General features: G+C 46.9%; 5 protein-coding genes across 11 annotated transcripts; 1 reads left to right on the forward strand and 4 right to left on the reverse strand.

The window, feature by feature from the left end:
* Positions 1–34,363: 34,363 nt before the first annotated feature.
* LOC123074816 (protein LURP-one-related 5) lies at positions 34,364–35,411 on the reverse strand. Its single transcript, XM_044497558.1, has one exon. It carries the CDS (start codon positions 35,232–35,234, stop codon positions 34,575–34,577), a length of 660 nt encoding a protein of 219 aa, XP_044353493.1. The 5' UTR covers positions 35,235–35,411; the 3' UTR covers positions 34,364–34,574.
* A 10,452-nt stretch (positions 35,412–45,863) lies between these two features.
* LOC123079313 (uncharacterized) lies at positions 45,864–50,930 on the reverse strand. 2 transcript variants are annotated; one of them, XM_044502055.1, is made up of 3 exons: positions 50,302–50,930; positions 46,396–46,568; positions 45,864–46,095 (listed from the first exon to the last, which is right to left on the reverse strand). In XM_044502055.1, exons 1-2 carry the CDS (start codon positions 50,871–50,873, stop codon positions 46,397–46,399), a joined length of 744 nt encoding a protein of 247 aa, XP_044357990.1. In that variant the 5' UTR covers positions 50,874–50,930; the 3' UTR covers positions 45,864–46,095; position 46,396. The 2 variants fall into 2 exon arrangements, with proteins under 2 accessions (XP_044357990.1, XP_044357991.1); XM_044502056.1 differs by lacking the exon at positions 45,864–46,095 and having other exon boundaries at positions 46,393–46,568.
* Positions 50,931–52,067: 1,137 nt separating this feature from the next.
* LOC123079314 (uncharacterized) lies at positions 52,068–57,338 on the reverse strand. Of its 6 annotated transcripts, none has more exons than XR_006437921.1 (7): positions 57,045–57,338; positions 56,756–56,925; positions 56,240–56,307; positions 54,303–54,443; positions 54,090–54,176; positions 52,592–53,160; positions 52,068–52,497 (listed from the first exon to the last, which is right to left on the reverse strand). XR_006437921.1 is itself a non-coding variant. In XM_044502057.1 (7 exons), exons 2-7 carry the CDS (start codon positions 56,801–56,803, stop codon positions 52,359–52,361), a joined length of 627 nt encoding a protein of 208 aa, XP_044357992.1. In that variant the 5' UTR covers positions 56,804–56,925; positions 57,045–57,338; the 3' UTR covers positions 52,068–52,358. The 6 variants fall into 6 exon arrangements, 5 of the variants coding, with proteins under 5 accessions (XP_044357992.1, XP_044357993.1, XP_044357995.1 ...); XM_044502057.1 differs by having other exon boundaries at positions 53,017–53,160; XM_044502058.1 differs by having other exon boundaries at positions 52,068–52,529; positions 53,017–53,160.
* A 7,883-nt stretch (positions 57,339–65,221) lies between these two features.
* Positions 65,222–67,154, forward strand: LOC123079315 (fra a 1-associated protein). Its single transcript, XM_044502063.1, has 2 exons — positions 65,222–65,521; positions 66,563–67,154. Exons 1-2 carry the CDS (start codon positions 65,307–65,309, stop codon positions 66,909–66,911), a joined length of 564 nt encoding a protein of 187 aa, XP_044357998.1. The 5' UTR covers positions 65,222–65,306; the 3' UTR covers positions 66,912–67,154.
* A 113-nt stretch (positions 67,155–67,267) lies between these two features.
* LOC123079316 (protein BUNDLE SHEATH DEFECTIVE 2, chloroplastic) lies at positions 67,268–68,754 on the reverse strand. Its single transcript, XM_044502064.1, has 4 exons — positions 68,390–68,754; positions 68,253–68,289; positions 67,818–67,901; positions 67,268–67,645 (listed from the first exon to the last, which is right to left on the reverse strand). Exons 1-4 carry the CDS (start codon positions 68,657–68,659, stop codon positions 67,593–67,595), a joined length of 444 nt encoding a protein of 147 aa, XP_044357999.1. The 5' UTR covers positions 68,660–68,754; the 3' UTR covers positions 67,268–67,592.
* Positions 68,755–70,579: the final 1,825 nt, after the last annotated feature.

The following is a 70,579-nucleotide window of genomic DNA, read 5'->3' on the forward strand; positions in this document are numbered from 1 at the left end:
GCCTTCTTCACGTGCCGCTCAAGCGGCTTAGCCTCAGCAAGCCTTTCTCAGGAGTTGGTGGCGGTACCGCCCGCTCCCTGGGGTAGATCCACCTCCCCGTCACCTTCGGCACGCGCGACAACTACCGCACTGAGCTGGTCGACTTCGACATCGCCCGCATCGGCCTCCCGTACAACGCCATTCTCGGGTACCCAGCTCTGGCCCAGTTCATGGCAGCGACTCATCCGGCCTACAACCTCATGAAGATGCCTGGAAGCAAAGGCGTCCTCACTGTCAAGGGGGACGCCAAGGAGGCCTTGGCGGCGCTCAAGCTTGCCCTCAAGACTGCTGCAGCGGCGCAACCTGCCGACGCGGGCACCTCCGAGCCCAAGGGAGCCGCACCAACCAAGAAGAAGCAGTTGTTCACACAAGACAAGGCGGAAACCAAGCAGGTGCCAGTCAACGAGGACGGGTCCTCAGGAGCCACCTTTACCATAGGTGCCGGCCTCGACCCAAGCCAAGAGGAAGCATTGGTGAAGTTCTTGCGCGCAAACAAGGATATATTCGCATGGGAACCCAATCAGCTGGTGGGAGTCCCGAGAGAGGTGATTCAGCATCATTTAAGGGTATGCCCCAATGTGCGCCCTGTGAAGCAACGGGCGAGACGGCAGTCCACGGAGAAGCAGGCCTTCATCGTCCAAGAGACCCACAAGTTGGAGGAGGCGGGCGCCATTCGCGAGGTTCGATACCCCAAATGGCTGGCGAACCCCGTCGTAGTGCAGAAGAAAGGCGGAAAGGAGCGAATGTGCGTCGACTTCACCAACCTCAACAAGGCCTGCCCCCAAGATCCGTTCCCGCTCCCGCGCATTGATCAGATCGTCGACTCCACCGTCGAGTGCGACCTGCTGTGCTTCCTGGATGCGTTCTCAGGGTATCACCAGATCAAGATGGCGGTAGAAGATGTAGAGAAGACAACCTTCCTGACCCCGTGCGGGGTGTACTGCTACAACTGCATGCCCTTCGGACTGCGCAACGCGGGCGCAACCTTTCAGCGGCTGATGCACATCGCCTTAGGGGCGGAAGCTCGGGAGAAACACGGAGGCCTACGTCGACGACATTGTGGTAAAGTCTCGGGAGGCAAGGACCTTGATTCAAGACCTGGAGGAGACCTTCGCGAGACTGCGCCAGGTGAACTTGCCGCTTAACCCGGAGAAGTGCGTGTTCGGTGTCCCTTCCGGCAAGCTACTGGGCTTCCTCCTGTCCCACAGAGGGATCGAGGCGAACCCAGAGAAGATCAAGGCCATTGAGGACATGAGGCCACCGCAGACCCTTAAGGAAATGCAGAAGCTGGCTGGACGGGTAACTGCGTTGGGAGGTTTCATCTCCAAGCTAGGAGAGCACGCCCTACCCTTCTTCAAGCTGACGAAGAAGAAGGGCCCATTGGAATGGACCTAGGAGGCCGACTGAGTTTTTCAAGACCTCAAGAAATACCTGACCAGCCCTCCGGTGATGGTGGCGCCACGACCTCTCGAGCCCTAGTACTCTACCTTGCCGCTACCCCGTACTCCGCCAGCGCAACGCTGGTGGCGGTTCGGGAGGAGCACCAAGCCAAGGGCGCGCTGCGCCAAGCTACAGCTGAAATGATGCAAGATCAGGAAGGCGCCGCAAGAGCCTTAGCAGTGTCAACAGAAGACCAAGCTCGGTAGGACGACGTCACTGAGATTCCCGCAAGCGATCAGGCGACAGGAGTCCCACCGCCTCAGGAGATGCCCCAACTTCCGCAAGACACGAGCCTCGCCAACACGCCGGCCTTCGTCGAACACCCAGTGTACTTCGTCAGCACAGTGTTGCGGGACGCGAGGGCGCGGTACCCAATGCCTCAGAAGCTCCTGCTCGCGCTCCTGGTGGCCTCACGCAAGTTGCGGCACTACTTCCAGGGTCACCCCATCAAGGTCATCTCAGCCTACCCATTGGAGAGGGTGCTCAGGAGCCCCAACTCTGCTAGAAGGGTCGCTGAGTGGAACATCGAGCTGCAGGCATTCCAGTTGGAGTTCAGCACTACCAGGGTAATTAAGGGAGCCGCGCTCGCTGATTTTGTGGCAGAATGGACGGACACCCCGACACTTGAAGTAGGCAAAGACCGGTCCACCTCACCAGGAAGCGAGGTGCCAGACAGTTGGGTCATGTATTTCGATGGCGCCTTCAAGCATCAGGGCGCGGGGGCTGGAGCGGTACTCATCTCGCCCACTCAGGACAAGCTCTACTACGCTGTGCAGCTCTGCTTTCAGCAGGGCGAGAAGGTATCCAACAACATCGCAGAATATGAAGGCCTCATAGCCGGCTTGAAGGCCGCCGCAGCTCTGGGGGTGAAGCGCCTCACCTTTAGGGGTGACTCGCAGCTCCTCGTCAATTTGTCCAACAAGGTGTACGAGCCAAAGGACGAGCACATGGAGGCATACCTCGCGGAAGTGCGTAAGATGGAAAAGCGGTTTCTGGGCCTGGAGTTGCAGCATGTGCCCCGTGGCACCAACAAGGAAGCCGACGACATCGCCAGGAGGGCGTCCAAATGGCAGCCCAAAGAGCCCGGCGTCTTCGAGGAGCGGCTCTTCGAGCCGTCGGCAATGCCACCACTTTCAAGCACAACTCAACCTCTGGAGGAGCTCCCACAGCCGCCTGCCCTAGGAGCCCCAGCCTGTGGCCTGACCTTAGGAGCTCGCCTGGTCTTGGCGCTTGAGCCCAGGACGGATGCTGGACCAAGGAATTCAAGGAATATCTGATGCAAGGGGCGCTGCCGGAGAAGGAGGAGGACGCAGAGCGCGTGGCCCGGCAAGCCACGGCGTACTGCATCCAGGACGGTGAGTTGTACAGGAAGCGGCCAAATGACGTTTCTCTACGCTGCATTTCTAGGGACCAGGAGAAGGAGTTGCTAGTTGACATACACGGCGGAGACTGCGGGCACCACTCGTCATCACGGACCCTCGTCGGCAAAGTATTCCGCAGTGGGTTCTACTGGCCCATCGCGCTCAACGACGCAGCTGAGCTGATGAAGTCCTGCGAAGCCTGCCAGTTCCACACCAAGCAGATCCATCAGTCGGCTCAAGGCCTCCATACCATCCCACTCACGTGGCCATTCGCGGTCTGGGGGCTGGACATCTTGGGCCCGTTCCCTCGAGCGCCTGGGGGCTACCGCTACCTCTACGTCGCCATCGACAAGTTCACCAAGTGGGCGGAAGTGGAAGCCGTCCGCACCACCTAGCTGGCTCTGCTGTCAAGTTCATCAAGGGCCTCGTGAGCCGCTTCGGGGTTTCCAACCGCATCATCACAGATAACGGCTCGCAATTCACTAGTAACCTCTTCAAAACCTACTGTGCTAACCTTGGAACGCAGATTTGCTATGCTTCGGTGGCGCACCCCAGGAGCAATGGTCAGGCCGAACGCGCCAACGCAGAGGTCCTGAGGGGCCTCAAGACCAGGACCTTCAAGAAGAAGCTCGAGGCCTGTGGAAGGGGCTGGCACGACGAGCTCCAGTCCGTGATGTGGTCCATCCGCACCACCGCCACCAAGCCAATGGGCGAGACCCCATTCTTCCTTGTCTACGGAGCCGAAGCGGTCCTTCCTCACGAGGTCAAGCATCGCTCCGCACGGGTCCTGGCGTTTGATGAAACACAGCAGGACGCCACGCGAGCGATGGACCTCGTGCTGGGGGAGGAGTGTCGTCGCGAAGCTGCAGTGAGGGCGGCAAGGTACCAGTAGGCGCTGCGGCGATATCACTGCCGCAACATCCGCTCCAGGACGCTCGAGGCGGGCGACCTCATCCTGAGGCGGGTCCTCTCCAGGGAAGGGCTGCACAAGCTCTCACCTATGTGGGAGGGCCCGTTCAGGGTCGTCCATGTCTCCAGGCCTGGCGCCGCGCGCCTGGAGACACAGGACGGGGTACCCATCTAGAACACCTGGAACATCCAGCACCTCCAGAAGTTCTACCCATGAAGCAAGGCCCAGTGCCTGTGAAGAAAGGCCCAGTGCCTGTGAAGAAGGCCCGGTGCCTGTGAAGAATCACCGCCCGTGACACTCTCACGTAATAATGAGTCGGGCTGTACACGCCCTGGAGTCTCAGGAGTACCGCCCTCGGGCCTCGGGGGCTCCCTCCCACGCCTAGTGGCGGCACTTAGCTCCGCGCTGGTGAGAAGACTTGAAGACTAGATTAGGTGCCGGACGCGGCTTTTCATTTGCTTTCCGTAGTTGGCTCGCCTTCTCTTAATCGAAGTTTGCTTCCGGTGTTCCTTGCCGATTCGGTTCCTTCGCCTTTTGCCGCCTTTTCCGACTCTGGTTCACTTGTGTTCTCTCTCTCGCATACCTCACGAGGGGGCTAGGCAGGTGCCCTCGCGAGCGTTTTTCCTTCTCTCTGCCTTCTCGCGAGCCACCCTCGTTCGAGCCCGCAAGCTGGTGCATCTCTCCTAATCCGTGCCCCTCGAGTACCGCGATATGAAGCGCCGGGTCAAGGCTGGGGTGAACGACAAATCTCCTAGCAAGCTTCCTAACGAATTTTTTGCAGTTCCTGAGCAATCACAGACCACTAGGTCAAGACAGGCACGAGGAAACAAATGCCTCGTAAAGACGAGGCCGCCCCGAGCGCACCAAGCTAAGTTATCTCTGCACAAAATAACAACACAGCACGGAAACAACAAGCGTAGCATACATGATTAAGAAGTCATGGTTCGATAAACGCCCCTCCGGGCCCATACTAGTTTCATTTTGATGCAGGAAGGAAAAGAGGAACAAAACAAAAGCGGCACTCGCCCCTGCAGCTGTCCCTGAGGGCATGCCCTTGGCGGCGTCCCGAGCTCAGTCGGACCCCTCCTCGCGCTTCACGGATGTGCGGCGATGAGATGACCCGCTACCACCTTCAAAGCGGGTGCGGCGGCGTGGTGGCTGGTCGTAGCCGCCACTGCTGGAACTGTCGCCAAGAGAGGAGCCATCTTAGCCGGACGAGGCGCGGCTAGCGGGCTCACCCTCCTCCTCGTCCCGACCATCGCCAAGGCCGAGCACCTCCTCGCTGTCGTTCACCTCGGGGCAGCATCCGGCGCGGCGACCATCTTCCCCGAACACCCTCACGTAGAGGGTCGCGTCACCGTCAAACCTGAAGTGGAGGGTGCACCGCCTGCCCAGGCCGCGCGTGCGGGCGAACGTCTGCCAACCGCGGGCCAGAGCTATGTTGCCCGTGACGGAGACCTCGGCCGCGACCCAAGAAGCCCGGCTGCAGCAACCGTCTACCTGTAGCCAGAGCCCACCTGGACCGAAGGCCGGCAGCTCGTCGGCAAAGAAGCGGGGAAGCTGGAGCCAGCTGCAGGCCGGATCCTCCGACCAGACAACGAACTCCGGCAGCACCTCTGATGCGTGGAACCGCGGCCAGGGAGGCCGCGCAACCACGGCGCGTCTCCTTTCGTCGACGGGGCTGCCGCGACCAGAGCAACTCCTGCCACGCGCAGCGGCGCCATCCCGGGAGCCGGGGGCCACGGCGGGGGTCGCGGCGTGCTTGCGGGGACAGCCACGTCCACGCTTGGGCGCCGGGGAGCCGGGCCCCTCCCGAGGGGCCTTGCCCTTCTCCGCGGCGGAGAACCTCTTCGACGGCGCCATTGCTGCTGGCAGAGGAGCAAGGAGAAAGAAGCAAGCGAACAAGGAAGAGATGGGTGACGGGGGGTCTGCCCCCCTCCCCATTTATAGCGAAAGAAGGCCAACCGGCGCCTCCCACGATCACTGGTAATGATGGTTTTCCTTGCATGTCGCAGGGACTTGTCAAGTCGAGCAGTTGCCGAGGCAGCGTGGGGAAGCAGAGACGCCCACGTCCAATCAACCGCCACGCGTCGACCAAGGCCGCAGGCTTTTGGGGCCTGCGGCGCTCCGCGCTTGACCTTTGGCTTCGCCTCGAAGCCAAGCCCGAGCACACCTTGGGCCCGGGGGCTACTGTCGGCGTTCTGGGAATGGGGGTCCCCAGACTTGCCTGCCTGCGGCCCATGGTGTGGCTATGCTAGCAGGCCTGTACAACCCATCTTCATCAACGAGACATTCAAGACCCTCGCGAGGGGCCAAGCCTCGCGGGGCGGACGACACAAGACCTCCTCAGGAGCGGCCTCACCAGGCTGCCTCGCGAGGAGCGGAGAAATCAAGGCAGGGCAAACCTCGCGAGGCTCTCGTGACGTGAGCCATGACGACCAAGATCAGGCGGGTGCCAGCGCGCGCAGTGTCCTGTTTTCCTCTTTGGTGCTAAGGAGGCAAGCGCAGGCGCAGAGTACCGAGGCATCAAGCAAAGGTTTCCATATCAGTGCAACGAGACCAAGACCAGTAGGACGGCAGGACGGAGGTCACCATGGAGCCCAAGATGGCGTCACCACCAGAGCCTTTCGCAGGCGAAGACCGCTTTTGTCAGGATAAGCTGTACTAGTTGTCCCCTTTCAAATTGGCCGTTGTTGGCTTCCTTCCCGCTCAATATTTGGGGAGAGGACCAGGGCCTATATAAGTAGAACTAGCCACCACAGTAGAGGGCATCTGATAACTCATTGAGAGGCATCTCACCCACACAAGTTCGTCAAGCACAAGAACACCTCAACCTCAGGAGGCTGTTCTTCCCCTTGTACTGTTCAACATCAAGCCAAGAGGCAATCCACCACCACCACACTGGAGTAGGGTATTACACCACAACGGTGGCCCAAACCAGTATAAATCTTGTGTCCTTTGTGCTGTGAGTTCGTCGAGTTCGTCCGCGAGATCTTAGCGAGCTAGGGCGTGGAACGGTAGGGAGGAAATCTCCGCGCGCACCCCAGTGTTCGAACCTTGAGGGTTTTGCCGGAACCCGTGATCCGACAAGCTCCTCTTTAGTTTCGACACTCTTATTTATCAAAAAAGGCTACAAACAATCCCCTATACTTGTGGGTTATCAGTCGACAAAACGATATTCGTCGCCTCTTCACCCTTTCAATTTTTTTCCGGGTGTCAACATAGAACAACGGGAGTGTTGTGTCAATTTTTGGGATTTTTGGGGGTTCGTTTGGACATTTTTATACATTAACTGAGTTTTGTATGTATCCATGTTCATAATTCAAATTTGAACTACATGCACATGCTCCAGTGCATATAAATTGGTTCAAAATTGGAATGTGTGTCCTTGGTTACATGCTTAAGTCCCATGCAAGAAATGAGAATGAATGTCAAACACCTTACCACCGTCGCTCGGCCGCTAACATTGAGATACATGGTTTTTAAATTCTAGTAAATCGAAAATGAGTCTGAAATGTATGAAACTTGACATGCTAGCATGGAACAGCATCAACATGTAGTGGTAAAAATATTGTCCCATTTGGGGCAGGTTGGGGTATATAACCTTCTCACAAACCAGAGCTTCTCACAACAAGCCTCATGGTTACGGTAGGGAACGTTTCACCTTTCTGGATGAAACGATATCCATTGCCTCTTCTTGATTTGAATTTTTTTCTAGTGTCAGCATAGAACAACATGAGTGTTGTGTCAATTTTTGGAATTTTTGGGGCTCGTTTGGACATTTTTATTCATTAACTGAGTTTTCTATGGATTTATATGCATAATTCAAAATTGAACTACAGGCACATGCTCTAATGCATATAAATTGGTTGAAAATTCAAATATGTGTCCTTGGTTGCATGCTTAGGTCCCATGCAAGAAATGGGAATGAATGTCAAACACCCTGCCACCGTCACTCGGCCGCAAACATTGAGATACCTGGTTTTTAAATTCTAGTAAATCCAAAACACATCTGAAATTCATGAAACTCGGCATGCTATCATGGAGCGGCATCCAACATGCCATGGTAAAAAAATTATCCCATTTGGGGCAGGTTTGGGTATAAGCTTCTCACAGACCAGAGCTTCTCACAACAAGCCTGATGGTTTCAGTAGGGAACGTGGCACCTTTGGGGCCGAAACGATATCCATTGCCTCTTATTGCTTTCAAAAAAATTCTAGTGTCAACATAGAACAACATGAGTGTTGTGTTAAATTTTGGAATTTTTCGGGGTTCGTTTGGACATTTTTATACATTAACTGGGTTTTCTAGGCATTTTATGTGCATAATTCAAATTTGAACTACATGCACATGCTCCGGTGCATATAAATTGGTTGAAAAATCAAATCTGTGTCCTTGGGTGCATGCTTAGGTCCCATGCAAGAAATGTGAATGAATTTCAAACACCCTGCCACCATCACTCGGCCGCAAACATTGAGATACCTGGTTTTTGAAATTCTAGTAAATCCAAAACTCATCTGAAATTCATGAAACTTGGCATGCTATCATGGAGCGGCATCAACATGCCATGATAAAAAATTTATCCCATTTGGGGCAGGTTTGGGTATAAGCTTCTCACAACAAGCCTGATGGTTTCGGTAGGGAACGTGCCACCTTTGGGGATGAAACGATATCTGTTGCCTCTTATTGCTTTCAAAAAAATTCTAGTGTCAACATAGAACAACAGGAGTGTTGTGTTAAATTTTGGAATTTTTCGGGGTTCGTTTGGACATTTTTATACATTAACTGGGTTTCCTAGGCATTTTATGTGCATAATTCAAATTTGAACTACATGCACATGCTCCAATGCATATAAATTGGTTGGAAAATAAAATCTGTGTCCTTGGGTGCATGCTTAGGTCCCATGCAAGAGATGGGAATGAATTTCAAACACCAGGGCACTGTTGATTGTCGGCAAAACGTTGAGATACTTTGTTTTTAAATTCTAGTAAATTCAAAACTCGTCTAAAATGCATGAAACTTGGCATGCTATCATGGAATGGCACCCAACATGTTGTGGTATTTTTCGTGTCCATTTTGAGAGAAGGCGCACTCGAATAACAGCCAACAAAGGCATTTTGAAAAAATAGCTGCCACTTTAATATCTCAAACGTTTGTATAATTCAAATCATGTGTGTTCTGTTAACCATTCACGTGACGCCATGTGTCTTGGTTTTAATGGCTATAGGAGGTGCCGTGCGGACAGCTGCTTGACTGAATGGGAGGCGTGCGAGCGCCGTCCGGTGCGCAGGCTCATCGGGAAGCGTGCGAGCTGTTCAACGCAGGATTTGTGCATCTCTTCAACGCAAACAGTTCAGATTGAATACGGTATGCAAATTAAAGCCAGACTACGGCGCTAAGCCAATAGACACTGCGATTTGTCAAAATATGCAGCTAAAAATCACTAGCACTATCTAATTTTTACAACTAAAATTCAGTAATTAAGCATAGATTTCATTCATGATTAAGCAGTTGTTCTCACCGGGAAGCGAGATAGCCTTGGACCGCCGCCCGCCTCGCTCCCACTGGTCTGTATTAATGGCACGGCCGAGCGGCCGCAACCCCCCCCCCCCCATCATCTCCACACACACAATCCTCTCTCTCTCTCTCTGCCCGCATCCTCAATGCCGCTCTCAGTCCTCAAAGCCGTCAGTGTATGAGGATGCCGCCGAAGCGCCCCATTGGAGGGAGTGGCGACGCTGGGGCTGCTGAAGCACCAGAGCACGGCGTGAATATGGAGACAGACGTTTCCGTCGCCGCTGACGAGGTGGAGAACAAGGCTGCCAACAAGCGGAGGCGGGTCGAGAAAGAATCGCAAGCAACTCCAGCAGGCCCAGACTTCATCAGCAACCTCCCCGATGATATGTTGAGAGTCATCATATCCCTCCTCCCAAAAAAATATGGGGCGAGGACAGCCACCCTTTCCCGGCGGTCATGCCCCTATGGCTCCTCACTCCTGTCGGCCTCCTCGACGCCCACGAGCTCTGCCATGGCTATCGCAAAAGCTTGGATGTGTTCTCCCAGATCCTTGGCAGTCACCATGGCCCAATCAGAGGCCTTATAAAGGGCAAGTTCCGTTCCAATGGCAAGGACCGAGCCAAGCTTGACGAGTGGTTCCGAGTCCCTGCCATAGATCAGCTCGAGAAGCTCAGTTTTAATGATGGGCATATGCGCTCGCTGCCAATGTCCGCGCTCCACTTCGCGCCCACGCTGCGCCTCGCTAAGTTCATGAACTGCCATTTCCTCCCCCCCTAGTGACGCGCCTGCTCTATTTCTACCACGACTAAAGCACCTCGAGCTCGTCGCCGTCTGCATCCCAAAGGATGACATGGATAGCCTGCTCAGCGGTTGTACTGCACTCGAGTTCCTTCGTCTTCAGGAGATGAATTGGTCGAGTACCTTCCACATCACCTCCAGGACTCTCCAGACTATTTATGTGTGTTGCTGGTGCTGCAACGAGAGATCACAAAAGGTGGAACACAATATGGTCATTGAGGACACACCTTCACTTGAGATATTACTTGTAGTTCATCAACAAGAATCAATGTCATTTCTGCGCTGAAATTGACAGTGGTGGGCTACTCGTCTGTCAAATACTACTACTTTCAGGTACAACAGTCGCCTTATACCTCTCCTTCTGGATATCAACATTATTTCTAGTTTTGAAGATGTATGTTCGTCTGTCGTCCAGCAAAGCTTCACCCAGATTCTGGGCATAGTGAAGGTCTTGGCACTAGAATCTGTCGGCCCCAACCTGGACCAAGTTGTCAGTTGCCTGAGATGCTTTCCGTGCCTGAAGAAGTTGTATATCGAGGTGATGTTCCTTTCCTGTTAAATGTCAACCATAAGGGAGTTCAGTTTTTTGCACCTTTTCCCAAGTTTACAATGACAACGTACTACGATTTCTGAAGGAATTTTGGAGGATTTCAGGACATACACCCCCCACCCCATATTGGTTGCTTGATTCATATGGTTACAATCCATAAGCATTTCTCCTTTGGATTCATCTGCACTAGTTTTCTTAGGGAATTTTTCATCCAATCCAACCTCTTGTGAAGAAGGTTACATGTTTCTAGATTGTAATCAAATGCCCATGTTAATCATGTTAAATCGAAGATGGCACGTTGGTGCATTTTACAAATCATGCAAACCAAATAGGTGTGTAGTAGTGTTCAAAACTGCATGTAGGCACTAACACGTTCTCTTCTTTTGTAGATAATAATAGGGCCGGAGGTGGATAATGTTTATAACGACAATCACATCAAATGCCTGGATCTACATCTCTCAAATATTACTTTGAACTCCTACCAAGGGACCTTACCGGAGATTACACTCGCCAAGTTCTTTCTTGCCAGAGCAAGGGTGCTGAGGGTACTGAGGTTGAACACGCAATTAATTAGGAAAGATGAATGGTCTGTTGATCAGAACCGGCAGGTACTGCAGAATGGAAGAGGCTCCAAAAAAGCTAAACTTCATATTGGAAGAGCATATGACAGAGCAATTGGAAGTCATTGTGTCAAACCCAAACATGACTTGTCAGCGGCTGGTCCCTTTGCAGAAATGACGAGGTTTGCAATGTTTGAATTTGGGCATTGTAATCTTTGAATTTGAACCTTGCAATATTTATGGTATTTGTTATATTATGTAATTGGATGTTTAATTTGGTATTGCAATCATGTCATGTTACAAGTATATATATGTTGTTCTTCTTTACACAGAGCATAGATGTTCTGCAGACAGAGCATATCACAACACACACGGACCACACTAGGTAACCCGTCAGCGATGAATTCATCAATCGCAAACGGTTATATACCAGCAAGCGTTTGCCCACATTTTGTCTTATTTGCCACGTATCACTGTGCCGGCCTCTGCTCGCATCCCTCGGCAAGCTGTGCTCGCCGTTAGGCGCCGCGGCGCGCTCTGCTAGCGTCCATCGGCGCGCTCGGCTTGTGGACAACTTTTCCTTGCGTGTTTGACTGTTATATGCATATATATGGTTGCTCGCCGTTGAGGCGACCGCGGAGCGCTCTGCTCGCGTCCCTTCGCACGCGCTCTGCCAGTGGTTGGGCGTGCGCACGATCACGTCGGGGGCCCCATATGCATGCGGTTGCGCCGCGCGCGTTGCCACGTGATGCAGTTACGTGTGGCACGATGGAGTTACACGCTGCAAATTAGAACTACCATCAAGGCCTGCCGATATTCCAAGTCGTATCGCTTCCCCTTTAATTCCCGCGGCCATTATAACCTTAGTCTCTTCAACCTTTCGATCGCGCCCCACAACACAACAAGCACACCCACGACGACACATAGAGAGGGGATGTCTAGCGGTGCTCCAATGGAGTTCGGCGAGCATAAACTGGAGACCCACGCGAGGGAGACGGATCTCTCGGTGGTGTACACCATCGACCCGGTCGTGGTGGACGACTACATCAACATTGTTGAGCAGTTGCTTGCTCGAGACAAGTACAAGGTGGTCGGCATCGACCTCCAATACACCATCGGTCATCCTAACATAGATCAGAAGGTTGCCGTCGCCCAATTGTGTGTGTGCCATCATGTCCTCATCTACCACTACTGCATGGCCACAGAGCCTTGCGACCATTTCAACAGGTTTGTCAACAACACTGACTACAAGTTCGCCACGGTGGAAACCACCGATGATGTAAAAGTGCTTAGGGTTACGGGCTTGGCCTACCAGAACCTTGTTGAAATCCGTGAGCACTACAGGGTCTGGGCCAGCATGAAGGACTCCCTGGTTGAACTCGCCTCGGCCATCATCGACCAATACTACGAAAAGATGAAGCAGGATGCCAACAGAACACATCTCGTATCCTGGCACGGGGCCTGGATGTGGCAACTGGATGAAACTCACCTCAAGTTCGCGGCCAAGAGCATGTACACATGCTACGAGATGCACAGGTGGATCGTTGACATGAGGAAGTGCCTTGTTACGGAGATCGACGAGGCCGGATCGAGCCACAACCAGAGCAAGCGTCACAAGAAGTAGATGATGATCAGATGATCTTTTATCCTTGTTAATCATGCATGTAATATATAGTTTACTTTGGTGTGTGGAAATGTCATGTGTGTAGTAGCCACCTATGTAATTATGCATGTAATAGTTTACTTTGGTGTGTGCAAATGCCATGGTTGTAGTAGCCACCTATGTAAGTGGATGTTTAATTTGGTTATGCAACCATGTCCTTATAAGTGTGTGTGTGTGTGTGTGTGTATGTATGTATGTATGTATGTATGTATATGTATATATATATATATAGTAACACTATTCTGATCTTGGGATCAGAATAGTTATTTGGATCACGGCGAGCGCTATATAGGGGCGACGCACATGTTTCTGAGATCGCAGAAATGCCAAAAAAGCAAAACTGGTCGGTCCATCTAACCCCTCCGAGCGGCCCACCCTCCCTCCCGCACCACCTCTACCTGATCCTCCCGACCACCTCCCGCCACCGGCCACCTGGCCCCAGCGTAACCCGCCGCCGCCACCACCTCCCCCCAGCCTGCCGCGCCTCCTGGCGCCACCGGACCCCCGCACGACCACGCGTTGCCGGATTCCCGTGATCCCGCGCACAGCCGAGACCCGGCATCCCCACGCGCCGAGGCGGCCGCTAGATTCACTTCGCGCCGCCGCCGGAGCCACGCGTCGCGCCGCTGCCGGAGCTCCACTTCGCGCGCAACCAACCTACGGCGGGGCTCATGGCTTCCGCCTCCTCCTTGCTGCCCCGCCTACTTGCGCCTTCTGCCTCCTCCCTGTGGGGCTCCGCCACCATCAGCCTCCTCCTAGTGGGGTGAAAGGATCGAGAAAAGGTGTCTAGAGGGGGTGAATAGACTCTAATCAAGAAAAGCTGCAGTTTTTAATTGCTCTTAAGTTGATGTGGAGTTTTAGCACAAGTTTAAACATTCACAATACATATCAAGCAAGCATGCAAGCATACGAAGAGTATATGAGCAGCGGAAAGTAAAGCATGCAAGTTGCAAGAATGTAAAGAGAAGGGATTGGAGTGTGCAAACGCAATTTGGAGACACGGAGATTTTTTATCCGTGGTTCCGATAGGTGGTGCTATCGTACATCCATGTTGATGGAGACTTCAACCCACGAAGTGTAACGGTTGTGCGAGTCCACGGAGGGCTCCACCCACGAAGGGTCCACAAAGAAGCAACCTTGTCTATCCCACCATGGCCGTCGCCCACGAAGGACTTGCCTCACTAGGGTAGATCTTCACGAAGTAGGCGATCTCCTTGCCCTTACAAACTCCTTGGTTCAACTCCACAATCTTGACGGAGGCTCCCAAGTGACACCTAGCCAATCTAGGAGACACCACTCTCCAAGAAGTAACAAATGGTGTGTTGATGATGAACTCCTTGCTCTTGTGCTTCAAATGATAGTCTCCCCAACACTCAACTCTTTCTCATAGGATTAGATTTGGTAGAAAGAAGATTTGAGTGGAAAGCAACTTGGGGAAGGCTAGAGATCAAGATTTATGTGGTTGGAATGGAATATCTTGACCTCAACACAAGTGTAGGTGGTTCTCTCTCAGAAAATATGTGTTGGAAGTGTAGGTATGTTCTGATGGCTCTCTCCACGAATGAAGAGTGGGTGGAGGGGTATATATAGCCTCCACACAAAATCTAACCATTACACACAAATCACAAAACTCGGTGGGACCGATTCAGAGAACTCGTTCAGACCGATTTGGTTCATAATGTGACCGTTAGGCATTTTTGTGGGACCGACTAGATCAACTCGGTGGGGCCGATGTGCTAGGGTTAGGGTAAATCCAAAACTCGGTTTGACCGATTACTCAAACTCGGTGGGACCGATTTGGGTAATAAGCGAAACAGAGAGTTAGCCAAGCAAACTCGATGGGGCCGATTGCATATCTCGGTGGGACCGAAAATATTGCAATAGGCAACAGAGATTTTGCAAGCCCATCTCGGTGAGACCGAGATCCCATCGGTGAGACCGAACTGATTAGGGTTTCTGGCAGTGGCTATGTCAAGTGAACTCGGTGGCGCTGGATAGATCAAATCGGTGGGGCCGAGTTTGACTTTTGGTTTGGGACATATTTGGAAGTGAGGAAGTGGTTGAGGGCTTTGGAGCATATCACTGTGCACTTTGAGCAAGCAAGCCATTAAGCAACACCTCATCCCTTCTTAATAGTATTAGCTTTCCTATGGACTCAATGTGATCTTGGATCACTAAAATAGAAAATGTAGAGTCCTGAGCTTTGAGCTTGAGCCAATCCTTTGTCCTTAGCATATTGAAGGGGTTCCACATCCTCTAGTCCATGTCACTCCATTGTTGAACTTATCTGAAATATACTAGGTAGAAACATTAGTCCAACAAGAGATATGTTGACATTAATTACCAAAATCAACCAGGGAGCACTTGTGCTTTCAATCTCCCCCTTTTTGGTAATTGATGAGAACATACATCAAAGCTTTAGATAAAGATATAGAGAACAACAAGTAAAGCTTTGGAAAGACATGTAACATGCATAGGCTCCCCCTACATGTATGCAATCATATAAATATGAAACATAGGAGAATGTGAATGCATAAGCATGACAGAGTAATCCATGTGTTACATGTATCTTGGCTATATGCATCAGAGCAAATGATGTGAATATAGGAAATGTACCTTCATGCTCATGAGTCCTTCTTGCAAACAGTATGTACAACAGCAAGAGATCCTCATACACATGACTGTGATGCATATACTTACCTTGTGGTCTTGAGTTGGCTTAGAAGGGAATGAACCTGAGTAAACAAGGTTAGATAACACAGATACATCTACTAGCCAGAGCAAACAAAAGAACCACAAAAGTACCAAGACTGGGATGACATGTAGAGAGTGAGTACTGAGTACTCTGTTTGATATAGACATGTCCCCAAAAGTAAAGATGTGCAATGAATTCAAGGATTTCCTTCCCTTAGATGTCTTGCTCCCCCTGAATCTAACATGGGATATTGGGAGAAGATAGGGAACAGAAAATCAGAGCAAAAGAAAAGACAACAGAGCTAAAGCAAGCAATCAAATATGATCAAATATGAACATGTCTTTCCCCTCTTAAAGACATGTAACTTCTCTCATCTTGAACACCAAGCATCTGGGGTTTCTTACACACTCCCCCTGAGTATCCTCTCCCCCTTTGATGTGATCTCTCTTTAAGCTTTGATGTGATCTCTCTCTCCCCCTTTGACATCAATTTCCAAGAAGGGCTCTTCTAGATTTCTATTACAAAAGGGTTTGGTCCTTGAGTCACAAAGCAAGTCGAATGTGATGCTGGTAGAGGACAAGAGTCATTGAGTGGAGCTGGAGCAAAAAGACTGCAGGAATAAGTGGCAAGTTGTCTTTCCTGTAGTGAAATCGGTAGCACCGAGTTGTGTGCTTCGGTGGCACCGAGAGAATTCGGTTGGACCGAAAAAAACAAACCGGTGTGACCGAGTCCATCATAGAGAAAACACTTGTCACCTCAGCTCACTAGGCACTTAAGATCTCACAAGGATTTGCAAGGAATTTGCTGAAAGATTTGCAATGAATTGGATGCAGAACAAGAAGAAATGAAAAGATCTAGATGAAGTTTTTTTTTGGAAGGGGAAACACATATGCATGTGACAAATGCAAGAGGAAACACAGGAGAACTTCATCTAGAATTGGGCGGTGACAAAGTCACCTATGTTAGTGTATATTGACATAAGATTCAAGTGAGGTCACTTGATCTTTGGTCATACTCATCGTTTAAGCTCAAAATGGGGTTACCATTTTTCGTTTAAGCATCTTGATGTATTCACATCTTGTTGAGTTGCTTTGCCCCATGATTTGGAGTAAAGCTTCTCTAAGATGGAATAACGTACCTTGGGTGGTGGTGTTGATCTTGATCATGTAGTTGAACTTGTGTGGGTTGCTCAAGGTTGATTAGCTCATCAAGAGTTGGGAGCACCACTTGGAATTTGAGTTCATCTACCTACATGGGTTAGTCTTGCAAGGAAGAGCACTTGTGTATCCAAAATGACAATCATAAATCTTAATGTAGAATTTGTCAAAGGATATGTTTGAAGAGTTTTGTGCTTCCTTGTCTTCAACCACCATTGTGTAGAGACTTGATGATGTAGAGATTGCTCAGGATGTGAGTGAGTTGCAATCTCATGGATTTAGTTTCATCCAAGTACCTACAAGGTTTAGATAGCATGCAAGGGTGCAAAAATATCCAAGACATATAGATGGCATCATGAAAGAAATATCAAGGATTAGTCAAAGGCTCATGCCTAGCATGTATCCAAATGGAGTTCCTACTCCAAGTTTGAAGCATCAATGATGTTCAATTCACCTCTCAAACGGCAAAAGACTTTCTCATCAAGCGGTTTGGTAAATATATCCGCTAATTGCTTACCGGTACGAACATGCTTAAGATCAATGTCCCCTTTGGCAACATGATCTCGAATGAAATGATGACGAACTTCAATATGCTTAGTTCGAGAATGTTGCACGGGATTGTGAGCAATCTTGATAGCACTTTCATTGTCGCAAAGCAATGGAACATGTTTCACATATATCCCATAATCTTTAAGAGTTTGGGTCATCCAAAGTAATTGAGCACAACATGATCCAGCGGCAATGTATTCCGCTTCGGCGATGGATAAGGATACCGAGTTTTGTTTCTTGGAGGACCAAGAGACAAGAGATCTACCAAGAAATTGACAAGTACCCGAAGTGGACTTTCTATCAACCTTGTCTCCGGCATAGTCCGAATCGGAGTAACCAACAAGATCGAAAGAAGACCTCTTAGGATACCAAATGCCAAAAATTGGTGTGTACAAGTATCTCACTATCCTTTTCACAGCCTTAAGATGACACTCTTTAGGGGCCGCTTGATATCGTGCACACATGCACACACTTAGCATAATGTCAGGACGGGAGGCACATAGATATAACAATGAACCAATCATAGAGCGGTAAACTTTTTGATCAACTGGTTCACCGTCCTTAGTCAAGTCAAGATGTCCACTAGTAGGCATGGGTGTAGGCATACCTTTTGCATTCTTGCATATTGAACTTTTTGAATAAGTCTTTGGTGTACTTTGTTTGAGAAACAAAGGTACCTTCCTTAGTTTGCTTGATTTGCAAACCAAGAAAGAATTTGAGTTCACTCATCATAGACATCTCAAACTTCTCCGACATTAGCTTTCCAAACTTCTCACTAAAATGAGGGTTAGTTGAACCAAATATAATATCATCAACATAAATTTGGCACACAAATAGTTCTCCATTAACCCTTTTAGTAAAAAGAGTAGAATCAATTTTACCAATTTCAAAGCCTTTTTCAATAAGGAACTTGGTCAAGCATTTATACCACGCTCTAGGAGCTTGTTTAAGACCATAAAGGGCTTTGTGAAGTTTGTAAACATGATTAGGTTTCTTACGATTGACAAAGCCGGGAGGTTGCTTAACATAAACTTCCTCCTCAATTTCACCATTAGAAAAGCACTTTTAATGTCCATTTGGTATAAGGTGATATCATGGTGATTAGCATAAGCAAGTAAGATGCGAATGGACTCAAGTCTAGCAACGGGAGCATATGTCTCACCATAGTCCATACCTTCGACTTGAGTGCAGCCTTGGGCGACTAGGCGTGCTTTGTTGCGGACGACTTGACCATCTTCATCTTTCTTGTTGCGAAACACCCATTTGGTACCAATGATGTTGTGGTTGTTGTCGGGCTTCTCGACCAATGTCCACACTTGATTTCTCTCAAAGTTGTGTAGCTCTTCATGCATTGCATTTATCCAATCCGGATCTTCCAATGCTTCTTCAACCTTCATAGGTTCAATGCTAGAGATGAATGAGTAATGTTCACAAAAATTTTCCAATCAAGTTTTAGAGCGAGTGATTCTCCCGGTTTGGATATCATCGTAGATTTGCTCGACGGGATGATCTTTGGCGATTCTTGCTCAAACTCGTGGGAGCTTTGGCTTGGCTCGGGGTGGAACATCCTCTTCATCTTGTTCTTCTTCTTGGCCTTCTTCATTGCTGACGTTGTCATTCTCTTGTCGTGGTGGAGAAGGAGGTTGTTGATGTTCATCTTGGTGTACTTCCTTGTTTTCTTCGTCTTGGTGTGTCCCACTTGTGGATGCTTCCATATCAATTTTTGGTTCACCTTGTCGTGAGGTAGAAGCTTCCACTTGGACGGACGAGGTACTCTCCTTCACCTCCGTTGGACGAATCTTGCCAATAGACAAGTCTTGAATTGCTTCCGAAGGGTCTTTGTCTCCTACATCAATTGGCAATTGCTCTACTTGCGAGTCGTTAGATTCATCAAACTTCACATCTACCGTCTCTTCAACCTTTCGGGTGAAATTGTTGTAGACACGGTAAGTGTGAGAGTTTGAGCCATAACCAAGTAGGAAACCTTCATGAGATTTAGGAGCAAATTTAGAACGACGATGCTTATCAAGAATGTAGCACTTTGAGCCAAATACTCGAAAGTATCCAACTTGGGGTTTGTTACCGGTGAGGAGCTCGTATGTTGTCTTGCCGAGTAGCTTGTGAAGATACAAGCGATTTGTTGCATGACAAGCTGTCTCAACCGCTTCCGCCCAAAAGTGTTTTGGAGTCTTGTACTCATCAAGCATCGTTCTTGCCATCTCAATAAGAGTCCGGTTCTTTCTCTCAACAACTCCATTTTGTTGAGGTGTGTGCGTAGCCGAGAACTCGTGTGAAATCCCCTCTTCGTCAAGAAAGGTATCCACATTTGCGTTCTTGAACTCCGTTCCGTTGTCGCTCCGAACCTTTTTGATCTTCACGTCAAATTCATTTTGGGCCTTCCTAGCGAAGTTTTTGAAGATCTTTTGGACCTGCGATTTGTCATCAAGAAAGAACACCCACGTAAATCTTGAAAAATCATCAACTATGACTAGACCAAATGAGTTACCACCGAGACTTTTGTAGGCATTGGGACCAAAGAGGTCCATGTGACGTAGCTCGAGTGGTCTTCTCGTGGTCATGATGTTCTTCGCGCGATGACTTCCTCCAACCTGTTTTCCTGCCTGACAAGCACTATAAAGTCTATCATTGTCAAATATGAAATCTTTTATTCCAAGGATATGATCACCTTTAATAAGCTTATCAAGATTTCGCATGCCCACATGACCTAGTCTTCTATGCCACAACCAGCCTTTAGAAGATTTAGCAATTAAGCAAGTTTTAGGTTGAGCCTTTTTAGTGAAATCAACAATGCAAAGATCACCTCTATGTATACCGGTAAAGACCATTTTACGATTGTCTCTACGAAACACTTGGCAATCTACCTCAGTAAATAGGACATTGAAACCGAAATCAGCAAGTCTAGATACTGAAAGTAAATTGTACCCAAGAGATTCAACGAGCATGACATTTTGTATGGAGCTATCATGTGAGATGGCCACCTTACCGAGGGCAACCACCTTACCCTTTGAGTTATCACCAAAGGTGACATACTTTCGAGGGCTGTCGTTTTCAGCAAGCTCACGGAACATATCTTTATCTCCGGTCATATGATCAGTACATCCACTATCAAGGACCCATTCCTTTCCTCCAGCCATGTAGCCGCGAAGATTTTCCATAAGACCAAAGTGTCTCATTGCATCATCAAGATCATAGTCACTATCATCATCATCCTCATCATAGTATCCATGTTCAACATCATCTTGTGATTGATCAACTCCTAGAGAGGGTAATTCATTAGATAAGTGATCATTCCTATGGTTATATTTATGAATTCTAATAGCTTCGGAAATGATATTGCTAATGATTCCAACATCTCCTTTGGCACGCATGAGATTTGTAAGCTCAAATAGACAATCACCAAAGCTAGGATCACTAGAATTCATCTTACTCAAGGCGGTAGATTTATGAAGGATTTCGTCTAAATTTTTCAAGGAATAATCTGGAAATCGTTCCTCAAGAAATCTCCATATAGTATAGGCACAATCAAGAGTAGGTAAATTAGCAATCAAATTTTTGGGCAATCCTCTAATGATAAGATTGATGGTTCTAAGATTGCGAATCATGTCAAGATCCTCTTCGGGTGTAGGATGAAAAGGATCAATATGAGGTGCACAAGGGCTAGTAATGTACTTGTTCAAATGATATTCATTGAAAATCTCAAGCATTTCATTTTTTTCCACTCATAGAAAAACTCTCCATCGAGAATAGGCACTCTACGTCTAAGACTCCCCAAAGTAGACACATCCATCTTCCTCCAAAGGTGTTTAAACCAAGGCAATGGAGACCAAAGCTCTGATACCAATTGAAAGGATCGAGAAGAGGTGTCTAGAGGAGGGTGAATAGACTCTAATCAAGAAAAGTTACAGTTTTTAATTTCTCTTAAGTTGATGTGGAGTTTTAGCACAAGTTTAAACATTCACAATACATATCAAGCAAGCATGCAAGCATACAAAGAGTATATGAGCAGCGGAAAGTAAAGCATGCAAGTTGCAAGAATGTAAAGAGAAGGGATTGGAGTGTGCAAACGCAATTTGGAGACACGGAGTTTTTTATCCGTGGTTCCGATAGGTGGTGCTATCGTACATCCACGTTGATGGGGACTTCAACCCACGAAGGGTAACGGTTGTGCGAGTCCACGGAGGGCTCCACCCACGAAGGGTCCACGAAGAAGCAACCTTGTCTATCCCACCATGGTCGTCGCCCATGAAGGACTTGCCTCACTAGGGTAGATCTTCACGAAGTAGGCGATCTCCTTGCCCTTACAAACTCCTTGTTTCAACTCCATAATCTTGACGGAGGCTCCCAAGTGGCACCTAGCCAATCTAGGAGACACCACTCTCCAAGAAGTAACAAATGGTGTGTTGATGATGAACTCCTTGCTCTTGTGCTTCAAATGATAGTCTCCCCAACGCTCAACTCTCTCTCATAGGATTAGATTTGGTAGAAAGAAGATTTGAGTGGAAAGCAACTTGGGGAAGGCTAGAGATCAAGATTTATGTGGTTGGAATGGAATATCTTGACCTCAACACAAGTGTAGGTGGTTCTCTCTCAGAAAATATGTGTTGGAAGTGTAGGTATGTTCTGATGGCTCTCTCCACGAATGAAGAGTGGGTGGAGGGGTATATATAGCCTCCACACAAAATCTAACCGTTACACATAAATCACCAAACTCGGTGGGACCAATTCAGAGAACTCGGTCAGACCGATTTGGTTCATAATGTGACCGTTAGGCATTTCGGTGGGACCGACTGGATCAACTCGGCGGGACCGATGTGCTAGGGTTAGGGTAAATCCAAAACTCGGTTTGACCGATTACTCAAACTCGGTGGGACCGATTTGGGTAATAAGCGAAACAGAGAGTTGGCCAAGCAAACTCGGTGGGGTCGATTGCATATCTCGGTGGGACCGAAAATATTGCAATAGGCAACAGAGAGTTTGCAAGCCCATCTCGGTGAGACCGAGATCCCATCGGTGAGACTGAACTGATTAGGGTTTCTGGCAGTGGCTATGTCAAGTGAACTCGGTGGCGCCGGATAGATCAAATTGGTGGGGCCGAGTTTGACTTTTGGTTTGGGACATATTTGGAAGTGAGGAAGTGGTTGAGGGCTTTGGAGCATATCACTAAGCACTTTGAGCAAGCAAGCCATTAAGCAACACCTTATCCCTTCTTAATAGTATTGGCTTTCCTATGGACTCAATGTGATCTTGGATCACTAAAATAGAAAATGTAGAGTCCTGAGCTTTGAGCTTGAACCAATCCTTTGTCCTTAGCATATTGAAGGGGTTCCACATCCTCTAGTCCATGTCACTCCATTGTTGAACTTATCTGAAACATACTAGGTAGAAACATTAGTCCAACAAGAGATATGTTGACATTAATTACCAATATCACCCAGGGAGCACTTGTGCTTTCATGGGGCTCCGCCACTGCAACACCAACGACGCTCGTCGCTACTTCCTCCGGCCGTCGTCGTGTTCGGGCTCATGCTCCTTGGCGGCGAGGGCCTTGGCCGCGGCGGCCTTGTGGGCAAGGGGCGCTGCGCCGGAGGAGGAGGAGCGGTGGAAGAGGAGTGCGACACCGCAGCCGACGAGTACGGGGACGGAGGTGGTAGGTTGGCGAAGTTCACCGAAGCACGTTACCAGCAGGGAGAGGTCCACGGCGAGGTGGCAGGGAAGTTCGCCGGAGGGTCAGCGACGACAGGAATCTCCGTGCAATGGGCGCTGCACTTGGTCTGCTCGACAGCTGCCATTGTGGCTGTACTTGGACGGCTGTAGATAGTGCAACCGAACGTCCGTGTGTGTTTTTGGAAAATCTGTACTTGGACGGCTGTAGATGCTGCCGAAGTTTGGTTTCAGGTGTCTTCACAAATTCTGGCATAACCTGCATAGAACTTTCCTCACTTAATGCTTCCAATTTATGTGTGCTACTATGCACTGCATGTGTTTGTGTTAATGCGTAAGTGTGTGAGCACTCTTGTACGTTCTCATAGCTTTGGAGAAAACAAAGTACGGGTAGTTTTAGCCATGGAGCCGCCACATGCTGCATGCCTCTGCTGGTTTGCCATGTTCCTCGTGGAGGAAAACAACAGCAAAGGCGCTGGCATGGCCAGCGGGGATGCCGCCACCTCTCCCCGGGGCTCACCGGCAACGGCCCCAGGATCTTGCTGGAATACTGGTCAAGCGCAACACCCTACTTCCCAACACATACAAACCCAGACAGAAGTTCAAATGTAAATTTGTGATGCCATCTTGTTCATGCTCACTGTTGTAGTAGCAGAGAGACCAACTATGTTCCTGCTCCATCGTTTATTTCTCCGATTTATTTCTCTGACCATTTTCCCAACGTCTGAATGCTTTCCTCACAGGATCTAGAGAACAAAAGAACAACTCTGCTCCTGCTCCATCTACCTGGCCGTTGTAGTTTCTCTTTCATCCAATTATTATGTGTTACTTGTGCGCATGTGTTCGACCAAAAGAATAATAGAATATATGAAGAGAGCACATGCGGTGGTAAATGGGTAGGGGGAAGTCAAAATCCGTTATTTTTCCCGTGGATTTTTTAAAACCACCATTTCTATGCAAAAAAATTGTACATAAAAAAACTCTATGGAAAATCCCTGCTTCTAATGTTCTTGTCACTTGTTTTGCAGATGCACATCATGAAGTCCAAATCTAAAAAATGGAGCAGTGCGATGGTTATAAAAAAATCAGATTTTCCTCATTATTAAGGAATAAAAACAAGAAGCTCAATTATAAAAATTAGTTCAATTACATGTTTTAAAATGGCTAAAAATGACGTCCGACCTTCAATTAAGTTCATATTTCAGAAATTCTTAAGTTCACGTGTAGCACATACTGAAAAAATTCATCTATGAACAAAAAACGGACCGCCTAGGCCATTTCATCGACGGCAAAAAAGCCTAAAAATGCCCCGAGACAAAAAAAAACAAAACTTCAAATGATATAAAATAGTAAGTTCGTAGAAAGTGGACAAAAACATAATTTTGTTTTGTAAGTTTAACCATTTCTAAAAAAATACCTTGAAGTTCCAATTTAAATAATAGGGCGGTTCAATGTTTATTACAAACCTGTGATTTTCCCCGTTACCATAGAATAAACCAAGAAGTTCGAAAATAAAAAATGTTGCAGTTTGAAAAGTTTATAAAAAATGGTGTTTCTACATTTTACAAAAAAAATTGGAGAAGTTCAATTTTATATTGCGGGACGTCCGACCTACAACTACATGTTTTAAAATGGCAAAAAATGACGCCCAACCTTCAATTGTGTGTAATTCGACGTATACACAAAAATGCGACAGAAGTTCATAGTGAAAACAACGAGAAGTTCAGGTAAGAATAAAAGTATAGAAAAATAAAAGCTTAAAAGGTTTTGTTGAAAGAAGTTCAAGTGCTTTGTCCGGAGAAGTTCAAAATTTCTTGCGAGAGAGGTTCACCTTGTATTTCCATGTTCGATTTTTTCCGTATAAAAATTGAATACAATTATTTACTCAAAATAAAAAAAGGTGAAGTTCAAATTGAAATAACATAGAAGTCAGAGTTTATTAAAATCTAGGATTTACTTGTTCAAAAAATAAAAAACACAACGCCATTTTTTGCACTTTTAAAAACAACTCATAAACGAAAAAAATGGTTGCTAGAAGTTCAAGTGCTCAATGATGAAAAGTTCAAAAAATTCTTATGAGAGAGGTTCATCGTGTATTTAGATGTCCAAAAGACATAAAAAAATATGTTGTTTTTGTGTTTTAAAATAATTTTCTCAAACCAGAGAGAAGTTCAAAGTGATAACAACCGTAAGTTCACGTACTACATGGTGTGTATTTCATATAAGAAAAATACAATAAAGTGAAACAGAGTGAAGTTCAAACAGACATGCCCCAGAAGTTCAACTACTTCACGCAGTGCAAAAAATAGCACGTCAAAAACAGAGTAAAGTTCAAACAGACATGCCCTAGAAGTTCAACTACTTCACTCAGTGCATTTACATTCGCGATAAAGGTAGAAATCATGATCTCGTCATTTTCTATTTTACTTCAAAATGGCAGGAATATCATTTGTGTAAGTTCAAGTCCTCGGTCGGAGAAATTTAAAAAAATATTGTGAGAGAGGTTTGTACAAAAATAATATCATTTGTGTAACATTGACGAAATGGATGAGAAAATTACAAATGAAAATAGGTCACAGAAGTTCAACGTGAAAACAGCAGGAAGTTCACCAACTACACTGAATGAATTTCAGATGAAAAACTTTCAAAATCGTCGCGAGTATGAAAAAATGATCAGCGCGGGAAAGTTGCGTGTTTACAGCAGCTTTCCATCGGTATATCACTTGCTCAATTACGATGAGCGGATGGAGAGCTAGAGCAAAAAAAGCACGTGAAAAACAGAGTGAAGTTCAAGTAGACATGCAGAGAAGTTCAAGTTCTTCACGTGGTGCATTTTCGAAGAATCTGTTTCGCGATAAAGGCAGAACAAATGATCTCGCCGTTTTCCAAATTACTTGAAAACGGCTAGGAATCAGAAAAAACCATCAACATGAAAAAGTTTCGCATTTTCCGTAGTTTTCAGCGGTATATTATTTGCCCCATTCCGATAAAGTTTGTAGAAATTATGGCGAAAATACGTTTTTATCCATTTTCAATATTTACTTAAAACATAAGGAATTAGGAGAAACAGTATATACCAAAAAGTTTCGCATTTCCTCAAGCTTTCCAACGCCATATCATTTTTTGCATTCGGACATACGGTTAAAAAATTTGCTCAAAAATACGAACTCGGTGGAACTTATATCGTTTTCTAAATTACTTTAAACCATTCAAAATTAGAAAAAACATTTAACATGAAGAAGTAGCGCATTTTTATAAGCTTTCCAACGCCATGTTATTTGCCTCAATTGGATTAGCCGTTTAGAAATGGCATCGAAAATACGAACTCGGCTGTTCGGTCTGCGAAATTCTACGATTTTCCAAAATACTCTTTATCCATAGGGAATTAGAGAAAACTTTCAACAGGTGGAAGGGCGGTTTTGCAATAGCTTTCCAACGCCATACTATTTGCCTCATTCTTAGAAATGCGATCGAAAATATGATTCACGTTTTTTGTGTGAAGAAAAAACGGTTTTCAAAACTGCTCTTAAACATCTTACATTTTGCCAAAAAATTAAGTTGGGTCATGATACTCGTGTCCATAACTTTCCAACGGTATATCACGAGCCTCATTTGGTCAATGTTTGCGGAAGTTCAACCTAGCACTGTGGGAAGTTCAACGTATTGGTGTCTGGGTAGGTCAGGTTGTGATCAGAATTATATATATATATATATATATATATATATATATATATATATATATATATATATATATATATTGTTCTATATGCAATCCCATCGCACAACACACACATCCTGTTAAATTGAACTGTTTCTGTTCTCTTGGCTCAACGCAAATAGTTCATCCGAGTGAACCGTATGCCGTATATCGCACACACCTTGATCTGGCTGACCGTTTCTTTTGTGTTGCCTAATCACAAACAGTTCATCCAAGTGAACCGTATGCCGTATATCGCACACACCTTGATCTGGCTGACCATTTCTTTTGTGTTGCCTAATCACAAACAGTTCATCCAAATGAACTGTATGCTGTATATCGCACACACCTTCATCTGGCTACCGTTTCTGTTCTTCTGCCTCATCGCAAACAGTTCATTGAACCGAACCGTATGCCCCTCATCACACACACAACTAAATTTTGAACCGTGTTTGATGCATCCGTTATCGCAAATGTTTTGCATATTTTTTTGTGGTTTTTACATCACCGTTTGCGATTATTGCATCGCACACAGTTTCGTCGAAGGGTCTCTGATCATAGTGTCGCGTTAGCAGCATCCTGCAGTAGTGTTTGCTTGTTTTGATATTTTGTTTCCTTATAAAATGCCTATTCATAGGAAGTATGTTAGACTTAAATGTGATCTTCACATGCTATATGATTCTCTCTTTACGCTTCAATTCTTGTCTTTCATGCGAGCATTATTAAAATTATCAATGCCTAGCTTAGAGGCTTTAAAGAAAAGCGCTTGACAACCCAATATATTTTCTTTTCTGTTTTATGTAAGTACACAAGTATGCTACTGTTATGATTGTGTTTTAGTGTTTTAGTTAGATTTTGTGACAATCAAAACCTTTGGGATGATTTGGGTGATAGTTGCTTTGATTCTGTGCATTAACAAAAACTTTTGCGTCCAGTAGCAGCAGAATTGTTAAATTTTTTGGAGCACGATAAAATTCTAAAAAATTTAAACATGGTTGATATAGAAATTTCCCACGTTTTCCTAAATTTTCAGAATTGTTGGAGTTACAGAAGTATGGTCAATGTTCAAATTGCTACAGATTGTTCTGTTTTTGACAGATTTTGTTTTTGATGCATTGTTTCGCCTGTTTTGATGAAATTATGGATTATATAGGGGGGTATAAGCCATGGAGTAGTTAGAATACAATAGCTATAATGAACAAATAAAATATGAATGGGTTTGCAACAGTACTTAAAGTAGTGATTTGCTTTATTATACTAGCGGATCTCACGAGGTTTTGTTGAGTTTTGTGTGATTGAAGTTTTCAAGTTTTGGGTGAGATCACAATGGATGAAGGAATAAGGAGTGGCAAGATCCTAAACTTGTGGATGCCCGAGGCACTCCAAGGTAATATTCAAGGACTCCCAAGCAACTAAGCTTGGGGGTGCCCCGGAAGGCATCCCCTCTTTCTTCTAATGACCATCGGTAATTTTACTTGGAGCTATATATTTTTTTGTCACATATCATTAGTTTGTATTGGAGTGTCATGTATTATATGAGTCTTTGCTTTGTTTGTCTTTTCTGTCAATTGCCCAACAGTAATTTGTTTATCCACCGTATGCTATTTTTATGAAAAAAGCCTCTAGTGAAAACTATGCCCCCCGGGCCTATCTTTTATCATATATTAAAACTAAAAATACCTTGCTGCAATTTTCCTTTATTTATTTTATTTTGTACTTTTCCGATCTATTTATCAAAAACTATACAATTTAATCCTGCTGGTAACTGTCAAGGGATTGACAACCCCTTGTTCGCATTGGGTTCAAGTATTTGTTGTTTGGGTGCAGATGTTGTTCACTAATCGTTGCTTGGTTCTCCAACTACATTGATAACCTTGGTTTCACAACTGAGGGGAATACTTATCCTCTCCTCTTTGGGGAAATCCCAACGCAGCTCACAAGTAGCAGTTGCGCGTAGCGCGCGGGAGGAGGAGGAGGCGGAGCAACACCGTCGATCTCTAGCCGAGCTCGACGACGTCCTCCTCGAGAAGGGGCTCGCGAAGGAGTAGGAGTTCGTCAACAACCAAGAGGCATGGTGCCGCGAAGCCAAGGCGCAGGACGACATCAACGTCGACCTTATTTCCTCCAACGACGACTGAGCTCCTCCGCCGTTGCAGCATCGCCGCTGCACCCGCAGGGCTCCGGTGAGCCCCATTTTGGCCAGTTTAGGGTTAGGGTAGGCCGGCGCGCAATATGTAAATCGATGAACTATATGTATGTATGAATGACCATCTCTATTATATATATGTATGAGTGATCATCTCTATTGTTTCTTGTTCATTCCTCGCGCGAAACATTTTTTCAAAATTTTATAGCTTCATATAAAGTTTCTGCTCAGCCGCAGCCAAATTCGTCCCTTATAAGAGGGAAAACGCGAACCATAAACCCCTTATAAGGGCTAGCCTTATAAGGGGTCTGCTAGAGATGCTCTTAGGGTCGCTAGGCACGTAGAATAGGGGCGGCAAAACTCCATGGCCATGGGATACCTTTTCCATTTTAGATGTTTGTAAATGCAACCTTGTGATCCAAGAATCTTGTCCCAAAGTGCATGAATTGTGCATGCCTGCGTCTAAAAGCTACACTGCTCCCCAAGCAACTCGCACTGTTGAGCCCATGTCCGCTACCATTTTTTGAATACCAAACAGGACCAACACATGGCTTGATATCGCCGAAGCGTACTAGTAGCAACAGACTTTCCCCAGTTATAATTTGAGAATTTGGATACTCACTTGAGGATGTGTTCCGAAAAAACAAGATACTCACTTGAGGCATTTGTAGTCTAGTTGTGTTCCTTTCTTATGAAAGGCGAAAGGTGGCATGACCGCGGACAACACGGAAAATAGCAAAATAAAGTAATTAGAGCATTCATAGTTGGACTTGGCAAATCAGGCCTCCTATATGCATCCGGACGCGTCCGCGGACAATGCCCGCCGGCCCCTTATATGCTGCGGCACACATTCACATGCCTCAAATGCCAATTGTCAAATCCATGCAATTCATATACGTCGATTATACAATACAAATTGTCTGAATTCAACAGTTCGAAACAAAGCAAAGAAAATCATAGTTCAACAAATCGGACATGCCAAAATAAAATCAATGTCCGAACATGAGGGATGCATGCTTGTTGGATCACTGGTCGGGCGCCATCCATGTTGCCTGCTTTGAGCCCGGGTGGACTGCATTTTGCTTGTCCTACTCCTCCTGCATCCTGGCCGCGTGATCTGCTGCCGTCCTCGCCGCCTCATACTCCCTACGGGCGTTGGTCTCCTTCTTCTTGTCCACAAATCACTTCTTTGCATGCTCATCCAAGAGGGTTTCGTCCGCCAACATGATCTTCGCATCCTCCGCGTCCTGTGTGAGTTGCAACCTCTCCTTCTCAAGCTTAATCTCTCCAATGTCTAGGCCTTCTCGAGTTCCCATTTGATCGCCGCCTCTTGCTTCTCCACTCGATCTTCTCCCTCTCCATTTTTAGATTTTTCTCCACCCTCTTTCCGTCCCACTCCATCCTCTCCTTTTGCGCATCCAACATGAACTTGTACCTCTCCTCTTTCTTGTTCTCCCTTACCCAAAAAATGCATGTTTATGTGGATGACATTTTTGTAGCCGCGGCATCACGGGAGGACCGTGCCTTCTCTCATTTGTTTCCCTTGACTTGTCGGTTATCTTTTGGCACGGTGGCTCTTCCATTCATGATGACAACATCGTCCGACCCAATTGATTGGTGGGAGCTTGAGCCATCATTCCTCTTCTTGCCGGCCATGAGATCGGCCACAAGTTGTGTCCACTTCTGCTTGCCATTCAATATGATCCAATAATGGCTAAAAGCAAATGGCTTCTTCTCCACCTCGTGATACAAAGTGGTCGCCACCGCTGTCTAGCAAACAACATATGTATGAGCATGAGAATGCAAACACAAGAAGCAATGACGACAGGATGAAGCAATTGAGCTTACGTGAGTTGCCACTCCCATCCCACTTTGAGGGCGTTTGCTCACTTGTGAGTAGTAGCCGGCGTACTTGTTCACTTCCCCTTGAATGATCCCCCATCAATGTTGTAGATATGCCACATTGCGGATGGTCACGATAGGATGCAGCTCCACATACTCCTTTTGTTCGTGATACTCCTTCCAAATCTTATCTCAATACTTGTTCCTCTTTTGCTCGGTGCCGCATATTGGATCCATTGTTGTGGCCAACCAAGCTTTGACCAACTCCTCAAATCTTGATAATTCTGGACCTCTTGCCTTCGTTGTCTTGCTCTTCTTCTTCTTCTTCTTGCTCGGATTGGGATCGGAGTCCCAACTTCAACTGCGGTGCCCTCCAATTCATACTCCATTTCGGTCGGATCTTCATTGGCATTGATCATGTTTGACAAGAACGCCTCCTACATGATCATGGTTTGCAAGCATTCATCATGTGCAAAAATGAACTAGTGGTCTATGCAAAGCATTGAACATGTCGTATACAACTTTGACTGGACAGGAGAAAACAAAACATACTGACACTTGTTCTGTCATTTTGTCAAACATGTCGAGGGCAGCCCACGCGCCGCTGGTGCCCGTGCTCACCCGCGCCCAAACGAGCTGCGGTGAGTCACATACGTCGATCGTTGGCATCTCCGTGGGTGGAAAGCTCTCCAGAATGGCCAAGCCGGCCGTCGAATCCTCCTCTGTCCCAACGGGGTCGGACGATGTAATCCGCGTCGACGCTCGGATGAAAGGGATGCGGGGTTTCGGGCGTGGCGGGGGAAACAACTGCTCGACCATGTCCGCACGTCCCTGCGACGTTGCCGCCGCCCCCCTCCCGCTGCCGGCATCGCCGCATCTTCCGGGCGACGTTCTTCGCCTTGCAAGATGATGTCAAGTACACAACTTATGCTTGTAGACTCGTGTTGGGCCTCCAAGCGCAGAGCTTTGTAGGACAGTAGCAATTTTCCCTCAAGTGCATGACCTAAGGTTTATCAATTCGTGGGAGGCGTAGGATGAAGATGGTCTCTTTCAAACAACCCCGCAATCAAATACAAGAAATATCTTGTGTCCCCAACACACCCAGTATAATGGCAAATTATATAGGTGCACTAGTTCGACGAAAAGATGGTGATACAAGTGTAGTATGGATAGTAGATGTAGGTTTTTGTAATCTGAAAATAAAATAAAAACAACAAGGTAGCAAGTAACAAAAATGAGCACAAACGGTATTGCAATGCTTGAAAACAAGGCCTAGGGTTCATACTTTCACTAGTGCAATCTCTCAACAGTGCTAACATAACTGAATCATATAGCAATCTCTCAATGTGCGACAAAGAGTCACTCCAAAGTTCTTATCTAGCGGAGAATATAAGATGAAATTGTTTGTAGGGTACGAAACCACCTCAAAGTTATCATTTCTGATCAATCTATTGAGCTATTCCTATAAGTGTCACAAATAGCCCTAGAATTCGTACTAAAATAACACGATATGATACACATCAACCAACTCTAATGTCACCTAATTACTCTAATGTGACCACAAGTATCCGTGAGTTGATTATACGATATGCATCAAACAACTTCAGATTCATAATATTCAATCCAATACAAAGAACTTCAAAGAGTGCCCAAGATTTCTGCCGAAGAAAGTAGGACGAAAACGTGCATCAACCCATATGCATAGATTACCCCAATGTCACCTAGGGAATCCGCGAGTTGAGTGTCAAAACATACATCAAATGAATAAATAGAATACCCCATTGTCACCACGGGTATTCATATGCACGACATACATCAAGTGTTCACAAATCCAACAAATATTCCATCCGATAATAGTAAAAGGGTCTGTCTAGGACACATCTACTATGTCACATCTAAGCTGATGTCCACTCTATTTATGGTCTTTTTTTTTGTCCTAGTTTTTTTTTGTTTCTTGTTGCTGCATTATATATTTGTGGAAGTTTAGATGTAACATTCTTAAAAAACATTTAGATGTGAATTAGACAAACTGATAGTAAAACCTGAAAGGTAAAAACTCAATTTGTCACATATATATTAAGCACGTGGCCTGCAATCGTACATATAATATGCTTTCACGACCATCTGTCCCGTCGTGCTCAAAAGTTGCCGGAGAAGATAACCAATTCAACAGTAGCATGCACCCGCCTTTATAGTTTATAACCAACCAACGCGTATTAGTATCTGTATTGGTGCAACAATTAATTTATTTATACCTCGTGTACACACTACTGACCGACACTGCTAGCTCAACGGCTGTTCCGGCCGGTACCATGTTGGCCTCGCGAGAAAGGAAGGAACACTCCCCAGAGTTTCTTGGGGATGAAAACGTGCAACGACTCTTTGCTAGCTAGCTAGCGTTCCATGATCTCATGATCGCCTCCAGGAAACTTTGGTAGGTCGTACTATTTCGTACCGTACGTAGGCATGCCTGATGAGCGATCACATCTCGCTGTTGGCGACGTGTGCCGGGCGGCCGGGCCCGATTCTGTGGAACACCACCGGCAAGTGCTCATGCCGGCGGTGCCGACCCTGTCCCTTCCTCTGCCTGGCTGCCTGCCACTGCCAATGTATACATACCGATACCGATGCTGGGTTTCAAGGCATCCGATCATCACCTCACCTCCTGTCTTGCGCTGTGACCACCACCAACCGGATCGATGACCGGCCGACGGACGAAAGGGAACAGAACCACTTGGAAACAACAACGAGCGGTAGCCGGTAGGTCTGCTGACTCCTGTGGCTGGAGGGAGGGCTAGCGGATGCTCGGCAGCACTATCATGTGCGGTCTAGCGCAAAAGGGAAGGGAGATCGCCGTATCTTCCCGCGCGTGCATGCGTGGGATCGATGGAGGAGCATATGCCCATGCAACGTGACAGGCAGGCAGGAGGGCGCGCAACATACAAACCCTTGCTCTTATTACTATTTTCCATAGCCTACACGTACGGCCGGACCTGATCAAGCGTAAAATAACGAGGCGAATAATTCGGGCATGCAAGTGTGCTGCGTGCGGCTGACGTCAAAAGGCACAGAAAAGAAACATGCACGCGTATATATCTGCGTGTGCATAAACAAGCAGTGCATTCCTCCATTTCCATACCGACTACGGAGTAGACTAGAACGTACTACTGTATTATATATTGAGTTGCTTATCTTATATATCTGCTAAAGTCATTCTCTATGCCAATGCGGATTCATTTCGCTGTCCTTGATTTATTGCTGGACTATATCTTTATCAATATCGAGTATAGTTTTTATGTCTGGATTATGTACGTGATGTGCTTATCGTTGGTATTTCTACATCCCCACGTGTATCATGCCGCTTCTGCGTGCACTGTGCACGCAGCACAGCACATACAGCGCGCTGTCAAGCATCTTTGTGGGAAGCTAGGGGCCAATCAACCGATCAGACTTCCCTTTGCGATCTCTGCGCCACAGAGACTATCTCCATTATTTGGATACTCCCAATTTTCTTGGACAACTTGCACTCTTTCACATCACTAACTACTCCTCCTTGGCTAGTATACTACCACACAAAGTTTCCGCATTGTTGACTGGAAATGAAAAGGATATCTTGTGTTTTGAGTAAAGCAGCTGAGGTAGATTACCTAGATTAAAGCAAGTTAATTCAGATTGTTGGAAAAGAAGAGAGCAAAAGCTAGCAACCGGAACCGGAATGCAGAATTTGATAGGACAGTAGCCGTGAGATCCCAAACCGTTTCTCCAAGTGATGCTGATCTTATTCTTAGCAGAAATTCTCTGCTAAACCGGTGGTTGCTAGATACAAAAAACAGACTTCAGCAACAAATCCAGCACGTATTGTACATTGCCGATCGAGGGCAGGGAGACGAGCACAGAGGAAGAAAAGTTGGGAGAAAATAAGATCACCAACTCTCTACGGCTAAACCAAGAAACAAACGACTCTCCGGTCACCATATCTTGGCGTGGACGGCATCCTGTCCGGCGTCGCCGCCGTCGGCCTCGTCCCCGGCGATCTGATCGAGCACGAGGACGATCCCCATGGCGAAGGCCGCGTCGAAGCCGGCGCCCACCCGCAGCACGAACACGTCCCTGCCCATCACCACCCGCGCCGCCTCGTCCACCTTCCTCCTGATCTCCGCCACCACCGTCTCCTCCCCGTCGTCGCCCTTGGCCACCACGCGGCAGCAGCGCCGTCCGAAGGAGCCCTCGACGCGGAGCTCGGCGGCGGCCGCGGAGGCGGGGGAAGGGAGGAGCTCGACGACGGCGCCGCGCCCGGCGCCGCCGAGAATGGAGGACCTCCGGGCGGAGAAGAGGGACTTCTGGCCGTCGGCGCGGGCGCCGAGGAAGCCCTCCCAGCGCTGGTGCAGGGACGGGCGGCGGCGGCGCACGGTGAGGAGGGGCTCGCCGGCGGGGCCGAGCAGCGCGAGCTCGCCCGGGGAGGCGGCGCCCCCGCCGTGGCCGCGGCCGTAGGTGTCGGCGCGGAAGGCGAGGCCGCCGGTGCGGTTGTCGTAGGCCGCGAAGCCGTCGCCGGGGGAGAAGTGGGAGGTCTTGCGCACCGTGAGCAGCCGCTCCTTGAGGTCGCAGTACTCCTCGCCCACGACCGCCATTGCTGTCTTGCTGCTGCCTCTCCCTCTGCGCGGTCGCGTGCTGCCTGTGCTCGAAGGCCGGGGCGCGCGCTCTCGTTGCTTGCTTGCTTTCTTTGGTAAGGTTCGGGAGCTCGAGGCTCCGAGGTCCACGATATATAGAAGGAGACCGCACGCTCCGCGTTGGCGTTCAGTTCAGTAGGGATGAAGTGAGAAAACGGTCGGTGTAGATTCGAAGGTGGTGGGGATCAGAGTGTTGATGTCGCAACGCCTTCGTCCTTCCGGAGGTGCATGCACTCGGTCCATTGGACGGGCCTTGTGAACAACTTAAAAAGGTGGATAAAGGAGTGTGAGTATATTGCAACGGATTTGTTAATTTCGTGCTGACTGAAATTGAATTCACCGACAATTGTTTTTTTTTTCTGGAAATAATCTGGTCTTCTTTGATGCCGGTGAGTGTGAGTCGGATCCCGCCATGGCGCTGGGTGGGATCTCAAGCTGTTGAGCACATGGCGGAGCCGAGGGCGTGGCAAGACGTAATTTGAGCCGGAGCCAACAATGACACCGGCCTAGCATTGTTGGTGGGGGCGGGGCAGTTTTAAACTTGAGATGGGTCAGGGTTTAGATTAGGGTTTGAGACGAAGGAGTCATCGGTAAACTGGGGATGGTTTAACGAATTGTTTGAACAAGCGACGGTGGCCACCAAACTAGATGGTATGGAGCCGACGAAACGGAGGAATAAGAGCGAGGATGACTAAAGAAATCTCAAGAGACTAATTTGATGTCCTACATATTAATATATTAGCATATTGCAACAGATTTGTTAATTTTGTGTAAACTAAAATTGAATTCACCAACAATCGGGTTTTTTGTTGTTGGAAACAATCTCCTCTTCTCTCACTCATCTTCTTCGGTACCGGTGAATACGAGTTGTGGCCCACCATGACACCGGTCAGGCGACAACTTGTAATCACTAGCAGTCGTTGAGGACTTGGAAGCAATCTCCTCTTCTCTCTCTCTCTCTCTCATCTTCCTTGATATTGGTGAGCACGAGTTGGAGCCCGCCACGACACCAGGCAGGAGATCGAGCCGTTGAGGGCATGGCGGTGTCAAAGCAAGGCAAGATTTAATTTGAGCCAGTGGCATCTGTGCACGGTGTCACAAACACAAATGTTGTTGGTAGAGTCAAGGCAGAATCAAAAGTGAGACGAGTTAGAGGTTCAGATTAGGGTCGAAGATGTCATTGATGGCGGAAGATGGTTTAAGGGGATGATTGAGCATGTACGGTGGTGATGGCCACCAAACTTGATGGTGCGAATCTCACGAAACGGAGGAATAAAGACAGACTAGGGGAATCGTACGAGTCAATTTCAATATTCTAAATGTTAATGTATTTTTTATAACTTGATCAACTAGAAAAGGTCTACTTTAGAACAAAACATTGACTTAGAATGGAGGGGGTAGCGTCGTAGCCACTCATGGCGATTTGTATTGCTTCTTGGCATTTCTCATATGAAATGAGATACGTCTTATAGGGTGTATTCTAGAAAATTGCTCAACACACGATAGTAATCAAATGGCATAACTACAAAAAATATTAGGTATGCTCAAAAAAAATATTAGGTTGTATCTCACGAAGCATTTTTCTCCCTGTCTCCCTTCCGTGAAATCCTAGGAGCTAGGGCAGCGGCGGTCAGGGGCGGATCCAGACTGAAAATTACCCGGTGTCCACATAGAAAAACACATGTCTACATGTCAAACAATTTAATGACCTACACATTAAATCAGTAGATTACATTAAGCAAGTGCAAATTGCACCCGGTGTCAGTGACACCGGCTAGCTATACGTAGCTCCGCCCCTGGCGGCGGTGATCTAGCTCCTCCCCGATGAGATCACGGGCCTCTCACTCCCTCTGTCCGCCACTTCAGTGACGAGAGGGGCGGGGACCCTGTTTGTTTCAGACATATGGTGGTAGGGTGAGGTATTTAGATTATGTTTTGGTCCTTAGTCGTCGGCGGTGAGATGGTTTATCCTCTCCAAGGCTCGCCCTTGCCGTGATGGTGCTTCTTGGTATCGTTTGAAGGCGTAGGTGGATAGTTTGTCATAAGATTAGGTTTTTCGGGTCGGGTTTTTCTTCCGCATGTTCGCCTCGGTGGCGCTGTCGAACGGATGGCGCACAAGTGGCACTCTCTAGCCAACACCCAACAAGTGGCGGTGCAAACACTGAACCCGGACGAACGTACGAGTACGACAGGAGTACGATCGAGGTCCGTTCCCAGCTAGCCGGCGCAGCCACGTCCACAGCCCTAGGCACCTAGCAAGCCAATAATTCCCATTCCCATGCCGGCTAGGCCGCGAGGCCGACGACGACTTGGCGCAACGCACGGCAACCACGGTGTCCGGCGTATGGCGCGGACTGCGCGTGAGAGTTAATTACGCCGCCGGATTGTTTCCTCGGATCGCAGCAAACGTATAGACGGACAGAGCACCGCATGGGGCAATGGAGTACGCTACGTGAACGTGATGACGCGTACATCTTGGGCGCCTCGTACGTGCACATGGGTGGACCTAACAGAAGGGCCGACCGATCAAGTTGACGTTTCCGGTTCGATGTACGGCGTGCCATACATACACCGAACTCGGGGAAATGGGAGTCTTGGCACGGGGGGCAGCTGATCTTGCCGTCCTGCGTCGATGGATCGAGCACGGCGTACGTCCTCGATCAAGGATAAGCTGACGCCCCCGCAAAAAAAAAAAGATAAGCTGACGTCACTGATCTTTCAGGTTTATGCTACAGCTCAGCCATATCCCGTTTTGTCCACGGCAAGCAAGCATGCGCACCAAGCGCGGTAATCACGTACTCCGGAGCACGACGCGGTAAAGCCTGGACCAGCGCGATCCAATGATAGGTCCTCTTAGCCGGCGAATGTTTGCTAGGAGTGGATGACATTTGCGAAATGCTTAGAGCATCTCCACTCGTTTGCCCCGCCCCCTCGGGGGAAAATGTTCAGCTCTTTGGGGTTGCGCCGGCGGATTTTTTACGTTGGGGACAGAGTTTTCCCAGCCATGCCCCACGCACGCCTCATTCAGCGGATGCGTGGCGGTAGCAGCAAGCCCAGGGCCGTGCGGGTCGTGCCACGCGCGTCGGTCGTGCTTGCTTGCGTCCCGATGACGTCGACGGCCACTCATGCCGCCGCTCCCGCGCACGCAGTCGCTGCTCCCGGCCCCGGTCTCTACCACCCTTGCGACGGTGTCCGGACGAGGCCGGGTGCACGGCGGAGCTGCGGGCGATGAATCTTCACCCGCGCATGCTCGACAGCGGCGGCGTCTTCTTCGTCGTTGCCAGTGGGAGAGCTCGGCGGCGGCAAGCGGTGCTGTGAGGAGAAGTCGCACGGGAGAGAGAAGAAAGTAGATGCGGAGAGAGAAGGTCGGGGGGGAGGTATGTGGCCGCAGGTCGGCCACATCACGCAGAATATAGCGCCGGCATCCACAGCTGCCCCCTAGTGGGCTGGGTTTGGGGTGGGTTCGCCGGTGTCAGTTTTGCTCAAATCCGACGAAAACACAAGGTTTTGGGAGCGCGAGTGGAGCATTTTCCTATCGCCGGGGCTAGAAAAGTGGTCCTGTGGTGCTCTTGAGGGCACGGGTGGAGATGCCCTTAGATGGCAATTTTACTTAGGTAGAGGTTGACAGTTTCTTTAGGACAGCATTATAGTTTCTGAAAAGAAAAAAAATAAGAAAAAGGAGTAGAAAATGCCATTGTTTCACATCGCGTCGTAACTAAAACTGCCAGCAAACAATGTTTTTTTTCCCGAGGGGCGAACTCGTTTGTCATCCTCTTTCTAGAGAACGTCAGCTAGATAGCATTACCGTGATGATATTGCTCAAACGTCAAACAGTAACAGAGCGGGCGTCAGTTAACCAAACTTGAAGTGAAACTTAACTAGTATTCTTTACACGCGGACACCATACCAGACCACCCGCTCACTGATCCGATCCGGCCGTAAAACATCGTCCGTGTCAAGATCTTTTTCCCCGGGCACTGCGCTGCCCTGCATCATCATCAGCCGGAAAAAATCCAAAATAAACCCTGAACTCGTAGACCCTAGCTAAATCGAACCCTCAACTCCTAATCCCGGTAATCAGCACTCTCAACTCTCCAATCCCAGTCCAAAATGAACCCTGAGCCCACTTCCAAACAGGGATTGATGAGGTGGCAAACCAAAACTGGGATCGGTGGGTGTTGGCCGCGTTGCGGAGAAAAGTTGGGCCGGCCCATAAGGCCCAGAGCGTCCACGCAAGGGGCAGTCCATCCCCACTCGCGGCGTCCCCTGAAATTCCCCTGCTCGAGCGGCGGCAATGGCGACGGGCGGGTGATCGGCTCCGGCGGCAGCGATCGTGACGGCTTGGCGACGAGCGACGTCAAAGGTACGGTCTCCGACCTCCTCCTCCTCCTACGGCTGCAATTGAAGCTCTGACTGCACTGTTACTATTAGGGTTTCAGAGAGAAAAATTGGGGATTTTCTGCGATTAGAGAGTTAGGGTTTTTGGCGATTTTCTATTCGTTTTTGTCAGTCCAATTTCTCGGATTAGCACAATGTAGTGATATACTCTTGTTTGTTGCAGCTCAATCATGGACCCTAGTGAGATTTTGAATGTCAGATTTCATTTTGGGGGCCAGTTCATCCACATTGGTCCTGTTTTGGATTATGTGGGGGGAGATGAAGCACTTTCATTGATTGAGAGGGACAAGTTGTCATTGTTTGAAGTTCAAGGGCATTTGAAAGACCATCTGGAGTTCAAGGAATCGATGAAGTTGTATTTTCATGTTCCTGGGAAAGAACTAGCTGATGATTTGAGGTTTTTGTTTGATGACAGTGGTTGTGCTAGCATGTCAGACTACATTTGTGTTGGAGATGTAGCTGATATTTATGTGGAATACCATGGGGAGCAGGACAGTGAGAGTAGCAGCAGTGCTAGTGATTATGAGAATGAGATTGTTGATGTTGATATGGATGATGATGAAGCTGAAGAACCTGACATGGTCATTACTGCAGAACCAGATGATAATGGTGTGCTCACTCAAATGAACAACATCCAATTTGAGCATCCTAGGGCAAGCAAAACCACAGTGGCAAATGAGGTTGATGAAGTGGCAGGAACTCAGTTGATATTTTCTCAAATATGCAGTCCAGATGAAGTGCCAGATGCGGTGCATTTTCAGAGCAATTTGAGGACAGATGCAGTGAACTTTCAGAGGAATGTGAGGACAGAGGAAGTGAAGGATCAGAGCAACAATCCAGCAGATCAAGTGAATGTTGAGAGCAACAATGCAGTTTCAGCTAGTGATTCTGAAGAAGATACAGAGTACATACCACACAGTGAGGACAGTGGAGAAAATTCAGAGGTTGTTGAGCTCAGAAGGCATGCTAGAAAATTTAAGAAGAGGATGAGAGATACCAAGAGTTGGCTTGCAGGTGATTCAACAGCTCCTATTCCTATTGACTTAATTGCAAATATGGAAGATCAGTTAGAGGGAGAGGAGAAACAGTGGGGCTATGACTCATCTGATGAGGATTATTCTTATGATGAAGATTCTGATGGGCACATGGTGAGGAGGAAGAGCCAGTATCCAAGATACAATAATGACTCAGAAATTCCACACTTTGCATTGACAATGGTATTCAGGAGCAAGAATCAGCTTGTGAAAGCATTGAAGAAATATGGGATTGTGACCAAAAAAAGCATTGTGTTCTTGAAGTCAGAGAGTAACAGAGTTAGGGCTAAGTGTGGATGGCCTGGCTGCCCTTGGCTTATTTATGGAGCCAAAACCTCAAGAACAAGCAGGTTTCAAATCATAACATTTAATGATGAGCACCATTGTGCACAAAACAGGGAGAACAGACTTGTGACAGCTAAGGTTATTGCTGAAAGATATGAGCACTTCATTTTAGCTAATCCAATGTGGAAAATTGAGAGCATGAAAGCAACAGTTCTTCAGGACATGTTTGCTGATGTATCAACTTCTAAGTGCAAGCATGCAAAGAAGCTTGTCATGGACAAGTTAAGGGCTGGAATGAAGAATGAATACACCAGGGTTTTTGATTATCAGCTGGAGCTACTTAGAAGTAATCCTGGAAGCACTGTTGCAGTCTGTTTGGATCCAACAAACATGGAACAGAACATATTTCAGAGTTTCTATGTCTGCTTTAATGCACTGAAGTTGGGATTTAAGGCTGGCTGCAGGAAAGTGATTGGTTTAGATGGTTGTTTTTTTAAAGGTGCTGTCAAAGGAGAGCTATTGTGTGCTGTTGCAAGAGATGCAAACAATCAAATGTATCCAGTGGCATGGGCAGTTGTTGAGAGGGAAACTAATGATACATGGAAGTGGTTCATTGCCCTGCTTATTAAAGATCTTGAGATTAATGACAATGGAGCTGGCTGGGTGTTCATTTCAGATCAGCAGAAGGGACTGATAAATGCAATGAAGGATTATTTGCCAAATGCAGAGCACAGAATGTGTGCTAGGCATATCTATGCCAACTGGAGGAAGAAGCATAGGGAACATCAGTGGCAGAAGAAGTTCTGGGCAGTTGCCATAGCAGCAAACAAGCAGGACTTCAACTACTATAAAGCAAAGCTTGCCCAAGAAACTCCAGAAGGTGCAAAAGACATCATGAGAACAGAGCCAGTGCACTGGGCAAGGGCTTTTTTTCCAGTGGGATCCAATTGTGAGTCTGTTGATAATAATTTGTGTGAATCCTTCAATCATGCAATTGTTGAAGCAAGGTTTTATCCAATAATTTCAATGCAAGAAAAAATAAGGAAAAAGGTTATGGTTAGAATTCAGGAACAACGGGAAAAAGGTCAGAACTTCCATGGAAAAATATGTCCAAGTGCATTCAAGAAATTGAAGAGCAGCATAGCAAGAACCCAGTTCATGGAAGTACTTTGGAATGGCAAAGATGGATTTGAAGTGAAACTTGTCACTGGGAGAAAAAGGCAGTACACAGTGAGTCTTGACATCTGGACATGTTCATGTGGCTACTTCCAGCTAGCAGGTCTACCTTGTTCCCATGCAATAACAGCTATCTACAAGTGTGGAAAAAAAAGTGGAAGATTTCATTGCCCCTTGCTATTCTGTTGATGTTTTCAACAAAATTTATGAACATTGTTTGATGCCTGTGGAAGGTGAGGAAATGTGGCCAGTTTCTGAGAAACCCAGGCCTCAAGCTCCAGCATATGCAACCATACCAGATAGCATGCCACGCAGGCCTAAGAATAATGATAGAAGGAGAGAAGAAAGTGAGAAACCTAAGCCTAGCAAAAATATGACCAAGCATGGCACTGTAATTATTTGCTCAATGTGTGGCACTGCTGGACACAACAAAACAGGTTGCAAGCAAAACCCATACAGAGGCAAAAAGAAGAAGACTACCAAAAAAAGGGACACCGCAAAGGTGAGTTTTATTTTTTCCATGCATTTCTCTGGATTTAAATGATTTAAGTTGGTTCTCTGCAATTTAAATTATCTAAGTTAACATCACTTCAAATATTTTGACATGTAGCAAACCGGAGCTAGTGCACCTGCTACTGGCCCAACAACAGCATTTGCAGCAGCTACTGCCCCAGCAAGAACTTTTGCAACAACTACTGCCCAAGCAAGAGCCTCTACACCAGCCACTGGCCAAGCAAGAGCATCTGCAGCAGCCACTGCCCCAGGAAGAGCATCTGCACCAGCCACTGGCCAAGCAAGTGCACAACCTGGGCCATCTACTGGCTATAAGAGAAAAAGAGCTCCTGCATCATCTATTCCTAGCTTCAAGTACTTTACTGCTAGTGGCAATGTGTAATCTTGCCTAGTTTCATTTGTTGCAAACATTAAGGTTGTGTTGCAACAGAAATCTTTTGCAATGCCAGGCATATTAAGGCTATGGTCCTAGCTTTTGTAATCTATTTGCAAACATGGATTTGATGTTGCAGATTCTATCTACTTATAATGTCAAAGATATTTGCTACAATTTTCTTATGATGTTGTTTGCAAATGCTCAGGGTAAATGATATTTGCTATAATTTTCTTATTACAATTGGCAGCAAATGCAAATGCTATCTTATATTGTGTACATTCCAATGATCAGAGAAGTAATATATAACTTGGTTGCAATTGACTGCCAGATCACAAATTTCATTCCATACATTGCATTTCAAACAGAGTTCCACAACTGGACAGATAATTGGAATGATCCATACAGATAATTGGAATGACAAATAATTGCATTGCATACAAGATCCATACATTGCACATGCATACACTTGTGAGATCACAGCAACTTGACATTCAGTTCACTACAAATTTCCCTAGCACTAAACCAAGCACAAAGACAATCAGGACAAATATCACATTCATATACTTGCTCTTCATTGCATCTATTTCTTCATTCTTCAACCTCAACTGCTCTTGCAGAGACATAGCCAGCATTTCACCTCCTGCTTCATCCTCACTCATAGCCACAGCTGCAAATGCATCTTCAATTCGAGCAACAGTACCTCCACCCTTCAACCTCCACACCTCATCTCTCAAATCTCCAATTAAGTCACTAAAAAACTTTGGCAACGGATCATCATGCCATTCAACATACCCACAACCACCATGCTACGCAATTGAACAAAAGAAATAAATCAGAATGAGGGGATGAGGAAGAATAGAAGAATGAGCAGAAAAATCGGGGCTAACCATTGCATTGACGCACGCGTAATACCTCCTCCCCGGGTTCTGACGGCTCCAAGAAATCCATCTCGGTGCTTTCCGCCGTGGATTGCAGTGGCATAACTTCGCCGGCTCGTACGCCATAGGCTGCTCACAATAGCGCACCGGCGACCTCGCATCCGTGTCCCTCCTTCCCGACGCTCGCCGGAATCCAGGAGCAGAAGAACCGCCTGATGACCATGACATCGCAGTGTCCGCCGGCGCCGCCGCACCAATCGCCCACTCCTCTCTCCCTGGCCGCCGCCGGGCTAACCCTAGCTGTGATGAGGAATTCCCCAATTCGATTTGGATCGGGATATATCCCACCCGCGCGCGCACCGGTCAACTGGCCCACCTGACAGAAGAATCCCGGTTGACTATGCCACGTAAGCGTTTTCCTGCCCAAATCGACTGCAGGGTTCATTTTGGACCGGGATTAGAGAGTTGAGAGTGTTGATTACCGGGATTAGGAGTTGAGGGTTCGATTTAGCTAGGGTCTACGAGTTCAGAGTTTATTTTGGACTTTTTCCTCGTCAGCCAGCCTTCCGCGTCACGTCAGCCTTCCGCGTCACGTCATGTGCGTGCGTCGTGTCATGATGAACAAGGCATGGGGAAAATATGGAAATATCGGCGCGGGGCCAAACTTTTCGGGATCATGTCCCCCGGCGGAGTTTATCTCGATTAGGCAGGTTAGATCCTGGGCGACGTCAGCCATTATACGCACGCATGCGCGCTTCGCATGCCACGTCGCCATGGACACGAGGCATGGGCGCGCGATCCTTGGGGCCCCCGTTATCTTCCTGCTCCGGATAGTTCCACGGCGGCCGCTCGCCGGTCGCCGTGCTATGCTACGCTATGCTATGCTCCTCTCGTGCCGTGCGTGACCCTGGGAACAGCCGTATCTAGCTAGGGCCTAGGGCTGATCTGGCGCCCTAGTAGTTATGTTTAGTGAACAACCACTCCACGTGTTTCAACTTTTCTGTGGACGGACGGCCTCCATTGCCAGGCTGCTGCTCATGGTCAATTAGTTGGTCATGGTTCTGGCACTGGCGCCGTGGTCAAGCCGGTGGCGTCCCACGCTAAGAACGGAATGCCACTGATTCCCTAATATCCATATCATTACGGGAGAAAGTGACCGGGGCAGCCGATACAGTGTGCGTGCTTGTAGTAGAGCTAGCTTGTCTCCCAGCCATGACGTTTGTGTGTTTGCCTTGGCGTGTACTTAAAACAAACACGCGCATGGCGTGTAGGCGGCCGAATGGTTGGCCTGATCCTCTATGCAGCCTGCTGACGTCACGCTTGGGTGATCTTAGGCATCGAGTCATTTCCCAAAATTAACCTTCGCCCCTGATCCTGGAAGCGAAATTAAGCTTTGATCCTGAACCGCCGAGACCTGAGAAATGCTGTTGGCTGCGAGGAGCGAGCCTAACATTAATCGTATCCCAGAACCCAGATGGGAATGAGCATACATCTACGTTGACAGCGTCTCATCTACGTACAATAATAGTACTGTCTTGAGATATTCTCAGACAACCGACCGTTTCTTTTTTTCTCCTTTTCTCTGCGGGAAAGACATCCGACAGTTTCGTTGTCTCAGAGTCACAGATGTTTACTAGCTTGGTATACACGAAGGACTAAAGCTCCATTCAGGCAACAAAACAGGCGCATGATTGTACTACGGCGATGATAGCTTTTCTGGAAGCCACGGCATCACCATTCGATGAGCCTACCCACACAATGCCGGAGAAAGCAAGAAAAATGTTTATCTGAAATGTACGCATCTTTCCGCAAAAGGATGATGCATGATTGCCATGCAGAAGTATGACCCACGGTCGTGGAATAATTGAGAACCTAACAACCACCTCAGGATGTGATACGGCGGCGGATCACAGAAGCTAACGACATGCAATGAACACCCATCCAACTTAGCCCTCCAGTGGCACTATCATATGCATCCTCCAAAACACCAAGGGGTACAGTCAAAACTAAAGACAAGGCAATATATATTAGTTGATGGCACTATCTTGTACCCAAGCCAACTTTATACTACTAGCACTACTCTCAATCCTCTGGGTTCTACCAACAGGCAACAACTTCCGCAGTCGCCTTACTGGTGATCTTGAGCGAGGCATTCTTGTCATCTGAAAAGCATAAAACTGTACATCAACACTATGAGGCACCCCAGCTCATACTAGTGATTGTATTTCAAACTGATAACTCGTAGTAGCATTACAACTGACAATGCTCGCACTACTTTTCTCATGAACAGCCATAATATTACCTTAAACAGCCCAATAACGTAACAGAACACATGCTGAGTTTCAACACTCGACACTGCTCTATAGTGATAGCAATATTTGTTCCGATGAACTTCAATGCAACAAAGATGAGGCAGATGAGATATTGCAAGATGCAATGCACAGAGGAAAACGGTAACGCACCTTACTCCGGCTTTGGCTCATTGATGACTGCACCCACACTCTTAAACCAGCGTATCAGGTTGCGGTGATCCTTCACATAGAGCCAGGCTTGTAGAAACGGGAAGAGCTTCTCATTTATGCCACGGGCCTCAATGTAAAAATGGAATGCATCGCGCACCTTCTCATCCAACTCTCTGTCAACCCAAAAGCAAATTTTGATAAATTATAAATAAAACCTAGCAAGTTAACACTCATGGCATCTGTTACTTTGTTAGTATTATCATGTATTCCCTCCGTAAACAAATATAAGAGTGTTTAGATCACTAAAGTAGTAATCTAAACGCTCTTATATTTCTTTACAGAGGGAGTACAAACAAGGCTAGCACCAGTACAAACCGAATTACTCTATCAGCAGGCAATTAAAAATTAAACATCGCGTCGCTTCTGCATACCAGGGAAAACAAGCAACCACAATCCAAGCAGCTATGCAGAGTTGCAAACAATAGCAGCACACAGGACAACTCGTCGATTATTACAGAAGGGTTAGGATCAGTGCTTACAAGAAACTCAATTTGGATATCCATCTGCATTGATATCCGCTCTCAAGAGGGCCTATTCAAACAAAGGTGACTGGACCACTGGAGAACAATGTAAATGATCTTTAATATTAGAATAAATATCAAGAAACCATAACTATTGGGACATAGGTTTCAAAAAGCCACAACTTATGGAATTTGTTTCACTTAACCATAACTCTTGGGGCAGATGGTTACAGCCCAAATCATATGTTTCAGCTAGGTCAACAACGATTCCGACCTACAGGGTCCACTGGCCAGATCTGAGTGACAAAAAGGCTGGGTTTGGAAAAGCTCATAGACCAGCTTACAGGTCCAAATAAGCCAGAAGCTATCCCTGATCAAAAGCTTAAAAACAGCTTAATCTCACAGGCCATTCGTTTTCCCGTTAGTGGCAGGAAGCCTCGAATGTGAGGCTTCCTGAGCTACTCAGCGCCCTCACCCACCATCCTCATGGCAATGCCCCTAAACTTCACGAAAATTACATCAAACATGCTTCCGGAGTGAATGCTGCTTTGCCACATGCTGGCTGGTACATATATATTTGAGATTAGGGCTTTGGTCTGAGACATAGCGACGGGCTTTGGTACAGGAGTCTGAGGTCAGGGAGGCTTTAAAAAGGGTGAAAGGTGGCAAGGAGTCTGAGGCCACTGAGGGCTAACTAAGCTTTTCAACCTCGTTTTTCAGGCAAACAAGATGCTAAAAGAATGGCTGGAGTATATTAGTACCAAACTTGAAAAACAAGGGGATGTTCAAAGTTGTACTAATTACAGTGGAATTAAGCTGACGAGCCATACAATGAAGCTATGAGAGAGTCATTGAGCACCGCTTAAGAAGAATGACAAGCGTGACCAAAAATCAGTTTGGTTTCATGCCTTGGAGGTCGACCATGGAAACCATTTTCTTGGTACACCAACTTATGGAGGGATACATGGAGCAAAAGAAGGACCTGCATATGGTGTTCATTGACTTAAGAAGGCCTATGACAAGATACCGCGCAATGTCATGTGGTGGGCCTTGGAGAAACACAAACTCCCAACAAAGTACATTACCCTCATCAAGGACATGTACGATAATGTTGTGACAAGTGTTCGAACAAGTGATGGCAACACTGATGACTTCCTGATGAAAATAGGACTGCACCAAGGGTTAGCTTTGAGCCATTATCTTTTTGCTTTGGTGATGGATGAGGTCACAAGGGATATACAAGGAGATATCCCATGGTGTATGCTCTTTGCGGATGATGTTGTGCTAGTCGATGATAGTCGGACAGGGTTAATAGAAAGTTAGAGCTATGGAGACAAACCTTGTTATCGGTTTTAGGCTTAGCAGAACTAAAATCAAGTACATGAGGTGTGGTTTCAGTACTACTAGGCACAAGCAGGAGGAGGTTAGCCTTGATGGGCAGGTGGTACCTCAAAAGAACACCTTCCGAAATCCAGGGTCAATGCTGCAGAAGGATGGTGATATTGACGAAGATGTGAGCCATCAAATCAAGGCCGGACGGATGAAGTGGCGCAGAGCTTTTTGGCTTTCTCAGTGACAAGAGAAGAGAGTGCCACAAAAGCTAAAAGGCAGGTTCTATAGGACGGCGATTCGACCCACAATGTTGTATGGCGTTGAGTGTTGGCCAACTAAAAGGCGGTTCAATAGTTAGGTGTAGTGGAGATGCGCATGTTGGGATGGATGTGTGGACACACAAAGAAGGATCTGGTCCAGAATAATGATATACGTGACACAGCTGGGGTAGCACCGATTGAAGAGAAGCTTGTCCAAAATCGTCTAAGATGGTTTGGGCATATTCAGCGCAGACCTCCAGAAGCTCCAGTGCATAGCGGACGGCTAAAACGTGTTGATAATATCAAGAGAGGTTGGGGTAGAACAAACTTGACATGGGAGGAGTCTGTAAAGAGAGATCCGAAGGACTGGAATATCACCAAAAGAACTGGTCATGGACAGGGGTAAGCTAGCTATCCATGTACCAGAACCATGGGTTGGTTGTGAGATCTTATGGGTTTCAGCTCTAGCCTACCCCAACTTGTTTGGGACTAAAACCTTTGTTATTGTTGTTGTTGTTGTATTAGGGCTTTGGTCTGAAATTTGATGAATTAACAGTTCAACCGCATTCCTAAATTGCCTTGATGGGTGCGGGATGATATATTGGTAGACATCGATCCAACCAGGCTGGGTTTAACCCATTCCAGGTCAGTGTGTGACGAGGCAGTATCATCTTGGTCATTTTGCCACATCAGATATGAACCGGTGTGCCCGCAGGTCAGAGTCACTGTCAACTGAGCTGCAATGCAAGATTTGGAGTGGGCTCCTATAACCGACCACCCCAATAGTTGTGGTTAAGTGATTTCTCCCCTAATTCAGTTTTCTAAAACTTCGTCCCAACATATGCGGTTCCTTGATATTTATACTACATATTTCAATTTTAACTTCTTCAGCATTGTGCATATTGGAACCAAGTAGGCACATGCATTCTACACCCCTATTCCCTTCAAGACACGATAGCAGTAATTTAACCAAGTATATCATCATGCAACATTAAGATCATCCTATGTCTGCAGGCAGACAGCCATTGTTGCAGGGCCACAGGCCTAAGATTCTTTATCAAAGTATCCAACCATCTCTAGGATAGCAAATCACCATTTGTTCACAACATGTAAAATTCCAAAGATAGTGACTACGGAGTATTAACTACAAAAGGACTTGGCAATGAAAGATTCCCATATGAGTACCAAGTTCTGAGCACATTGGTATACCTAAAACTCTTCCTTTGACACAAAATATCCATGTTTTCAGTTCTCATGACGCATTGACAACAGCTACTTCATACAAAACAACAGGCAATATGCAGCTGAAATATCTCCTCACACCACTTGCAGGATGTTCTTACTTCTTAGTGCCCTTATTAAAGTTTCAATTTGAAACTCCTACCATCATTTATGATCGATCGATTATGAACGAAACCACCATCTTTGAGCCTATGTCTTACATTGATTAGTTAACAAATACAGGTCATGTCATAGCTAACATATAAAATCTGCTTTACTCAGTTCTATCAGACAGAATCAATCTAAAGGATATTGTCAACAAAGCTTCTACACATATGACACCAGGTCACCAGCTCTGCCAACTGAATTAGTAAAATCATGATTATTCATATGGATTTCACATTTCAATGCCGCACCAAAATTGGTCAACCTAATAACCTATTAACCAGTTTTATATTGCGCAGCAAATTAGATTCCTACTAAAACTGAAGCACTGACTTTATCGTACAAGCTCCTCTGTTAACAAAATTACAAACAATCAAATTCGCACGCATTGAGAAGAAATAACTCACTGGAAGATGCGACCCTGGTACTCGCCACCGCCCTTCGTCGCCGCGGCCACCGCCACCGCCCCAGACGCGGACGTCTTCGACCGAAGGCAGACGGAGTGGATCCCCACGGCGTCAGGGTACAATCCACACAGGAACTGCAGCGACTTGCTGCTCTCTGGCCTGGAGATGTCGACGTGGAGGAAGAGCTGGCTGATTGACCCGCTCACCCCGCCTGCGCCGTCGGAGCCGTCGGAATCAGAGTCGGCACCGGGGGGCATGATGTTGGAGAGCCTGGCGACGGAGATGGAGATCTCCTCGCCGGCCTCGCCGTAGCTGCGGCGGAGCACGGGGCCCGAGGTCTGGTCCAGGGCGCCCTTGACGATGGTGTAGGGCTTGGGCGGGCTGATCTTGGGCGGGGGCGTCATTTTGGAGACCTCGAGGTAGTGCTCCTTGAGGGAGCGGAGGAGGATGGAGTTCACGGCCGAGGAGGACGCGACTGCGGTGGCCGCGGCGGAGGAGCGTGGCCGTGGCGAGTTGGAGAGGGCACGGCGAAGGAGCGCCGTGGCGGCGGAGGGGGCGGCGCGGCGGAGCATCCTGGCGAGGCGGAGAGAAGGGTTTAGGGGTTACTGCGGATGGGGAATTATGCGGTTTGTTTGTCTGTTTATTATTTTCGTCCGGAGGAAAATACGGCTACCAATGACATGTGGGCCGAGTGGTACAGTTTGCTGTCTTTCTCATTAACCGTGTTTTCTCCTTTGAGTTACGAATCGTGATGGTTTAAGCTCAAAAACGAATCGTAATGGTTTATCAGAGGCACCTAGCTGATTTTCATACCTAGACTGAAAACATATACAGTAAGAATCAGAAGATCAAAATACTAAAAGACAATTGACGCTCTGGTGTGTTGATCATGTGAGGTCTTAGCATGACGATTTTTTAATTGTCTACTACAAGAAGACTTACCTAAACCTATGAGGAAGGATCAATGACACACTTCTTCGACTCGCTCTAGTCCTTATAGTTACTAGATCGGAATCACGCATTGGCGCGAGGGTGCCGGTCCCAACGTTTTGCCGAAACATGTAACACTATCTTAGTAGGAACCCGGGTATAGCATTTGCACTTATACAGGGTAATAATAAAGTAAAGAAATAATTTGCGTTCATACGACCACAAATGATAACCATTCGACATGAAGTTCGATACCAAAAGTGAGAACACATAAGAGGAGGTAATAAGAACAAAGGAGACCGGGATCGCGCCTTAGCACAAGGGTTACGGTCCCAATGTTTTGGTCAAGTTAAGAAACCTCATTTACCATATGCATTCAAACAAAAAAATAAAATAAAATAAAGAAAAACATTAATTTGTAACAGAAGCAAGACAGCAAAATATAACCATTTGACACCAAGTTTAGTACTAAGAGCGCAAACATGAGAGGAAGTACTAATCTAAAACAAAGTTTGCAACATATCCATATATAAGCAAAGCAGCTACCCATTTTATGCTAAATTTATACCAAAAGCAAATTCGCTACAAAGGAAACATCTCAAGAAGCAGTAGGTAGTAAACACTTACTAATAGCTACAAAACATTACAGTAGCGAACGGTTCCACGTTGAACAGCAATGCATCAAATATTTGATCATATGAGTCCAGTCAAAGTAAATATTGCCCGGTATGATTGAGATATATAAGTTTGGCATAAAGAAATAGACAAAAAATCGACACAGTTGCATGGATCAGGATTACAGCAAGTTGTTCATATAAAAAGCAACACATCTCACAAATCTAAAGACCATTGGTAATAATTAGCACAAGTCGTTTACAAAGAAATGCCCGAAAACCAAGTAGGACATTACAGGGCAGTTGGACAGTACAGTACAGAAAGCAAGGCATACAAAAGGCAAGTGACAAAATCCGATAGCATCCTTGATAAGTACACAAAATGAATCAATGGTGTAGCTCATCATGGCAAGTGATACCGCTGGAAGCATAGCTCCAATCGCCGATCAGTAGTGTTTTGCTGGTGGAAATAAACATTGTAAGGATACAATAAACATTTGTTTACCAACATGGCTAACAGAAATACTCAAATGCGTGCATCTTTCTCCAGTAGAAAAGCACATTGACAGTCAATGTGTTCTGTGAGTACATCCTTCTCCGGTAAATAGCTCTAGGAATTCCAAGATGATCCAACATAGTATCAAGAACCATTCTGCCAAAAATTCCCACAATAGTATGGTCAACCTGAGTGTTTGGAAATGGCATAGAGAAAAACATAAATATGTGACTGATAAATGAGGGTCAACCTGAGCGTGGTATAGAGAAAACATAAATATGTGACTGATAAATGAGCCGCAAAGGAACATATAGGCGCAGGACAACGGACCAATTTTAATTGGATTTCTTGCACAAGCATATAAGGCGCATGATATAAGGCTCCGTTCGGTCTGCAGGAAAAACAAAGGAAATCTACAGGTTTGCAAACCCGTAGTTTTGTCTACCTCTGAACCGTTCGCTTCATATGATTGTGCTACAGAAATTTGAAGGAAACCCTGCATTCGAGTGCTCATTCCAGAGGATTGCAAAAATCCACTACAATCTCATTTTTGGGCGGATGCCCGAGGCAAAGCGACACAACTTCGAATAAAAAACCTAAACAGTACAGCCATGCATGAGGCAAGAGACAAACTGACAGCGTAACATGCGAATAAAAAATACCACCACAACGTACACAGTCTCGTCGGTAACAAAGCTTTTCACACCTACGCTTCGAACGCCCCGCATGCTTCTCTTCGTCTGTTTTACAACCCCATAGGCTGGTACTGTACAATCAATTGTATTCCTTTGTAGTTTTCTGGTCTTGAGTTTTCTATACCTACAAACCGAATGCAGCCTAAAGTTAGTTGATAACCTCTGTCTAACCTTTCTAGGTAGGCGCATCCTTTTGTTACTGGAGCAGTAAACTAACAAGCACCATGACCAAACTAATAAGCAGTAACCTATAACAAACTAACAAGCAGCGGCTCCTCCCTGCAAATAAAATCACATCTAAATCAACTATCTAACAAGAAAATGACCATGAATGAATCATGGACAGTCAACAAAAATCAAAACTAACTAATTGACCTCGTTGATAGAAACAAAAAATATGATTGGAAGAATATACATAACTCTGCATAGCTAAACCGTAGTTAAACCAAGTTCACATCAGCAATAACCAACAGAAAGATACAAAAAATTACATGATTCGGACCCAACAGAAGCTCCTGCCAGGACAAAATTACCATGAGCATCTTTCCCAGAGGACCTATCCTACCCACATGGCAATAGCACCTGATGGCTAAAAGAGAACCATACAAGCCCCTAGCTACTATGGCATTGACTTGTTTGGTAGCTCCGGCAACATCTCATAACTGAACCAAAAAACAATATGAACCAACAAGCATTTGGCAGGACCAAACAGAATTAATAAACAAAGCAAGGAAGAATACAAAAGCCTACATCGACAAAGACAAGCACAGTTGTTTTTACAACAATATGCATCATCAAAAGGCTATGCAGAGTTGTTCTTTAGAGGCTATGCGAAGTTGTTCTTTAGAGGCTATGCAGAGTTGTGTATATTCTTCCAATAAAGCAGTTGACCTGTATGATGAGATCCATGGACGCGCGACAACACAAGAAAAAACAACTACCCTCTAAAGAACCCCATGCCAGCCATAGACAGACCGCACAGATCCTCCCTACAACTCGAACGAAGAGGACCACATCAAACACCGGCCAAAAAAGGGGAAAAAAGAGGCAGACCTGCAGGTCCGTGGACTCAGCCTACGTAGGAAGACCATGTTGAGCACAAAACGGACGAAGGCCAGGACGAGGCGGAACACAACAAACCTGCAACAAAATAATCATAGGGATATTAGAGGAAACCAAGAGAGGGCAGGGGAGGAGGAAACTTTACAATAATATGCATCATCAAAAGAAGAAAAGGATAAGAAATCCAAGATGAACTCATCATACCACTTTCTGTTGGGGGGGCCTTTGGTGATGGCTTGGTCGCAACCGCCGATGGGGAGGAGGAAGATGAGGCCACCAATGAGAAGGAGGGCAGCATCAGCAAGGGGCGTGGATGAGAAGGAGAGCGACAGCAAGGGGTTGTCTCTGTAAGGAATCACTGCTTGTTAATGAACATAGCCAGCAAGATAATGGGGGAAATAAACACTCTGTCAATCCTGTGGCTTAGAATGCAACACTCTGAATGAGCAAATTCATGTTAAAACTAAAATCCTACATTACCATCTACCTGGAGCTAAGAATACAAATTAGTCTAGCTAACGTCCTTTTAAACCTTAATTAAAGTTTCCCCTGATTGAGTATAGTCCTTGTAAAAAAAAGTTGCATAAGCAATTATTCACTGGAAACATATTAATTTTAGTACTGTATATTATGTACAGATGGACATCTACACACAAACAACTCATGAGTCAATCCAAACTACACCACGAGTGGTGCATACTAATAAACTGGTATATCCATATATATAAAGGATATTAAGAAAGCTAACAGGATTATCAAGAACACAGTGTAACAATCAGAGGGATTCCAAAGCTATTAATTATTTAAGAAGGGACTAAGCTGGAAAGAGGAAAGAAAATACAACAAAGAGAGCAATAAAAATTCAAGCTTATATTCACAGGCTTTTGAAAAAAAATACAGCTAGAGGCTATCTTGCATACTCTCAAGCTCCAACAGTATCTGTAGTACCTTTGGAGGAGGTGATTCTTAGCAAATCAGGAAAGAAGCTACTTTCTACCAAACTGGCCTGACCGTGAACAGCGCCATTGGAAACAAAAACAGAACGATCAAAGACTCTAAACTCTCCACCATCCATGCATGTCACTACCACACCAGCTTCTTCAACTATCTATTGAAAAATGACTAAATTCGCCAAATAATTATATACTGGCAAACTCCACGGAGTAAAGAGTTGCTTAGAGAAGTAAATAAGAAGCCATACTACTCAGGATCGATGAAATTTATCTAATTGAAATAAAGACTGATAGATAAATATATTTCAGAATATCAATATACACATCACTTTGATACTCCCTCCTTCCCAAAATATCTCATATGTTTTTATAATAATTTTGTAGCATACAATAAGTGAAAATAATAGTCAAAGTTATGCGACGAAGACCCAAAAAGTCAACTGCGCCTTATATTTTGGGAAGGAGGGTGTACCTTTTACTATGCGAATTCTAGATTTGATTACAGAAACTGAAATCAATTTCTTTCAAAGATTAGTTCAGAACTGCTCAATGATATCCTTAAGATAAGATTAACTCTGTTATTTTCAACCCAAATTATGAGAGTACGGAAATATAAGAACCATCATAAACATGAGGAAAGATTATCTGAATGAAAAGATGGTAAGGTTTGAAAATAAGCAAATAAGCCAGTCCCACTTTCTACCAAACTGATGATTATTTAGCAAATCTGATTCCACGGTGTAAGGAGTACCAGAATGCCAGCAACCATATCACACGGCTTAAGCCGATATTCCCAGTAAGCCTCTGTAATGCCTAGACCAACATGGGACATATCAGCAGCAGCAGAGCCTAGCCTTCGTACTCCATGAAAGCATGTACATTTTGAAAAATGATTAAAGAAACAACATAAAAGAGGAAAGTGGTGCATGGTGTTTGGCTTCCTTGTTACTGAACCCATGTCCAGAAAATAAAGTAACCCTCAGAATCAGAAACACTACGGGAATTTATACATCCAATTCTATAAATGATGGTTGTTCATGACTCACTCAGTTTATCTGTGCTGAACAGAAGGATAGAACAATAAATCCACCAAGTGAGAACACATACATAAATTTAAGGACCACGTTCATACAAACTGAAATCAACAGCAGATGCAGAAATAAGAGTGTACATGAGAAGCATTCTTACTCTGTCACCAAGTCTGCAACCCCCTTGTGTTGGATATTATGCAGCTTAATAACAGCTTCCATTACAACCTAAAACGGATGGAAGACAAGAAAAACTGGCCTGAGAATTTATTCATCAAAATTAGAACGAGGGGGATGCGACAAATTTGCATAAGGGCATGGAATGGAAGTACCACGACCCTCTTACGAAAATGGCGAACTGGGCACTTAGAAGGCCGTGAATTATGCAACACATAATGCATAGTAGTATATCCCATATGTTTGTCTTCTCTTGGTTAGCAAAAGAACTAATTTGGACTCTCTAAATTGTCAAAATAGTGGAATTTGTCAAATTTATCCTCGGAAACCAATGAAACCAGTAGTTGTCATCACATTAACCAGCACAGCTTGAAACTAAGTGGCATCGCAATCGAAGCAAGCAATTCCATCTACGAATTGAAACACAGGCAGAACCTAGGCGAAGCAATCCCACCACACCAAGAGAGCGCCGACGAGAAAAGGGGGATCTGAAACGCACCTCGGCACATGCCTTGGTGGCGGCATGGATGGGGAGGGGAGCCCCCATTTAGCAATGGCATCTCGAGGTATCGGCGGACGGTTCACTGACCTGCTTGAGGTCCGCGAGGGAGAGGCCGGACATGGCCAAGAACTTGGTGGCATTGGCGCCCGTGACGCGCCCGTCTCCATCTGCAAGGACAGCCGGGGACGCAGCCACCAGAGAATCAGTGAAGTGCCGTCCATCCCCTCTCAATCCTTCGGTTTGGGGGCGCTAGTGGTAGGAACTGCAAAGTTTGCAAAACACGCACCTGGATCGGCGAGGACGAACCAGTCGGTGTAGATCCTCTGGTGCTCCTCAGCCCACGGCGGCGGCGGACCGCGCAATCTCCATCCACGGTCTCCCTCCTCGCGTCGGCGGCGGCTGACGAGGTGCGGGTGCTCCCCCTCCTAGATCCGTTGGCCCTCCTCCTGCTGCTGCTGAATCCCAAGACGCCAGCGGCGTCCTGCACCGCCGACGGCGCCTGATGGGAGAGCAGCGACGGCGGCGAGCTTGCTGAAGGGAGAGGAACGGGAGGGCAGTGGCGGCGATGGCTGCAGGGAGCGATGCGTCTATATCTCCCACGTGTCGAGGCACGACTTAGAGGCATAACTGCATTATGGTTTTGTCGCAAGAAGGGTCATCTTCACACAATCCCATGTAATGAATAAGAATGGGATAAAGAGTTGGCTTACAATCGCCACTTCACACAATACATAAATAAATCATACATCAATCAGGGTACACACATTGGTCCGACTACGGATCCAAAAGAAAAGAAGACAACCCCAAATGCTAGATCCCCGATCGTCCCAACTGGGCTCCACTACTGATCAATAGGAAAAGAAACATAGTAACGACCAAGGTCCTCATCGAACTCCCACTTGAGCTCGGTTGCATCACCTGCACTGGTATCGTCGGCACCTGCAACTGTTTTGGAAGAATCTGGTGAGTCACGAGGACACAGCAATCTCACACCCGCGAGAGCAAGACTATTTAAGCTTATGGGTAGGAGAAGGTAGTGAGGTGGAGCTGCAGCAAGCACTAAGCATATATGGTGGCTAACATACGCAAATAAGAGCGAGAAGAGGAGCAACGGAACGGTCGTCAACTAGTAACGATCAAGAAGTGATCCTGAACTCCTACTTACGTCAAACATAACCCAAAAGCCGTGTTCACTTCCCGGACTCTGCCGAAAAGAGACCATCACGGCTACACACGCGGTTGATGCGTTTTAATTAAGTCGAGTGTCAAGTTCTCTACAACCGGATATTAACAAATTCCCATCTGCCTCATAACCGCGGGCACGGCTTTCGAAAGTTTATACCCTGCAGGGGTGTCCCAACTTAGCCCATTATAAGCTCTCACGGTCAACGAAGGATATTCCTTCTCCCAGGAAGACCCGATCAGTCTCGGAATCCCGGTTTACAAGACATTTCGACAATGGTAAAACAAGACCAGCAAAGCCGCCCGAATGCCGACAAATCCCGATAGGAGCTGCGCATGTCTCGTTCTCAGGGCACACCGGATGAGCCAGACGTCGGGTTGGCATAGACTCTGGTTGCCCAGGGGGCGCCGGACATCGCTCGGTTTGGACCAGCACTCGAAGGAGCATTGGCCCGAGGGGGTAAATAAAGATGACCCTTGAGTCTGCAGAACCCAAGGAAAAAAGGCTTAGGTAGGCAAATGGTAAAACCAAGGTTGGGCCTTGCTGGAGGAGTTTAGTTCAAAGCGAACTGTCAAGGGGGTCCCATAAATCACCCAACCGCGTAAGGAACGCAAAATCAAGGAACATAACACCGGTATGACGGAAACTAGGGCGGCAAGAGTGAAACAAAACACCAGGCATAAGGCCGAGCCTTCCACCCTTTACCAAGTATATAGATGCATTAATTAAATAAGAGATATTGTGATATCCCAACAAAGTTCATAATATCCATGTTCCAACAATGAACAAACTTCATCTTCACCTGCAACTAGCAACGCTATAAGAGGGGCTGAGCAAAAGCGGTAACATAGCCAAACAACGGTTTGCTAGAAAAGGTGGGTTAGAGGCTTGACATGGAAATATGGGAGGCATGATATGGCAAGTGGTAGGTAGCGCGGCATAGCAATAGAGCGAACAACTAGCAAGCAAAGATAGAAGTGATTTCGAGGGTATGGTCATCTTGCCTGAAATCCCGCTAGGAAGAAGAACGAGTCCATGAAGAAGACAAACAGATGTAGTCGAACGAATCCTCACAACTCCGGAACGAAACCGAAGGTAACGAGAGAAGCAACCCGGAAAGAAACAAACAACATAGTAAAACAACCATCACATAAACATGGCATGATGCACAAATAAGTATGATGCATGTCCGGTTTAAATGAGGCATGGCATGGCAAAATGCAACAAACAATACTACAAATTAAGTGGAGCTCAATATGCAACGAGTTGCATACTGACAAAACACCACATCAATTATTTAGTTCTCTCTCGTTTATGTACCCAACAATATTAAATGTTATTAAACATGGCAAGAGGTGAAGCATAGTAAGACTATCTATCTAGGCAAGTTTAAACGAGGCCGGAAATAAGAAACAACAAGTCCGGAAAATCCCCATATGTCATTTAGCAATTTAAAGCAAACAACAATTTTAAATGTTGTTAACATGATGCGGATGACAATGCAAGTTTTAAGCAATTTTATGAAAATGTTGACATGAGCATGTTTTGAAGCATTTGTCACCGTGGTGGAAGAAAGGGGTGCCATGGTAACGAATCCGAAAATGATGCCACGACAACATATCGGTTCCGATAGCTCACGGAGATACCGGTGCAAAAGGAAGTGTGTGGATGTGCGGAACATGCTAGAGATGGTGGGGTGCTCCCGACTACCGGGTGTCCCACATGTCGGTGGCATGGAAACAAGGAACGCGCAAGCGACAACTGAGACACGGTGCAAACACAAGCATTTCATACAACACACATGCATTCGTTCACGAGCGTCGCCTCGGGGTTATACCTTCGAAGCGTGCGTTTTCGGGGCGGATCGAGTCGGTGCGATGTAGAGGAAGTAGACGTTCTCGGGATGGTCGTCGTGGAAGTAGTGGCACACGGCGACGGTAGTGGAAGTAGTGGTTCACGAGTCGAAGAGGAAGTAGTCGTTCATGTTCCGTAGATGTTTCGGGGTCGCCGGTAGTTGTACACAGCCGTTGTTGGACTTGACGGATCCGAGGTCTCCTGGCGAAGTGGTACTTGGCGATTTCGGAGACAGCGGAAGACGAACTTGGCGGTCCTTGTTGACCTGGTACTTGGCGTTATTCCCTGTTCGGTGGTCGAACTTGGCGTCAACAGCGACAGCAAGTGGAGGTGCATGAGGCGGGGCGTGCACGGGATGTTGGGAATCGTAGCATAATTTTAAAATTTTCCTACGCTCACCAAGATGCATCTATGGAGTATACTAGCAACGAGGGGAAAGGAGTGCATCTACATACCCTTGTAGATCGCGAGCGGAAGCGTTCCAATGAACGTGGATGACGGAGTCGTACTCGCCGTGATCCAAATTACCGATGACCGAGTGCCGAACGGACGGCACCTCCGCGTTCAACACACGTACGGTGCAGCGACGTCTCCTCCTTCTTGATCCAGCAAGGGGGAAGGAGAGGTTGATGGAGATCCAGCAGCACGACGACGTGGTGGTGGATGTAGCGGGTCTCCGGCAGGGCTTCGTCGAGCTTCTGCGAGAGAGAGAGAGGTGTTGCAGGGGAGGAGGGAGGCGCCCAAGGCTGTGTTTTGCTGCCCTCCCTCCCCCCCTTTATATAGGCCCCCTGGGGGGCGCCGGCCCTGGGAGATGGGATCTCCAAGGGGGGGCGGCGGCCAAAGGGGGGAAGGGGTTGCCTTGCCCCCCAAGGCAAGGGGGAAGCTCCCCCCTAGGGTTCCCAACCCTAGGCGCATGGGGAAGCCCCAAGGGGGGCGCCCCAGCCCACTAAGGGCTGGTTCCCTTCCACTTTCAGCCCACGGGGCCCTCCGGGATAGGTGGCCCCACCCGGTGGACCCCCGGGACCCTTCCGGTGGTCCCGGTACAATATCGGTAACCCCCGAAACTTTCCCGGTGGCCGAAACTTGACTTCCTATATATAATTCTTCACCTTCGGACCATTCTGGAACCTCTCGTGACGTCCGGGATCTCATCCAGGACTCCGAACAACTTTCGGGTTTCCGCATACATATATCTCTACAACCCTAGCGTCACCGAACCTTAAGTGTGTAGACCCTACGGGTTCGGGAGACATGCAGACATGACCGAGACGCCTCTCCGGTCAATAACCAACAGCGGGATCTGGATACCCATGTTGGCTCCCACATGTTCCACGATGATCTCATCGGATGAACCACGGTGTCGAGGATTCAATCAATCCGTATGCAATTCCCTTTGTCAATCGGTATGTTACTTGCCCGAGATTCGATCGTCGGTATCCCAATACCTTGTTCAATCTCGTTACCGGCAAGTCTCTTTACTCGTACCGCAATGCATGATCCCGTGACTAACGCCTTAGTCACATTGAGCTCATTATGATGATGCATTACCGAGTGGGCCCAGAGATACCTCTCCGTCACACGGAGTGACAAATCCCAGTCTCGATCCGTGCCAACCCAACAGACACTTTAGGAGATACCCGTAGTGCACCTTTATAGTCACCCAGTTACGTTGTGACGTTTGGCACACCCAAAGCACTCCTACGGTATCCGGGAGTTGCACGATCTCATGGTCTAAGGAAAAGATACTTGACATTGGAAAAGCTCTAGCAAACGAAACTACACGATCTTTTATGCTATGCTTAGGATTGGGTCTTGTCCATCACATCATTCTCCTAATGATGTGATCCCGTTATCAATGACATCCAATGTCCATAGTCAGGAAACCATGACTATCTGTTGATCAACGAGCTAGTCAACTAGAGGCTTACTAGGGACACATTGTGGTCTATGTGTTCACACATGTATTACGATTTCCGGACAATACAATTATAGCATGAACAATAGACAATTATCATGAACAAAGAAATATAATAATAACCATTTATTATTGCCTCTAGGGCATATTTCCAACACAGGAGCCAAAGGTCATCGAGGCCAAACAGAGGGCCTTGGCAGTCTTTGATGGAGGCAGCGGCAGGGTTTGAAGGAGGGGCTCCGAGAGCAAAACCCCAACAGAGAAGACAATAAGTGGCCTCGGACGGGAAGTTGCGTGGCCTGTTGGTGGAGTTGCAGCAGAGCAGGGGCTTGCCGGAGCAGGGGAGCAACGGAACAGCGGCGAACGAGCTCCTCCTAGTGCTGCTCACCGGCGAGAGGACGGCAAGGGAGGAGCAAGGTGGCCGCAAACTCGGAGATCGGGGACGAGGCGCCGAGGACGAGGCAGGGAAGCAGCGGCCTGGTGGTACTTCGGCGAACTTGGCCGCATGGACGTCCGGGTAGCAGCGAAGGAGCGGGCGCGACGAGGGAGGCGGGGCGTGCGCGGCAGAGTAGCGGCAGTGCATGTCCATGGCTGAGGTCGGGCGGAGGAAGGAGAGTCCTGCATGGGCGCGCGCACAGGGCGGCGGCCTGCTGGTGGTCGGCGGCGCGGCTCCATGGCCAAAGGCCGAGGTCAGGGTCTAGGGGATCGGGCGTCTCCCTTGGGGGCGCTGGGTGTATGCGTGTGGGAGATCGAGAGGGTGAGGAGGAGATCGAGCGGAGGGAGATGGGGATCGGGGTCCTGGCGGCGCTGGAGGGAGATGGGATCGAGAGAAGGGAGGCTAGGGTTAGCGAGGGAGAGAGGCTGGGCTGGGCCTAACGGGCTGTGGCTACAGGAGGCCCAAGTGGCCGGCTGGGGTGCGCTGGGGGTCTCTCTCTTCTCTCTCCCTTAATTCTTTGGCAGAATGGTATTAGAGAGAAGAAAAAGAAAGAAAGGGTTAGAGAAAGGATTTGCGCATGCGGTTAATTTTCCCGGGCTCATAAAAATGCGCTTGATCCAGGAAAAATAGAAGTGGCATGATTGAAAGATATAAATTCAATTGGTTAGAACAAGGAGTGTGGATCCGAAGTTTCCAAAATGTTGAACATTTAGGAAGAGCCTCGATAAAACGATAAAAGAATATGAGGACAAGTCGGAGACCAAGAATTGAGATAACAAAGGCATTGGGATTATTTGCAAGTGTGTTATGGTGATTTCCAAATTAAAGAAATATTTAATATAGCTCCCTAATATTGGGAGGATATGTTATAAAGAGAAGTCACCCTTCCCTCGGTTTAAATAGATCAAAAATCTATGCAATTTATTAGTTGAGTTGAGATGCAAAGATTAATGACAAGATGGCATGATGACATGATGCAATGCAAAAATAAAAGAGCAAGCACAAAAGAAACACATGGTGACCACGGAATATATGGAAATCTTCTGAAGCGTCGGTCTCGGGGCGTTACAGCTGGCTAGGCTTTTCACCCAATGGCGAAGTGGAGAGAAGCAGGCGTCCCCATCCGTTCCCTAGCCAGCCATAGCATGCCACGCACGGGCCTAGCACACGAAATACCACTCATACCCTCGGCGGGATGTGAAAATTACAGGCGGTGGCATGATATTTTGACCGCGAAAGACATACACCGGACGCCTCTCCAGGCACAGCCGCCGACAGCCGCGGCCCACCAGCGTGGGGCGCCACACGTCGGAAACCATAGAGTGAGCGATAGCGCGTGGGAGTAGTAACTATTCATTGTAGCAGTAACTCGGCTCGATCCGACGGCGGTGGACATCCAGGAGCATGATCTGACGGTCCAGAACACATCAAGAATTCGATCCGACGGCCGACAGTGGCTAAGCTCTGAGAGAGCTCATGTTCTCCCAACTAACATATTTCCTGACTGATTGATATGTGGTCTATGAGTCTGAATGCAATCTCTGTCACTTCTTGTGTTTTTTGTATTTCCTTGACAGATGGTAAATAGGTTGCAAGTATTTTTCGGAAGAAAAATATTAAAGACAGGTAAAAATAAAATATATTCAGTAACACAATAAATTATTTGCACAATAAAGAAGTAATATTTTCATCAGGAAATATCAAAAAGGAGATTAGTAGTAAAAAACAGTTTGTACAAAATATAGAAAACGTGCAGGAAAGTGTAAATAAAGTTCTGAAATCAAATTAGCAGTTGAAACATATTGAGCAATACGAAAATAAGTTGTATTATAAATACACGGGTTGGAAAGTTTGAAAATGCAACCCTGTACATTCATAAAGTTAAATAGAAATAATTTTAAAAAACTCAAAATGTATGATTGAAAGAACCAAATAAAAAATTACATAACAAATACAGCGGTTGCATTTAAAGAAACGCGAAATTAGTTTAGATAAAAAGAAATGGTTAATTTTGCAACAAAGCAAATACAATCGACTTATTGCACCAAAAGAACAATGAATCAACTAAAGCGTATTCGTCATGCAAAAAAGAACTAAAGGGTAACCATTTTCTGCTATTTTCTGACCGTAGCGAATTATTTTGTTTTCAGTAGCAAGGAAATTAACTCGAGGGACCAAATTTTGGTATAAAACAATTAGCTTAATTTTTCCCTAAAAATATTCAATAAATAGGCATATTTGGTAGGTTAGATAAATTCACAATTTATCATCAAAAGCTAGACACGGATAAGTAGGTAAGATAAATTCAAAATTCATTAGGCCCACTGTTAGCTTATTTTGTATGCCTCTGCGCCATTTTCTGATCTTCCATTGCAACGCACGGTCATGATTACTAATACAACTAATTAGCTTAATTTTTTCCTAAAGACCCCCTCTTAATTACTTTCACCACACTCGGCCATACCTGGCCAAACGGCCCGGCCCGGCACGGCCCGGCCCAGCCTGTGCTAATCGTGTCTGGCCCGGCACGGCTCGCCGTGGCACGTTTAATAGCCGGGCCGTGCCGTGCCGGCCCACGGGCGCTGCTCCTTGGCCCAGGCACGGCCTGACTAGTAAATGGCCCGGCCCGATGGCCCGTTTAGCACGTTGGGCTGCATGTTTTCAACCTGTTGGGCTGGTTTTTAGGCCTATTGGGTATATTTTATGTATACATTTATAAAAAAATTCTGAAATATATATATAAAAAATAAACCGGCCGTGCCGTGCCAGCCCGCGTGCCCAGGCTCCAGGCCCAGGCACGGCCCAAGGCGTGCCGCGTGCCGGGCACGGCCCGTTTAGCCCGTGCCGTGCCTGGCCCATGGCGGGCCGTGCCGGCGTGCTCGCGGGCTGGCCTGTTTGGCCCGGCCCATTTGGCCAGCTATACACTCGGCCGACGAGTAAAGCTGTAGCAATTCTTGCGAGAGACGAACACGACAAACTTTTCCCAAGGGTTAGACACGTAGGCTTCCGTGTCAAGGCTGGTCACGCCCTTCCACGTGCTTCTGGAAGCGGCCAGCCCACAACGGGATTGCTCTCCAAGGCAAAGCCCAAACACGCCACCAGAAATAAGGGGCGGCCCAACCCCTCCCCCCAATTCAGATTCCCCAACATCGTCGCATCCATGGGTTGGCGTTGGCACGACGACGGCGAGGGCGACCGTGGCCGCGGCGGGCTCGGCGACATCCCCGACCTCGCCGGCCGAGGCGGCGGCGAGGGGGCGCACGTCGGCACGCGCCGGGTGGTGCAGTCCCGCTGCCACACGGAGGAGGTGGAGCCCGGCCGCTTCGTCCGCAAGTGCGAGAAGACCGAGCAGCTCCTCCGCGACTGCGTCGGCAGGTAAAAGTCCCGGCTCCCGCCCCCCGCCCCCCGCCCCCCACTCGTCCCCGTCCCCGCAATCCGCCTGAGCTCTCCTGCAAGGATCGCATATTTGCATGTTATTATCTTGGTAATAATTGAAGTAGTGCTTTCCTGGAATGCGTGGAGTCGATTTCCTGGTGATTGAGGCTCCCGGTTTGAGGTGCCTTCGCGCCTCTTGGAATCGATTTGTGTGAGGCAGGCGCGGTTGATTTGAATACCGATTGTTTTGGTCATGTGGAGGCGGATGAGTGAAAATGACGAGTAATCTATACAGAACAATTATTTCTTCGGGTTCAGAATTGGGCCGTTAATGGCTATGGAATTGCCATCCAATTTTAGGTTTAGATGTAGGTATCGATGTCTATGCTTTCAGTCATCTCTGTTGTTAGCGTCTTGTGTTGTACCTGTCGATTTACAGCTTTGATGACTTAACAGTTCGAAAGTAAAATTGTGTGATAACTATGTATGGTTGATACACTTGTCTGTATTCACGAGCATGTTCATTCTTGGTAGACTTGTAGGTAGTTGAGCGCGGACATCACCTTGCTATATTTTACACATAGTCAATAATGAAATGTTGCGCGTTCCAGAGTTCTTGTTGCTTGTCAGTTGAGGAACAGCAAACAGAGACAATCTTTCTGTTCTGCACATTGTTATGATGTGGTGTGTTAGAGGAAGTAAGCAATTTCTTTGTACCCATAGAAGATACAACATCTTATCAATGGAAATACAAATGTGGAACCCATCGGAAATTCGTATAAACTTGCTATTTTGTCAACTTCCTTGCACACGGCTCAACATTGATTGGTGATTGAATCACAATTTCATGAATTCCCCTTCCTCAGAGTGAGTTACTTAGTACCTGCTCATTCTGAACAGAATACTGCATCATGTCCAACTAGGCTGGATAGGTTTATACTTTGGTATTTTCTCTTTTTGATGTTATTATATGGACATATTACTCATGTGCTTTATTCCTACTTGGCTGATCTGAATTAACCCACAATGTTCCTCCATTAGGCCTTCTGAACTGGTGGAGTCGAAAACTGAGAACACCGAAGAAGATGTCACAGATGAAATGACCGGTGGTGCCTCGCGTTCTCTTGGCTTCCCAACAAAAGAGCCCTTTGCATTTCCAGGACTTCGCAGTGACATAGAAGCTATTGAGAAAGGCTTCGGTAGCTTTCTGGATGAAGCTGAGCGGATGACCAACGAATTCTTCAAATCTTTTGGATTTCCACCCATTCATGACGGGGACTCGAGACCATTTCCTAGGCAACCTGCAGAGAGGCATATTGGGGAAGGTACTGCGAAGAAGCCCAATGAGAATGAGTACTCAGAATTCGGTAGCCAGATAACCGATGTGTAACAAGCTACAGTCATATAACATGCCTTGGAGCTGAAGCCAGAGAAGTGTGTTTCACTGGGTATCTAGGGTACTAAAGTGGTTTCTCTTTTGAACTCTTCATTATGGTTGTAATAGGCGATGAAGAATCATATTTTACTAATTTTATCTGCAACTATCATAAGTGTATGACTTTTGGTTGTATGGGCATTATGTATAGTACTGTTTTCAGACGCTTCAGCTAAAACATTTTAATTTGGGATGGAATTGTGGTGCGAAGTGTATCTATCTTCTCTGTTGCCTATCATATAACCAGGTATTGCAGTGCGACATGAAGATCTTAGGGCTGAACAGTTGCAACATCGATAAATCTGAAGATCTTAGGGCTGCAAAAGTTGCAACATTGATAAATCTGACTGGTAACATCAGTTTTGGTACATAGTATAAAAACATGAACTAAACAGGGGACGTGGAGCCATCGTACGTACTATATCTTATCAGAAGATTAAGGACGGGTATACATGGACAGGGCGAAACATACAATTCTGCATATTCTAATACATCATCGCCATCGTATATACTCATATCTATCTAAACAGTTCGGCAATGGAGAGAGTCCTCCATTTATCTGTACAGCGCCCACACATAAACTCGCAACTTGCCCGGTTGACAAATGCACATGATGTTCTGTAGCTGGGGCTGGGGCTACAAGCGCTTAGAGTAACCAGAACCTGAGCACTTCTTGCAGAGTATCAGCCCTGCGTGACAAACATATAGCGGATTGTCAGAAGAGGTTGCCGGAAAGACAAAATGAAGATAATGAGCATTTTGTCCAGTCCAGAATGAATTAGTGTTTGGTGATCTATTAACAGCTTTTGCACTCCAATGCACAATGTGAAGGAAGGAAATGAAACAAGGTAAGAAGGCAACCTGCTCCTCTGCATACCCTGCATTCAACCACCCCGTTATCCGCCTTCATCTTGCCGTCATTGCAGAAGACGCACTTTGTGCCTCCTGCCCTAGGCACAACGGAAAACAATGCTTAGCAGTCTGCACGCAGGTATGTTTTGAGCGTGCGACATGCACAAAATGTCATAACCATAAATACATTACTGTGCTGTTAAACGAACAACTTCGTTGAATTTATATGCTCCATTCGTTTTGTTTCTTCCGTATGACTAGTTAGTTTGTTCAAATTTACAAACTGAATTCACAGATCGGCAATTCATGATACTACATCGCTAGCTGGATAGGGTGTAAGTGTGCAAAGCTTCAGCTCTAGTACAATCGCCAAGCAATGCATCTGCGGAGCAATTTCATTTCCAAAACTTGATCAAGAGAGGAGACGAGAGCAAGGAAAGGTACCGTTTCCAGCACACCGGTCGCACGGAACGGGGTCCCCCTGCGAACGAGAAAGGAACGAAATCACACTTCGCAACAGCCACTCGTCGCTTATCGCTAAGAAACAGGGAGAGGAGGAGGAGGAGGCACCGCGCGGAGACCTTGAGGCCGAGGACGAGGGACAAGGAAACCGCGGTAACGACGGAGGCGGCGATGATGAATGTCTGCGTGTCGACGGGACCCAGCAGCTGGGCGCCTCCGTAGGCCGCGGCGGCGGCGACGCGGGGCCGGGAAGGAGGGGCGTGGGGCGTGGGTGGGGCGGGAGGTGCCTTTTGCCGCCTGGAAAGGAGGCTCGGCGGAGGTGCAGAGGCTGTGGAGGAGGGGAGGCGAAAGGAGGGGCACGACGAGGCGGGCCGGAGATGGGACGCCATGGAAGCACCGGGCGCAACAACGGGGGAAGGTAAAGGAGGAGAGGACTATGGGTATTTGGTTTGCCCCCAACCAGTTCGACCAAAGGGGTATAATTGTAGCTAGGATAATGTATTGGCACTACTTTACGTTTTGCTTATTCCAGTATCAAGTCTGGGGAGTGCGGCAACAAATCGAGCTGATTCGCGTTCTAACGAGTTTTGACAGGGAAACTGACCAGCGAGGCCCGCCTATCAGGTGCTGACATGGCGAACGCTGACTAGGACAAGTCCAGTTCGGTCGCTCGGTTTGGCTGGGTCGGACCGCTCCTCTAACCCTAGCTCCTTCTCACTGTTTCTCCCGCGGCTCGCACGCAATGGTGGAGGTGACTCTGGGTGGCGTTGCCGGTGGCTGCGATGACAGCTTAGACCCTCATAGGTTTGGTAACGCAGCAGGAGGAGGAATCGACGGTGGCGGTTACTCTAGTTATGCTAACTGCAGAGATGACGACGAGTTCTTGGAGTCGACGTTGTCCATGGCACAACGGGCAAGGCTGGCGCAGATTTGGGTGGCCACAAGAGGTTCACTGAGGTCATACACAACTGGTTCTTCATATACAATTGGTTGTAATTGATAGCGATGGAGAACAATGTCTTGAATTGATAGATAACAATGTTAAATTATAGCAAATCAAGAGGTAGAACGAGGAGAGTATGGTGCTGAATTTGTTAGTTAGGGCAAGTGCATAATGTAGAGCACAACAAACCAGTTCTTGCACCGGGCGCAACAACAAGGGAATGCATGGGAGGAGAGCAAGGTCTTGAACGCATGGAATTGGTGGCGTGCTGTAAGTTTCTCTCTTTTCTGTTAATTTCTTCGGTATGAATTGGGGATTAGGGTTAGGGTTTACTGATATGGTGAAATTCGCTCGTAGTTGTAGTTTGTACGATAAAAATTTGGGATGTTAGGATCCTTTTTGATGCTCGGGACAATTTAGAAAGGAAGCTAGGCAATTTAGATGTCACATTTCTGAATCTTGTTGTGCTGATTGAAACCCAAGGCTACACTATATCTAATTGAATGTACTATATAAATACTCTGGGAATAGGAGAGCAAGGTCTTGAATTGATAGTTAGCAATGTTAAATTAGAGAAAATCAAGAGGTAGAACGAGGAGAGTATGGTGCTGAATTTGCTAGTTAGTGCAAGTGCACAATGTAGAGCACAACAAACAATTACAACCAATTGTATATGAAGAACCATTTGTGTATGATCTCAGTGAGCCTCTTGTGTATGCTGTTGATCAGCAAGGAAATGTTTTTGTAAGTCACTGCAGGAGCTCAAGTGCAGTTTCAAGGTCCTTATATTTGCACACAAGAGAGTAGGGATGTTTAGAAAGACAAGCTAAAAGGTGTAGTGGAAGGAGGAGGAGGAGGAGGAGGAGGAAAGGCACAACTACGCCACAATGCTCCCCAAGCGCCACAATGGCTCACCGTATTCTTCTCACACCCTCGCGCAATCTCCTCACACCTTCGCTTAATGCAAGGTGTCTTTATTCCACTAAGGGACCCTTGCGGGCGGTCACCAAACCCGCACAAATGGAGATCCTTGAGGGCGGTCTCTGAACCTGTACAAATTGCCTGGGGAAAATGATATGTTTCCAACGTATCTATATTTTTTGATTGTTCCATGCTATCATAGTCTTAATCTTGGATGTTTATATACATTTACAAGCAACTTTATATCATTTTTCGGGACTAACCTATTAACTTAGTGCCTAGTGCCAGTTGCTGTTTTTTGCTTGTTTTTGACTTTGCAGAATATCGGTACCAAGCGAAGTCCAAATACCACGAAACTTTTTGGGGATTTTTTTCTCGCAATAAGAGACCCTAGAAGCTTCGAGAGGGCACGAGAAGATGAAGGAGTGGCCCACTAGGCACCAGG

This window comes from Triticum aestivum, chromosome 3D (genome assembly GCF_018294505.1).
Source record: "Triticum aestivum cultivar Chinese Spring chromosome 3D, IWGSC CS RefSeq v2.1, whole genome shotgun sequence".
Lineage (NCBI taxonomy): Eukaryota > Viridiplantae > Streptophyta > Magnoliopsida > Poales > Poaceae > Triticum > Triticum aestivum.

Excerpts from the sequence above, each read along its gene's own strand:
- LOC123079314 (XM_044502057.1), bottom strand. The coding sequence starts at position 56,803 with ATGGGGGCTCCCCTCCCCATCCATGCCGCCACCAAGGCATGTGCCGAG. Across the intron at positions 56,308-56,755 it reads CCACCAAGGCATGTGCCGAG|GTTGTAATGGAAGCTGTTAT; the intron begins GTGCGTTTCAGA and ends CATCCGTTTTAG. Across the intron at positions 52,498-53,016 it reads TTTGTTACCGACGAGACTGT|AATGGTTCTTGATACTATGT; the intron begins GTACGTTGTGGT and ends AATTTTTGGCAG.
- LOC123074816 (XM_044497558.1), bottom strand. The coding sequence starts at position 35,234 with ATGGCGGTCGTGGGCGAGGAGTACTGCGACCTCAAGGAGCGGCTGCTC.
- LOC123079313 (XM_044502055.1), bottom strand. The coding sequence starts at position 50,873 with ATGCTCCGCCGCGCCGCCCCCTCCGCCGCCACGGCGCTCCTTCGCCGT. Across the intron at positions 46,569-50,301 it reads TACCAGGGTCGCATCTTCCA|AGAGTTGGATGAGAAGGTGC; the intron begins GTGAGTTATTTC and ends TTGGGTTGACAG.
- LOC123079315 (XM_044502063.1), top strand. The coding sequence starts at position 65,307 with ATGGGTTGGCGTTGGCACGACGACGGCGAGGGCGACCGTGGCCGCGGC. Across the intron at positions 65,522-66,562 it reads CTCCGCGACTGCGTCGGCAG|GCCTTCTGAACTGGTGGAGT; the intron begins GTAAAAGTCCCG and ends TTCCTCCATTAG.
- LOC123079316 (XM_044502064.1), bottom strand. The coding sequence starts at position 68,659 with ATGGCGTCCCATCTCCGGCCCGCCTCGTCGTGCCCCTCCTTTCGCCTC. Across the intron at positions 68,290-68,389 it reads CCCTCGTCCTCGGCCTCAAG|GGGGACCCCGTTCCGTGCGA; the intron begins GTCTCCGCGCGG and ends TCTCGTTCGCAG. Across the intron at positions 67,646-67,817 it reads CAGGGTATGCAGAGGAGCAG|GGCTGATACTCTGCAAGAAG; the intron begins GTTGCCTTCTTA and ends TTTGTCACGCAG.